Source organism: Buteo buteo, chromosome 4 (assembly GCF_964188355.1).
Source record: "Buteo buteo chromosome 4, bButBut1.hap1.1, whole genome shotgun sequence".
In the NCBI taxonomy this organism is placed as follows: Eukaryota; Metazoa; Chordata; class Aves; order Accipitriformes; family Accipitridae; genus Buteo; species Buteo buteo.
The window spans coordinates 40108002-40179231 of NC_134174.1; the positions used below are offsets into that span (position 1 = coordinate 40108002).

The 71230-nt window shown below is 38.9% G+C and overlaps 4 protein-coding genes across 10 annotated transcripts in view; 3 read left to right on the plus strand and 1 right to left on the minus strand.

The window, feature by feature from the left end:
• The window catches only part of DYDC1 (DPY30 domain containing 1), a 7376-nt gene extending 3858 nt beyond the window's left edge, over nucleotides 1-3518 (plus strand). For all 4 annotated transcript variants that reach the window (XM_075025613.1, XM_075025612.1, XM_075025615.1 and 1 more), the window contains exons 5-6: nucleotides 523-615; nucleotides 2209-3518. In XM_075025613.1, coding sequence (XP_074881714.1) covers nucleotides 523-615; nucleotides 2209-2262 — 147 coding nt within the window. In that variant the 3' untranslated portion in view covers nucleotides 2263-3518. The remainder of the gene's footprint in view (nucleotides 1-522; nucleotides 616-2208) is intronic.
• Nucleotides 3519-17029: 13511 nt separating this feature from the next.
• MAT1A (methionine adenosyltransferase 1A) lies at nucleotides 17030-35988 on the plus strand. Of its 4 annotated transcripts, XM_075026901.1 has the most exons (10): nucleotides 17051-17228; nucleotides 20070-20158; nucleotides 24675-24752; nucleotides 25610-25732; nucleotides 28037-28149; nucleotides 29694-29837; nucleotides 30522-30740; nucleotides 33764-33946; nucleotides 34466-34599; nucleotides 35240-35988. In XM_075026901.1, the coding sequence occupies exons 4-10, from the start codon at nucleotides 25630-25632 to the stop codon at nucleotides 35340-35342; spliced, it is 999 nt and encodes a 332-aa protein (XP_074883002.1). In that variant the 5' UTR covers nucleotides 17051-17228; nucleotides 20070-20158; nucleotides 24675-24752; nucleotides 25610-25629; the 3' UTR covers nucleotides 35343-35988. The 4 variants fall into 4 exon arrangements, with proteins under 4 accessions (XP_074882999.1, XP_074883000.1, XP_074883001.1 ...); XM_075026898.1 differs by lacking the exon at nucleotides 20070-20158 and having other exon boundaries at nucleotides 17030-17376; XM_075026899.1 differs by lacking the exon at nucleotides 20070-20158 and having other exon boundaries at nucleotides 17045-17228; nucleotides 25610-25790.
• Nucleotides 35989-38907: 2919 nt separating this feature from the next.
• On the plus strand, nucleotides 38908-43748 carry LOC142030633 (uncharacterized). Its single transcript, XM_075026903.1, has 6 exons — nucleotides 38908-39100; nucleotides 39423-39502; nucleotides 40978-41092; nucleotides 41805-41911; nucleotides 42145-42259; nucleotides 43118-43748. Exons 1-6 carry the CDS (start codon nucleotides 39034-39036, stop codon nucleotides 43303-43305), a joined length of 672 nt encoding a protein of 223 aa, XP_074883004.1. The 5' UTR covers nucleotides 38908-39033; the 3' UTR covers nucleotides 43306-43748.
• A 16182-nt stretch (nucleotides 43749-59930) lies between these two features.
• Nucleotides 59931-62599, minus strand: LOC142030634 (pulmonary surfactant-associated protein A-like). Its single transcript, XM_075026904.1, has 3 exons — nucleotides 62585-62599; nucleotides 61109-61186; nucleotides 59931-60453 (listed from the first exon to the last, which is right to left on the minus strand). The coding sequence occupies exons 2-3, from the start codon at nucleotides 61158-61160 to the stop codon at nucleotides 60077-60079; spliced, it is 429 nt and encodes a 142-aa protein (XP_074883005.1). The 5' UTR covers nucleotides 61161-61186; nucleotides 62585-62599; the 3' UTR covers nucleotides 59931-60076.
• Nucleotides 62600-71230: the final 8631 nt, after the last annotated feature.

Below are 71230 nucleotides of genomic sequence, written 5' to 3' on the forward strand. Positions count from 1 at the left end.
TGGTATGCCTCTTGATTGTGAGATCTTCCTGGTGCACAGGAATTTATACTAGCAGAAGAGTGCATATACAGATGTCCATGTAAAAGTATGGTCTTTTAGTGCTATTTCAATAAAAACATACACTGATAATTGGCATGCTTATCTCAATAAAGCTTTTAAATGTGAATATCTCTTACATTTACGTGGAGCACATCATATTTTAGAGATATGTACATTTTTAGAGCACTGTTAAAATACTAACAGAACATAATTGTAGAAGGATGACAGTATTAAAGTGACAGAAAAAGATAATATAGAGAAATTTAAACCAAAATTCCTGTTATTTAAAAAAACCTGATAAAAATAGTCTTAACAAGCATACAAAGACCATACTCACATACAAACACGTTTGTGTAGCATGCATCTAAAGTACCTCTTTATATTAATACATAATGTCATTTTAACATGTCTGAAATGTTCTCTGTAGATAATTATTCATGACATGGAATACTTTTAACTGAAAACTGGTTTTCATTACCATAGGAAAATGAAAAGACGATAGCTGAACTTACAGATAGACTTGGAGCACCTAATTTGACCAGAGTTGAGGAGCTAGATGAGAATGGACAGTTTGAGGTAAGTGTTTAGAAAGAACAGGGAGATTATAAATGATTGATTCTTACAGATTTGCTTTTCTGCACTGACATATCAAAGGTTAAAACTGTTGCAGTTAAGACTGTGCTGGTTCTTTCCTATGGTTTTAAAGGATGGTATTTTGGCCACAACTTCCAAACTGCCCATAGCCTGTTCTCTGGTACAAGTTAAACCATTCTGAAAGACTGTGTGGTGTTGGCTGACTAAATCTTCAAGATTTAAAATACCCTTTTGTATTCAGGTGCATTACAAATGAAAATATGAATATTCTCGGAGAGGAGGTAGGCTTCCTTTGCCATGTGAACAGATAGTCATGTACAACATGTACTAAATCACAAAAGATTACTCACTTTTGAGTGATTGAAGCAATTTATATTTTTCTGGTTGGTATGAAGTAAATTTTTTTGTGCAGAAGAATGTACTCTTGTGCAGAGATATCTGAGCAAACATTTAACATATAACACCAGATACTAAGGACACACAGTGCCTACTAAAGCTGGGGCCTGCTGAGAATCAGGTTATCTGAGCCCTGTGCCAAGATGAATGTACTGCTTTCAGTACTACAGCTATGGCTCTATGCTGTGATCCTCAGCTATCTTCTATGCCCAGCTTTTTTTTTTTCTTTTTTTTTTTAAATTATTCCTTTTATACTTGACAGTCCAGGGAAATGAGAGAACATGAATCAGCCTTCATTTATTGTAAGGCATAGCAGTACTTTTAACAGATGATGCCAACTCCTGTGAAATCAGCTTTATGAGGTTTTCACTGGTCATAAAGATATTGGTATGGTCCAACTTTTTCCAGTTAGAGTATTCAAAGTGGTGTGACTTGAGATTTTGATATACTAGTTTTAGTACATCATTATCAGAACCCTTTTGCCTTTCTTAGCCTTATTAATATGCTTTATGCTTAAGGTTACTTTAATAACAGCCTGTTTTATAGGTATTCTTTAAATATATTTATGAACATAATTATGACTGTACTTAGGGTCAGGTTTTCACAGGTGTTTTTTTACCAGGGTAAATCAGATGAGTTCTCAAAATCTCCTATAACCCCTATTTTTACAATTTTCTGATAATTACGTATTAAAAAGTATTCTTGAGCCTTCAAGCCTGTTTTATGTGTTCTTAAATAAGTGAATTGCAAAACCAGAAGTGAACATGAGTAGTAAACTTACCTCCTGCTTCTTGTATGTGCCAGCTTCCAAGTTTTCATGCCTAAAGTCATTTAAAGTTGGATTACATTGGCCTTTGGTGATGTTATTTCAGGTTTTATGGTGACGTTTGTTGAATTAAACTACAAATTAAGAACAGGTCAATAAAATTAAAATATATAGACTTGTACTATTGAAACTATACACTCTCAGTATCATAGTACTTTATCCAGACTTGCTGGATTTTATAAGAAAAGTCTGGTGATAAACTTCATCACATTTCACTGAATGGAAGAATACATAATTATATTGATGAATACCGACTTGTCTTTCACTGAGTTTTTTCTTTTCTCCTCTTTTTTACTTTTTGCAAAGTTCAGTTAATGCTGGCAACTGATAGAATTTATTTTTTGGTTTTTTAGAGTATAACAGATCTCATGGCAGAAGCAGAACAAGAAAGTTCCCAACTGATCTGAAAGCAGTAAATATATTTTCTACTCATTACTTGCTGATCCTGAAGTGTAATATCTTAATTTATGTATTTTATATATAGAACTTATTTACAAACCTTTTGTTTCAGTTTCTATGCTTTCTGAGTGTTTGTATGAAGTCTGTTAATTCTGGCATGTGATGCTTCCTTTTTGTTCTTAAACCATTGTAGCTAGCACAGCTGACTCAGAGGAAGAAAACTGCAACTGAAATGAAAGCAGTAAATATATTTTCTACTTATTGTCCATTGATTCTTGACATGTAACCGTAATAATTATAGATATAATTAATGTGTCAAGATTATTTTGGAGTACAGGCTACAATATGATAATTTTAATCAATATTAAAAGAATAAAAGATTATTGAAAAAGGATTTTCCAAGAATTTGAATGATTTCTCATAGAAAGAGGCAATGATCTACAGATTAGAAGGTGTGGAGAGAGTTCTGCATATCAAACTAGATGCAAAAATCAAATCAGAAGATTTTCCAATTTATCTGGAAGAGAGAAATTGAACTCTGTGTGACTGCGTAGACAGATGTACTGAAAGATCTTGTCTGTCTTGGAAATCATGAGGTGCTTTCTGTAACACTAGGTGTTTGCTCTAGGCTTTATAATAACCTTTTCTGGTTATTGTGTGATATTAGGTGAGCTGCAAGTGTCTGCTTTAGAGTTTTAATTAGTCAAGTCTTAAATTAATCTTTTCTGCTTTTGCCTTGAATTTGGAAATCAATAAATTACATCTGTGTTGTCTTTACTAACTACCATTATAAGTTCTCAAAGCTTCACTTCTAATAAAAATTGGAAGGACATTTAGCTTGATCCATATTTAACTATAAAAATAAGTTTTATAATTCTTAAAGACTGCATTAATTTTTATAAGAACAAATTTCTGTAATCACTGATACCTTGGTACAGGTTGTCAAGAATGTTCCATGTCTGTTCATTATAAATAGAAAAGACACCAGCATTAAGAAATCCTACACTACTTGGCTAAAACAGGCCTTTGCATCTCAGTGTCTTCCAATAATACAGATTAGTTGGACAATTAACACTTAGTCATTACCAATATTGTGCAATGAAAATACCCTTCATTACAAATTCAGTGCATAGTTAGTGCATTCACTGCATTCTTCAGTTTTGGGATAAAAGAGTTTTTTGGGATAATTTCACTTTAATATGTTTATATTACAGGTAGCTTTAAGGGTTTTGCTATCTTTGGCAAACTTAAAAATATCTACATACCCAACAGGCAAAGGTCAATCATGTAATAAATATTTTTATGCTCTAACTTGTTCTGTTCATGTAGGTCATACTAGGCATAATCCTACCAATTTTTAAAAAGGTGAGCACTATTGATTTCTAGTATAGTAATATATTATTTTTCCCTTAAAAATAATAAAGTACATTTAATAAAAAAGTCCTGTTGCCCTCTTTATTGCCATATTGCTTTTTAGACATTGTTAATTGGTGTGTCTTATATGAACATCCTTAAAATCAAAAGAGAAAAATGTCACTTTCCAGGTATAAATACTTAGAAATGTTTGTGTAACTTTTTAGTTCCATTTTTCATTACTTACTTTTGTGACTAGGTGGTCAGGATTTGCTATCTACATTTATTCTGCATTGGTATAGGTTTGCAATTTCCATGACAGTCAAGAAGCTTTTCTGTGGAATGAATATACCCTTATGGTTGATATTCCAGTAAACTGATTTTGTCACAGTTTATGATTATATTTATTAGTAACCATTAAAACACTGTCATTTTAAGGCTGCATTTTAAGGTACTACAGTTCTAGTTGCACCTATTAACACTATATGCACAGCAGCTTCTTGTGACAATCTCAAAGGGATTGAGTGACTGAATAAATAGATGGAGTTTCCCTTTTGAGCCAGTATGTATAACTGGATCTTGTTATTTAGATTAAAATTTTCAAAAATTGATAAGTAACTTGTGTCCACTTACATTTTACATGATTGGACAATCATGTTGACTATGAAAATTTCAGCCTTCATACAGCCTTCATATTTAATTAGAAAATATGTTCAAGTTATAAGGCAGTTTTTTAAAACATGCTAGTAGATAATTCTAATTACTACTTCCAACATGTGGCTTTTATTTTCTATCTTTTTGTAACATTTGTATCTTTCTTTGATTTTGTTATATGTGTGTCCACTAGAGTGCATCCTAAATAAACACACTGGCAGCTCTGTCAGTTACAACCCATGAAAACTACAACTTTTGTTTGTCATTTTGTTTCAGCTTATTTTTTAACTGTGACTTTTTCTTTGTGATCCTGCAGTTCGTATTCCCCATTCTCTTTCTAGATAGGAATTGAATTTTTGGATGGAAACTGCTATCAGAAAATTGCTTAGCAAGGGTCAAAATAAAATGGTAGATTCCAATTTACCTATTCCTTTGCTGTTACATTATGTACAGAAGACATAAGTTGTTCAAATGTTATTTATAGTAATTCCCATTGTTTTGGGATTTGATGTGCATAGACCTGGTGCATTGATCACCTTCTACAGCTTTATAGGAATACTTATGTTAGATATGGGACCAGAGGGTAAACAATTCTTGGCTCAGTGCTTTCTTAAGGTGCAAAGCAGTCTGTAGGTAACTTGGAAATGTAGTTCACAACAGAGATTACTTCTGCTTGGGTGTCTATGCCTGGAGGGAAATTAAGGCAGCTTAAAATCATCTTTGGCTTCTCCTCCTGAACTTTAACCTTCTTTGGAGTATAGCAAGCTAGAGCCTGGAACAGGAAGAGAACAGAGGAGAAGATACTATTTTATTGTTACTGCATGTGATGTGATTTCAGAAGTGTTAATACAATTTAACCTCTGCATAAAATCTGAAGTCACATATTGAAAAAAAAATGCAACTACCTAATGTAACTTCAGCTACAGCTTAGACTCTCTTTGAATACACTTTTGTGGAATGAAGAAGGTGGAATTCAGAGGCAGATGATGGAAAATGTTGCTGAAAATAAGGTGCTACATACTGACAGAAGATTTATGAAATTGTCATTTTTCCTTTCTTCAGAATAGGATCAGACTTATTTAGGCTGCTATCAGACCCCATGTACAGATCCTCCAAACAACGTGCTGATAGTAACATGCCCATTCACAGCTGTTCTCATTCCAGCAATACTGAAGCAGAAGGATGAAAACAGATATGAAGCCCAGAATAGGACAAAATGAATCAGAGTAGCTATCAGTCTGCTCACAAAGATGGAAACTCAGCTCTGCAATGGGAGAAGCTTTTCTCCTAGAAGGAGAAATACATGTTGCAGCAAGCATGTTTCAATGTTATCTTTTAACAGAATAGGCTTTATTAAGTCTGCAGTCCCTTTCTTATGACGGATGATTTTTCCTTCAAAGTCTAAAGGAACTAACTTTTTGTAAGCAAAAGCTTTATACAGTAATTTGATAATGGTAATGAGAGTTATATGAATTAGTGTGGATTAAATGTAAAATTGAATATCTCTGAACTTTGCTAATACCCTTTACTCATATTTGAAGTCAGCTATTAATTGCTGTACTTCTGTGAAGTTTTTTCTGTACTTAGGTTAGATAAGAACAGTGTTGTCTATTGACTACAGCTAGAAAAGAGAGTCTAAACCTGTTATTTGCTGGTAAGGACTTATCTAATTTTAAAATTATCTTACCAGTACACTTGTTTGATGTTTTTTTACTTCTGTTTGTTTTCTGGCATTGCCTTTATAAACCATGCAGTCTTTGTGCTTTATACTTGTATATTTGTTTCAATTCGTATGATGGAAGAAGCTGTACTATTATAAACATTTATATAGGTATTATTGGGCTAACAGTAGCGGAAGAAAAGCAAGGTAGAGGAATGTGCATTTAATCAAGCTGTCACAGTGTAGAAAACTTTTTAAAAGAAGCAGAAGACTGATTCACAGAGTTTGAGAGCTCTCAGATGTATATCCCACTTAAATGCTGTGGGTCTTCTCTGTTAACCTGCACCTCATAAAATTATTATCATAAACCAAAATCACTGTTTAACTTAGAGATCAGAATTTATACTACTATATTTTATTTGAAATAAGTTATTCTAAATGATGCTACATCATAAAAATTACATTCACTAGGGCCTGTGTGGAGATGCTGAGTGCTTCCATTTTATCTTTAGTTGTAGGGCACCCAAAATCAATGGCCATTTTGAAAAAAATTGAGATGACCCGTTCCTTAGTTAGTATTTTGACTATATCAACATGAGCTAATTGAGGGGGAGGCAAAAAAAGGAAAAAAGTGCTAATGTTAAACCATTTTATTATTAATACTAAGCATGTTTGTATTATCACCTGAAAGTAAATCCAGAGGCAAACGGTCAAGTAATGTAGTAAGTAGAGACGGTTGCCTTTTGCTTCTTGGTTAATCTTAGCTGAGTTGTTATCTATTACAAAGGCTGGATTAATGTCTCTGTACTGACACGGAAATATAAACCTCACTAAAAATCAAAACTCTTCCCCATTTTGCATCTGGCATAATTTAAAATTTTAATGTACTCTAAATGATGATGTGAAGCTTGGGTTTGATCTAGAAAAAAAAACACTGATATTTAGGAATATCACACCAAAGTTATCTGAATAATCTTACTCTCTCTAAGGAGTATTTAGAATCTTTTAACAAACTCTTCAGGGAGATTTTGCCACTTTCTGCATGTAGTTATTCATGGATCTCAACAGAAGTTGCTATTACAAAAGATCCCCCCCAATCCCATAATCTTGGGAAAGTAAGTGTGAAAAATATGTTTTTTTTAGTTTGATGCAAGAACCCATTGGTGTTTGAGTTCAGCAAATTCTTTTCTGGACAAAATAAATTATTTTACTCAGTGGTTTCTCTATAATTTAGATGTAGTCTAGCAGTTTCCAGATAAAGAAATTAGCTTTTTCTGGGGGAGGAGGAGAAAGTATCTTGGTCAGTCTGTTTTTCTTAATGAACTGAACCATATTTTCAGCTCTATAATAGAGCTGATTGTTGTTGTTTTGTTTCCAAAAAAAATTTGAAGCAAAAAATTTTTTGGTGCACTGAGGAAGTAGTCTTCCAAGGATCTCAATTTTTTTCTCATTGAAGTTGCTGAAAACCCTGTGGTTGAAACTGTAAGAGGATTGAGTTCTCTACTAGCATGACCGTTAGTTCTACCTCTGAGAAGCTGTCTCCTATTTATTAAACTTTTAATATACTTAATATTAAAACATGAGAGAATTGATTGACTGAAGCTACATGTAGGGAAAGATACTGCAGAAATAAAAAGAGATTAATTGTGAAGAGAGTGGGAGAGAGGAAGCGTTCAGATAGTAAATCATTCCCATTCCAGCAAAGGGGCACTGCAGCTCCCCTTTGCTCAGTTTCAAGTCGCATTCCTGGGAGTGTGTTGGGCTTCTCCAATCATTCTGCTTCATTTGTACTCCACCTCCTAAATGTACTTTCTTCCAGAAATGACTGGCTGCATGCAGACACACCTGTATTTGGTTCATTATTATCTTAAGCAATTGCGGTTTTGCCACTGATGTGTTTCGTAGATAAGTTTAAAAAATGCTATTTATTTAGCCGATAATTGTAACCCTGGAAACAGGATCTGTTGTTTGTTTCGTTGTAAACCTAGCTGCTCTGAAAAGTTACCCTTAGGCACTGACAGCTGAAAATTTTGGGGGCTGGGACTGCTGTGAAGTTCTGAGACAGCTGTTCTTCAACATTTTTTCAGTGGCCATATGTATCTAACTGGAGCCTATAGAAAAAATGCATCACTATTTTGTTTCTCACTTGGGCTTTAGTTAAGGGTTATTGTATTTGCTTGTATTTTAAAACTACTTAGGTTTCTTGGCAAGAACTATAATCAGTCATCCCTCTGAAACACAAACTATTCTCTTATCTCAATAGATCATGTTTTTATAGACACTGATCTCTTAATATCTTTAGGATAAATGTTTTCACCACTGCTCAGATGTAGGCCACTGTTAACTCAAACAAGTATTTCCCTTACCCTTCTTATATGACTTCTCTAGGTTTGGGGTTTTTTTGAACTATCACTTGGAAACTCAGCATAGTTACATGATGTATGAATCTGTCTTAGAATTTGCCCAAGCTTTGCTTGGCACAAAAAAAACCCAGAAGAATACAGACAGACCTATATATTTCTATGTACTTGGCCTGACTCTTGACATAGAGTACTGTAGAGGCAGGTTTCCTTTCTTCATCTGCAGTTTCTTCAAATGTCTATCCAACAGCTACAACTGTCTCACTATTCTGTGACTACAAGAAAGTTGCCACTTGTATGTGTGGTAAGCTCATGCAGCTGTGAGCAATACACCAATATTCTTTTTCACACTTCTTTAAATCAAAGGACCGTCTAACCTTTAAAAAAAGTTCCATTGACTATTCTGGATTTTGCTTTGTTTGGCAGGATAAGTAAATTCCTAGTATTAAGTAAAATAAAATTTTATTGCTTACAGTATTTCAATGTTATAAACACTGTAAAAATGAAACCTGCAACTTTGAATAGGTTTGGATATTTGTGAATTCAAAGCCTGGAAATGAATTCTCTTATTTCTGTTTTTAAATTTTGATAATCCTGCATGTGACTTTTTAAAAATTGCTTTTTAAAAGGATATTACTTGCATTTTACTCTCATGATAAGCATTCTATTGGAAAAACAATGGCATAGATAACATGACTCAGTTGTGCACTTAGCCCAGTATATATGAAAGTTTATAGCAATAATTGTAACAAGCTCCACGATACAATCTTGAAAGTTTAGAGCCTAATTATTCTAAGCACCTTCATCTATTTCATTTCAAGGTATTGTCATGATGAGGTGCTTTCAAGCATTCTGTGATGTCAAAATACTTCTTTAGAGATGGAAAAAGTAATAGAAAAAATTCTTTATGCTATAGAAAAAGTATGTGGACAAATATATCTATATCTCTATCTATGCATATGAAAAAATGTTTGCAGAGACCTCTTACCCTTATTGTTTCTTTCTAGATGGTTATGAATCAATTATTAGCATAATAATTTTAATAACTTTTGGAAAATAAAGCCAAAAGAAAGATGGCAGGGGGAGGAGGCATAGTGATATCGTGCACTGCACAGCTTGTGAATTTTTGCTGACACTCCCCAGAGTTTCCTCTGAACACAAAGTTTCAAAACTAATTTAAAAAATTGCAAGGCAGCATTTCTGTAATGCTATTAAAAATGTCAGTAGCACACAGTAATAGATGTTGGACTCTTATTTGCCTTTGTCTTAAGAAATCAAATTTATTTATTTACAAATCTGGAAAAAATCGTGATACTTTTAGTTTGTTTCAGGGTAAAGAACTTGGAAAATAAAAATTAGTATCATAATGTAACTGTGAGATTGCAACTATGTCTATAAGCCTGAAGATCTTTTGGTGAGATTGAAATTTTCCATTCCATATTCCATCTATGAATGGGAATCTGTAGAAATATTTGTGTGTTCTGGTTACTGTATGCATTTTTGTCCAGTACCACTTATATACTTGTGTTGGTTGATGCTACATACCCTTCATTCATTACCTAACGTCCCCTGTTTAGACAGATATCTAAGAATATTTTTGGCTGTGTTTTATTTCAGACTTATTTATCTGAAACTGCTTAATGACTAGTTGCAGTGAAATCTTTCAGACATAAATGAAAGATAATGATGTTTGCTGTTTGCTAATATATTTGCCCAGGTGAAGTATATGAAATTGCTACTTGAATGGCAACCTTCCCTGGCTGAACCAACTGTGGTAACAAGGTCAGGTTGGGGGATTTCTGAAAGATGTGACCAATCAGATTATTTAGTTAGCAATTTCCTGCAGACCTCAGAGCACCACTAGTGTATTTGAGCTCTGTAACAATGATGGTTGGAGCATTTCTGAAAAGGCTGCTAATAACCCATGGATAGCAATCATGACTAAAAAAGTTGTGGGATGTGTTTTATCTTTTTCTCCAGATAGCCATACAAGCATAATTCCAGAGCTCACAGCATCGTGCAGTCATTTTCAGTCATGCAAAATGAATGTAAAATTCTACTATGCATTATTTACTAGATTAGTAAATGTTCAAGTATGTAAGTATTTTCATTGTAAGCATAGAAGATGTACATCTGTAAATATTGGTTATTGTTTCACATACGCTGTGCATATAGGGTAGACTTATGAATGTTTTTGATCACTAAATGTTTCAGAAAAGTAATTGCAGTCCTATACCGCAGGAAAGAAAAGTCTTTTCTGGCATTATATATCTAGAAAAAGTCAAAAGTGTCTGAATTTAACCTAATGTTCCTTGTCAGGAAGCCAGAATTTACGAATTCCACAACTGTTCTTGCAGATAGGTTCCTGAAACCTGACTTCATGTACTAGAGTCAATATTTGTTTCAAAGTCCAAAGACCACCTGTACTGTAAACATCTATGAAACACTGCAGCAAAAACTCTTAGGTAATGGATGTTTAAATGCATCAGTCTGTTTCCGAAGGTACTGAGGAAATCCTAATGGTTTACATATATACACTAATAATGTCACAAGACATGTGAAAGCAGATCATGCAGATCCCAAGCTGCTGGAAGACAGCTGAAGTTCCCTAGCCAAATTGTTTTTGAGATATAGATCTATGACTGTAATAGGGTTTAGTCTGGACAGATGATCAGACCTGTCATTAACAGCAAGGAGTCCTAACTATTCCCCCAGAAAGGAACTGTGGCTCTGTGTGTATCTGACATGTGGCCACACCCCGCGCAATTGAAATTAAGGGTTGTGCTTTGTTACATGTCAGATGACAGTCTTTCCCTAGCCGAACAACTGACTGTAGCAACTGAGAAAAACATCCAGGGAAAATACATAGATGGCTTTCTGTAAGGTTAAAGGGAGACCATTTCTAATTGAAGACTTTTCCATACCTGTCCAAGGCATAACTTTAACAATGAATGGATTAATTTATTAAATTTTGCATAATACCATATGAGCAAAATGCTAAATCTGTAAGTTATACACTGTTATGTTTGCAAACTGAAAAAACTTTTTGCTGTGTGAGGCAAAGATGGAATAGGGCGCCATTCTTTCTCATCTACATGCTCATCATTTATGGAGGACCCAGAGAATTTGTGATTCTATTGTAACAGGGCTCCACATAAGGACATAACACAAACAAATGCTTGTACATTGCTCTGTAGAGCTTATAACTAAACAGGAAAAACTGCTGAAGACTAAAGGCAAAACTAACTATATATCAGTATGCTTTAATGCTGTTTAAATGAAGCAATAAAAAACAATCAGTGTAATGGAGACCTTAAAATTTAGCTAATCTTGCTATCTTTCCACCGTTTCTGGTACAACAATGCTAATTTATGAAGACTGATTAGAAAACAGAGACATTTTTAATCATTATTGTGCAGGCAACTGAGGTATTTATCTATGAGGTGTTAAAAATGCCTGCGTTTGTAAACAGGTGTTTAGTTTACAGAGCCTTGAAGAATGATCTCGGTGTTGAGACATAAACAGCTAGGATTTTTATTAGGAGAATAAACAGAAAATTAAGTTGTGTTCAGTTCCACCTAGCGTCCCAGTTCTGAGGAAATAATGCTCCCAGTGAAATTAGTACCAAGACTACAGCTGACTTTAATGAAAGCAGAATTTAGCCCCCAAAGTAGCTTTAATTATTTCCTAAGAAGCAACTCAAAGTTGCTACTTCATGTATAAGGCCCTGGCACATATTAGTTCATGACATGGCCACGAGCAACCTGTTCAAGTTGGTCCTGCTTTGAGCAGAGGCTTGGACTAGAGACCATCCAGCCTCAAACACTGTATGATTCAGTGATGTGTCAGAGAATTCGAGGTCAAACAGATGCAAAGAGGACAAGCACATGGGAGAGGAGCAAAATTAATTATTTTCTTTGATGTTAGTAATGGAAGAACCTGGAAAGACTTCTTAGGGAGTGGAAGGGAAGGCAGATGGGACACACAGCAGAGGATCTCTCTGAAGCTGAAGTAACTGTGGACTAAGGTACATAGAATGCACACTAAGAAATTGCTAAGTGGAATTTGTATTCACTCAAAAAGTTATAAGAAAACTCAAGAATGAAAGAGCTGAATTGCTTATGGTAGTGTGTGGAGGTTGCTGGAGGTCCCATACTCCAGAGAAGGAGAAAGGTGATCTGGAAGATCAAATGCTGGGTGATAAACACCCATCTCAGAATATGTACTACCTCCTTTCCTTCTACAATCACAATTGTTTTTTCTGCCCCACAAAATTTATTTTACCCTGAATGTTTGTGGGCCAGTGAAATTCTACACCTGCACATCTGAGAGGCCTTGAGCCACTCTCATTTTCAGGTAATAATAGATAGAGGTGAAAGTTCTGAGGCAGGTGGGAGTTCTGTGTTGAGTTCCTGATGTTCAAGCTCTATTGCTCTGATCAGGCTTGTCATTCTTTGTGCAAAAGAAATAAACCCAGCTAAAAAAATCCTCCTTATGTTAACTTTTAAAACAAAACAAAATATCCACCTCCCCCAAACCAAAATGTACAGGCTAAATCAAGTCTTTTCACCAACAAACCAAAAAGCCCTCAAAGACATCCCTGTGAGGCTTGCATAATTTAGTGCTTATTTCCAATAGGAAAAAAGATGAACTGCAGTAACTTCTTGAAAAAAAACCTATTTGTATTATAGGAACTACTCCTAGTAAATAGCACAAATAAAACTAGTGTTAAAGTTGTTTTTGTAAACACCTGGAAAACTGTTTTATTTCCACAGGCATCAATGAGGTGTAAATTCCTTGCATGATTTTGTAAAGTGAGAATAAAATAGCAAGATAAGAAACTGTTAACCTTATCATCAGATAAGACTTTATTTTACAAAAGTTGAGAGAACAAGATAGAAGTATTTAGGAAAACATTTTCCTATGTGTTATTTGTATGCATGAAGTATTTCTGTATATTGTTAGTTAAGCATGTTTGGGTCTGTTAATGATAATGGAATGATAGTTTTAAGTTGCTGTGAAGTGTGTGCTCTCTACAAATCAAGTCATTGTCCTTTGCATGTGGAAGTTATGGTGAGACATATTACATAGCTTAAGCAATGGTTTTCCCATGACCGATTCTAGTCATGTAGTTCTTCAGAGTTCTTGATACAATTTCCTCCTTACTCAAAAGAAGTCACCCAGAAGTTACCATGGTGGTGAAACAGTATGAGTGAATGGGTCTAAACCTGTACAGCTTTCAGTGAAAACATGATTCTTCTGCAGCTGAGGTGAGGATGACCAGGTCTTAAGGGTACCTACTTTCTTCCTTCCCCTTCTGCTGTGATAGAAGTAAGCTGTTAGCTCGAACTTGTTTTCTCATTTCTACAGAGACTGTTCATCCATGTAGGCTCCATTCTCAGTGGTTTATAACATAAATGGGACATCAGTAGAGACAGGTAGGGAGATAGAAAGGAGTAAGTAAAAGGAAAAAAAAAAAAGAAGAAAGGGAAATGTGTTTTAACTGAAAGGATATAAGCAAGACAAAACGAGGGGAGTAGAGGAGAAAAGCAGGTAGGGGTAGGAAAGGAGAAGGTGAGCAAGTAAAACAATCTGATGAGAATGTCATGAGAGGTCTAGGGTCAAGACAATTTATCAGTCATATCTGTCTAGAGAATCAGCAGCATCAATAGCAATCATTCATAAAATTCTTTTCTCAGTTAAATCTTGTTCATTATTTTCAGGGCTTTCTCAAGGCTTCAGTAAAACCATGCCTTCTGACAGCTGTTAAGTGTTATATGAACTAGAAGGGAGGTACTTCTGCAGAACTGCCATGACTAAAAGTAGCAAAACCATGGGATGGTGCCAAATATGAAGATTCTTACAGTTAATAGAAAGATTCACATTGGTATTCCAGTGGTTGGGATTGACGTTATAGTCAATGTGAATAAATACTTAGAGCAGTACAGAAGGACAGTGTTATTCTTACATCATGATTTTCCTGTCTTTAGCCTCATTTCAAAGCACAGGAGTCATACTGATTGAAAGGATTTTGCCATTAGGTATCTTCTGAGTAAAGGTCATAGAATATAGTCAAAAGATACTTAATACACTACTTAAAGGTCATAGAATATAGTCAAAAGATACTTAATACACTGCTGGGCAATATATGAATTATAAAGAGATTTGCAGAGAAACTGACTTTCTTAGGGCTCTGTCCCACAAAGCTGTTGAGTATGGCAATAAAGTTAACAGAAAATTTGGAAGCCCATTACATTGACTGATGAGTCATTATCACTAGAATGAAATAGGGAAAAATGCTGATATCAATCATTATTTTACTATCATCCTTTTTTTTTTTTTTTTTTTTTGGCATAGGCAGGAGATCTGTGCCAAAAAGACATGATGGTAGAGCACTATCTTACCTTTTTACAAATATTTAACAAGTCAAATTGTCTGGGAAGAGAAGCCAAATTAAACATTACCTAACCCTACAGTGGTTTAGAGTTGGTCACAGATGTCCTAGAAGAGAACATGCTGAGATGCTTCATGGCCATAAAGCAAATGTGTTGCTCTTGATAGTAAAACCACAACTGGAAGCAGTTCAAACTGGAGGTTTTACACAAGTTATGTGAAATGCAGCTGTGCAGCATTTCTAGAATACTATTACCAGAGAGGCTATTTTAATGAAGGGTGACCCTTCAAACGTCTCAAGGACCAACACATTTAACTAGCCAGCAGTGAGTCCAAAAAGAGGAACTGCAAAAGCAAAATAAACAGTGGGCCTGTAAAGTCATTACTCATGTATGTCAAATTACTTGCACTCTTCAGCATTTTTAGAGCCTGTGTTTTTTATTTTTATATGGGATAAGAGGATTATGCAAGAGGCCTGTTTCTGCATTCTACCTAAGTGTTACCTTAAAAGAAGAATGCTGATTCCCAAACTACAATTTGTTTCCTTAAGTGGCATTGAAAACCAAGAAAAAGCAAAACCAGAAGCAAGAAAGAGTGGAACTCACAGACTGACAATATTCAATCTTGTCTTCTTTGCTGGAGGATTGTTTGTAGAATTAGAATGAAAACTCTTACATGTACAAAAAGAGGTTTTGTCAGAGGTGTTTCACCCATTCCCATAGTGTCTTTCTGTGCTTCCACAGAGGAAAAAACAATTGCAATTAAGAATGAATGCTTATCACTGGTGTTACTTTACTTTAAAAGTTAATATAATTTTTGAATGTTACCCATTAACTAGGGTTAATATAATTAGTTACATTCTATTTTTCTAGGTGGTGTTAATGCGTCATTTATTCAGGCTGGGATAGGATCTTTGTGTCAGTGGGGTGATGACAGTTTATTCCAGAGAAAGCTATGCCTCATAATGTGTATCTGATGTATGAATTCTGCATTTTTAAGTGCAATGAGTGCTTTTCATTTCATGAAATGAATTCTGTTCAACAGAAAACCAAGAAAATGTCTTTGAAATTAATGATTCCATGTCAACAATAACTGTAGAGGGGCCAATGCTACAGCAGATTAGTGGTGAACATTATAGGCATTGGTTATTGTTTTCAGGAATGTAGGCAGAAAGTGAAAATTCTAATGAATTTTAACATAAACATGTAGCCATTCAGAAATTGGAATCCAAGGGGCCATATAAAGTGATCTTTTAAAATCATACTGACCAAGGCTTTGAAGTAAACTAAGTCAGTTTTTAAACTGAAGAGCGATACGAATTTAATTGCTGTCAAAAATGCAAGGGCTATGGAACAAGCAGTGTGTTACTCATTCCAACCCAAGTATCAGGTACACTTTGAATGATTAAGAGAGTAGGATTCAGAGTTCATTGAAGTAAAGGGAAATTTTTATTTTGGTAGGCCAATGATTTAGTTTGAGATTGACACTAGAATGGTTTCTGTAAAGGAAAGAATACTACTTGCACTTTTTTATAATGGTGCAGTAGTGCTGGGCATTTTCTGGATCTACCCCACGGGTATGTTTACTTGGTTTTTGTATACTAACTTAAAGACACGAACACCCACAAAATGCCATCTGTCTTCATACCTGTCATACCATCAACATATTCTAGACACAAGCCATCTGACTAGAAGAAATTTTCAGTAGCAGAACTGAGCACTGAATACTCAGATGTGGCGGTTACTGTATTTCTAAGGGTTATGGAATATAATATGAGAATATGATACAAAAAGAGAATTAAGATGGATCTTAACAGAAGAGAGGACAGAGGAAAAGAAAAGCAAAGGCTGAAAGGAGAGGTTTGCATAAATGCGAAGCACTCGTCATGCTAGATCTTATCAGATGTTTCGTCTCTCAAATGTGCATGAAGAATGAATGAAAATGAAAAAAAATATTTCAGGAGAGAATTCTGCTTTTCAAGAGATGAAAAAGTAAAAGGAAAACACAGTTATGTGATGCAAAGCAAACTTCTTCCAGTCTCTTGCTAGGAAAGACATGCATTTACAGATTTTTTTATCTATCCCTGTAAACCTACAACCACAACATAGATCCCAGAATTAGGGGAGACACAAACTGAAGAAGCAGCTGACCTGAACCGTCACCATTACTCCTGCATTTCTTCATGCTCAGTTGAGTTGCTAAGATAACCACTCTTGCACGGGTTGAATCCAGAATGTTTCCAAGAATTGGGTTAATTAGTGAAATATCCTAAAGTTAACTAACTCCCCTGCCAAGAAATGGGCTCTTCCATTTTCCTCACATGATTATCTAGGCACTTTCACTTTTCCATATATAGGAGCAGCTCAGGGACTGACAGATCAGACTAGGTAGGGATACAGACTTCAGGCACATGCATACTCCTTGCATGCACACACAGATGCAAGCACATGCTGATTTCACACACTGAAATTCAAGTTAGTATAAGAGGTAATAAGTGAAGACAGCAACAGTCCTGCTGACAAACAACCTTCTCCTTTAAGAGAAGGCACTAAAGGTAGGACTCTTCAACCACTGTTTGTAGTAATCCATCAGGAAAAGCATCACAATCATGAATGGGCCGGTGGATGGTTTATGTGATTACACGCTGGATGATGAAGGGGCTTTCATGTTCACATCAGAGTCAGTGGGGGAAGGACATCCAGGTAAGAAACCAGCTCTGGCGTATGTGTAAAAAGAATAATATTTTCATTTAAAATGTTTTAAAAGCCTGAAGAAGAATTCATCTGCTATTAATCTTATTATAGAAGTTATTTGTAATGGGGTGCTTTTGATTTCATTTCTATTGGACCTTGTCCATATAAACTATAGAACCGCTATAACTAGGATGCTTCCAACAGGAGTTGACGTGCTTTTGCAGGGTGTGTGTTACACTGAGGAGGGCAGTGGGGTTTATGGTTGCTACTCCTTCCTTTTCATCTGAATTTCTTTCAGTATTACTGTGGAGACACTACCATATCTCTGATAGACTCAAGTTTCACATATGGATAAGAATGCATAGCTTGCTTCTCAAGTGCTGTATCTTTATGGGCCCTGTGGAACTGTCCTGCATATATGCTTGCTCTAAAACTCACCCACGACAAGAATATCTCTAAGCAGGCTATTTTAAAGCCTCTAAAAATCAATGGTCCCAGCAGCTGCACATGGCAAAGTTGGTAACTTCCCCCCCCCCCATTCCATCATCATCTGATGCAATATATGGAATTGCTTAAGCAAATAGTGGACAGTTATTTGCTAAACTTTATATATGGTCAGCAGAGCTTAGTTCATTTTTATTGAAAACAAATATTTGTCGGCCATAAACATGCACCTTATGTCAGCAGCAAGTGTTCCCCCAAGTGAGGCCAGGGGACAATAGACTGTTTGATGTCCTGAAAAGTGTATTTATTTTAGAAGCTGATTTAGCATCCTGTACCTTTTTCTTTTTCAAGTCTGTACTCGTGTTTTGTGATTAAATCATAAATGGGTGGAATGACATAGCAGAGAATAAAAAGGTTAGCTGTGAGAATTTTATGTGTACAATTCTGATACACTTCTATAGTATTAACTTACTACTGCAGATCAAATCCATGGCTGATGCAATTGAGTACACCTCTGCCACTGTCAAGGCAGCTACATCAGGTTAAGCCAGTTGGGGTTCTTTCTGATGTAACACAATCAGAAAATGACAACCACATTCAGTCCTTGGGACATAGGTCCCATCTCAAATTTATATAATTACGTCCAGCGTCTGTAGCGCAATGTAGTTTCATAGGAAACATAACATTATACAATATGGTAATTTTAAATTGATGATGGTATTTCCAGAAATGAGAGGTCACAATTTATGCAACTCAAATCATTATTTTTAATCCCCCTGGGGCAATAATAGGTAAGTCTTAGAACAGGAAGAGTTTAACCGAGTCCCCAGGTTTAGCTTTGTCCCATGGTTTCCTTCCTTTATCAATTCTCTTTTTGTCTTGTTTCTTGTTTTAGAATTTGGCCTGTTTTTTAGTTCTTATTCACATTCCCGTCTTTATTTCCCAAAACTCTATTGGCCCTCAGTAGGGCTTCTTTTAAGACCCATGAGCGTTATTTTCCTCCTGTGCTGAAATACGCCGCAGGCCATTGAGAAACAACATTACCACTTGTTAGGTTTGTGTACAGCCTCTCGACTGGCAGATCTCTGGGTGCTGTGAGGTGCAAAAAGTGGCAACCCCAGAGGCTTATTGTAGAGGGAGTGGGAAACTGAAATTACATTTTCAAGACTGTGATGCTTATACTTTCTTATTCAGCCTGGGTCTTCATGTAGGGTACTGAAAACCCTAACGCCTATGACAAAGGAAAGATACAGATATTGCAGATCAAGGGAGGACAGGTTGACAGTACTCTGGGTGGTCCTACAAAATCTTGTTCCTGAACACAGCCCAGCAATAGGTCTTAATCATCTCAGTGATAGCTCTAGTTCCTGACAGCGAATTGATCACCCTTACATCCTGGCCAACCCCCCTTTTCCCTGTCTGTGGTTTTACATGAGAGGTGTACACATGCCATTAGGTTTTTATCACCCAGGTAAATCTTGGCTATTTCTTAAAATGGGTCCCAGTGTTCTGATGCTGTAGTTGGGCTTCTGACATTATCAGTAGCACTAGCATTTTATTGTGAGTTTTGAGTTCCTCTGTTTGATACCAAATGGCTAATTTCCTTGTTCTTGATTCTTTCTCTTCTGTACATGATAGTATAATTTTGCTAGAGGGCATTACGTGAAGTAAAGATCTTGAACCAGATCTTTGTCTGGTGGAAATTTGAATTGTTCCGATTATATTAGCTGAGGACTGAATGCTTTAATGGAGACCTCCTTCACAATAAACAAAGCAAGAGAAGTTACATGCTTATTTATTTGGCTATACAAAGAACCACCTTATACCTGTGCAATGCCTAAGAGTTGTGTGTCACTGAGAAGCCCAAATTCCATACAAGCAAGTAATAGCTGGCAATAATTAACATACAGGTATTACCTATGCTCCCCAAAGACTTTATAGAAGACTCTGTTTATCCTGTCCTCTCAGTCCAAATTCTTCAAAGTCACTTGGGTATAAAATTTGGGATTTCCTTCCAGGTCTTTAATCTTGGCATTTAGTGGGGTAAATTCCAAACTCTGTAGACTTACATGTGACTTCTTCATTTCAATATAATAAAAGCACATAGATAGTAGCATGGAGAAGAGATTTTTTTTAGATAGCTGTTTTCTGTCACTGCTCCATTTTGCTTTGTCCAGTAGCGTCTGTCCGTGCTGCACAATGGTTTCAATGTGCTTTGAAAGGCATTGTGTGTTTCTCTGACCCACAATGTCTTACAGGTGCCAAACCACTTAGGATTAATTCCTTCCCCTATCTGGTGTGACTTCAGGTGGAATTGCCTGCAAACAGAGTGTCATTCAGTTTCCCAGTAAGTATCAAGGAGTCTCTTTAAAAATATAAGAGAAAACATCTGCTAAAAGCACCCTCAGATTTTTCAACCATATTAAAACCATATGTTTCATCTTCTGGATAGTCACAGAAAAAGAATCACAAAAGGAAAAACAAACAAACAGAAAATGCAGATCTTTTCAGCAAGTTGATGCTTGCATGTCATATCTAATATTATACATACTTAACAATATCTAACATTGTATAGACTTAACAATATACATAATACTTCAGTAAACTGTGTATTGAACAAAGAGAACAGATGTACAAGATATTTAAACAGTGTAGTATTAATATTAAAGTACAACTGCAGTTATCAATTAGCACTCCTCAAGAATCTTTTAAATAGGAAAAATGTAATACAGCACAATTCAGCTATTTGAAGTCTTTCCAGTGAAACTTTTTTTGGTGGAAAGCCTATTTTTTGATGAAGTGCTCATGATAAGTATCTGTGTTTCTTGACTGTTTTAATTTTTCACCAGAAAACTGAGACTTGCTCAGTTTATCAAATTTGAATACATAATTTCAGCTTCTAGTTTAAAATATTTTTTTCTGTTGATATAAATAATGTATCCTTAAAAATACCAAATTTTATTTTGATGATCACAGGTTTTTAAGCAAATCAACCTGACCTTTTGAAATGTTCAATGTTTATTATATTTACTACACCATCAAAGCCAGAATTGTGGTTGTACCTGTTTGTTGTTCTTCAGGGGGTGGAGCTTTTTTGAATTAAATTTTCAATTGTTACTGCTATTCATAGATGTGTGTGTGTGTGTGTGTGTGCGTGTATGTGGTGAATCCATGAAACTGAATTCCTGGGGAGGTCCTGAGAACTTGCAGATGTCACAGCTTGTGTTAGGCTCTTACATAGTCTAGATTCACATAACAAACTTAGGTCCATCTGTCTGGAAAACTGTGAAGCTCCTTCTAATTATTGGAGATCACTTTTGCTGTTGAATGCCTCCTTTGCTTCATAATTTGTCAACTGGGCATTTGAGTAGGGTTTATCATCAGGTGTCCTAGACTCATTCATTCCTTTTATAGTTAGCAAGAGCTGTTTTACAGCTAATTGACATCTCTGCCATAAGGCTGGATCTGTGGGATGATTGGATTTCATGAAAAGAATTCATGGTTAGCTAATACTTTCCTGTTCAGTCAAGGAATCCTCAGCCTAGACATCCTTTTGCAATATTTATCCTATTGGATAGTAATTCACTACATGACGGTATGCATGAACTGAATTCTTACATATTACATCATTTTTTAAGATGATAATGCTTCACCAGAGGTGGTCCATTATGCTTTCCCTGTTTCCAAAAGAGAAGGAACACAAAAAGGAAGGAAAGAATGGACAAACATATCCTGCCACATTTAGCAGCTAATAAGAGAAATGGGATGGTTGAGATGAGAAATTTAAATAACAGAATGAAGGGTGCACAAAGCCTGCTAAGCATTGCTAAAAATAGAATGCCTGGTTTTATTTTACACCAGGGACCTTTACTAACAGGCATGCCTTTAATTTAATGCATTAATCAGCCAATCATCCAGCTAGATTTCTCTTTCCAGTCTTGATAGATATATCTGTATCTGTATTTGGATCTAGTTGCAGTAGAACTGCTGGTTGTTGCACCAACAATCAGATATGACATGAATTGTCAAGCTGATTTGTCTCAGCCTATTTTAATCTAAAGGTGTGCTATCAGCATAGTTGATTAAATTATTCTAATTTATCATTTTAATTAATTAAATTCTCACATAGATTTTAAAGACCAGAAGGGACCTCTGACATATAATCTGGTCTAACCTTCATACACGGGTAATAATATTTTGTGCAAGAATTCTTCAAACGTGCTAGTAAATGATGGTTGAATTTCATTCATGCCTTTTAAAAAGATATCCAATTTTCATCTAGGGATTTGAAGGAACAAAGAATCCTGCATACCTCCAGATGAATGGTTTCAATGGCTCTCACTTTTTTATTATTTTCCTTTTTGAATCTTTATCTTTCTTTCTTTAATTTTCAGCTATCAACTGGAATAGTTACATTATTGTCCATCAGACAAAACCTTTTCTCTCATCATATTATTTTTAGTTTTTTAGAGTTTGTGATCCTAATGCCTTTAATGATTTCCTCTGGCAGGTTGCCTTTCCTTCAGCCTTTCAAAACTAGATTGAGCTTGATTGATTTCATCCTGTAAGATATAGACTTTTGTAATTTGGGGACATTCTTCTCAGTGTGTCCTAAACCTTCCCGCAGCTTCTTAAGGTCACCTTTGGAATACCATCACCAAAATCTAGTATTTCTGTAGCAGTCTCACTAATGCTATTGTATGGAGATAATTTCATTTCTATGGATGACTGTTCATCTAGTTTTCTGTCATGATCTTTTCAGTGTAACAGTTTTGTAAGACAAACTCTCCCTTTCTGTAAATGTGGACTATGCTTTTTGTTCATGAATGTTTGCTGTGTTATTGCTCTGAGAGGGAAGCAAGAGAGCTGTTTTTCTATCTACCAATATCCATGAAATACTGTAGATACTAATGATAGAGTTCATGCAAAAAAAAACCCAAAACCTGAAAACATCCTTTAAATCTTCACTTATTGATTTCACTGCATACTATGGTTAATGTTCCCTTGAGACATTTCATGAAAGTTTTAGTTCATAAATTAATTTCAACCACAGCATGCAAAACCGACATAAGGTTCTTTGTACCAGATGGGTGCCACAAGGAGAAATGAGGATGAATTAGTCATACAGGATTACCTGTACTCTTCTTGAATGTTTTGGAAAGAATCCATGTAATATCCCTGTATGTGCCATACAGGGAACTTAGGCAAACATGGGACACTGGCATTTAATGCAGGTGAGACATGCTTCATGTGGAGCAAGGACAGGGTAAAGGTTGTTCCTGGCATAGAAACTCTGGGTGGTGAAAAAAAGACTACAAAGCAGTCCCAATCACTAGGAGTTTACTGCAGGGCATTGGACCTGCACTGAGAAGGTCATCCTATCCCAGTTGCTCTGTTGTCCCACCCAGGTAATAAAAACCCACGTATTTTCATCAACAATTTTTGGTTTTATGCTCGAAAATATGGCTGTATTTCCTTAGAAAAATGGAAACTTTGAAGAGAGCAAGCAGAGAGACATTTTAATCACACCTGCCACCTTTGTCCCCAGTCCTGCTAAACAAGGTTCATTTGGACTTCTAACTAAATTGCAAGAATGGTGTCTGATTCTTGTTTGGTAATAATTGTCCCAGATTTAGTAATCCCTGTACAGTTCTTGCAAGGCTGAAAGTTCCAATGCAGCCTACATTTGCTAATTGTCTTCTGTATTCATTCTTTTTGTGTTGAAGTGGTTAATAAGGGAGATAAGAGTGTCAGAACGACATTAGTTCTCTAGTCTTTGATTTGTCCCTCTCAGCTAAATGTACATATTCCTCATGAAAAAAATGAGAATTTGACTTGAGATTAAAAGTCTCTAATGACATACTCTTACAAAACATTGCTTTCCAACAGATTGTGTTGCAAATGGCAAGGCAGGAGATTAATTTATTTTGCCACACAGCATGTTATGGCAACATCTAAACATAGTATGCAATACTAGACTTTTTTAAAGATGATAAAATTAAATTATATGAGAAAAATTACCGTCTTCATGTGGAAGGCATTGTTATGGCTGCTGCCCTTTTGTGTTCATTAGATTAGCTACATTATTTGATTAAGATTCATTATTCATTAAAAAGGTAAGAAAAGAAAGAAAGAAAGAAAAAGAAAATATTATTTTGATAAAGCTGAGCTGAAAACTTTGTATTTGGGATGTAACTGAAGATATACTCAAGATTTACCTCAAGCAGACTTCAGTTGGTAACCCCTTCTTGTTTCTGCGTGTGTTACTCACTGCCCTGCCTTAGGTGGGCTGCAGCGATTATTAGAAGATGGCATTGCAGGATGGTGGGAAGCAGTAAGAAGGAGCAAACCCAGAACAGCCACTTGACTGAGCTGTGCATTATCCGTATTAATCTAAACACTTTCTCAGGCTTTACCAGCAGTGTTGGTCAGGTACAGTCTAACTTTCTGCTGGGGAGATGGAAGTTGACGGTGGAATATCACCTTCCTGTTAGAATACTACTGATGTGGAGTGCATGCTGTATTGGCTTGTGGTGTTAGAGAAGGAGAAGGCTGGGAGTAAAGCCTCTCAGCCTCTCGGGTAATTCTATGCATAACATACTTGTTTCACACTTAAGTGCAGAAAACTACGGGTAAAGTTGTAGTCAGTATTAGTTTACACCAGTAAGTAAATTCCCCATTTTATCTACTGACTTTGCTTGCAGGATGTTTCGTATGTCTTTCTGTTTAGCTAGCTTAAATACTCCAGTAAGAAGCAATTAAAGAATTCCTTGCTGAAATACCTACCTATTCAAAGTGAGGCAGACAGTCCGTGTTTTGTATTGAGTGCTATGGTTTTGAATCACAACTTTGATGTCTTGCAGATAAAATCTGTGATCAAATCAGCGATGCTGTACTAGATGCCCATCTCAAACAGGACCCGAATGCCAAGGTTGCTTGTGGTAAGTTATCTGCTGTTTTAAGTCATCACCTGGTCACTGTTCTTTTTTTATGATGTTTGCAAAGAGTTTAATGCTATTATTTGCTAACTCACTTTACTCTCAAAAAATTACATAAGAATTACAGTCTTCAAGAGAAGGACAGATGAAAAGAAACAGTAAAAGTTTTTATAAAGATTGAAGCCTAAGCAGGCTGTAGAAGGGTAGGATAGTTAATTTTGTGTGTGGACTGAATTTTCCTAGGAGAAACAGATTTGGCTTCATTACAGTGGACTTTTGAAAGAATATTTTAATATTGTTTTGTTGAAAAGTTCACTTACTATATTTAATAAAGTACTAATTTTTTCAGTCTAAGTCCCCATAAGTGCTTGGTTTTTTAAATCTCTTCAGAAAGAGTTGTACTGTCCACTCTCAGGTCATTACCCCAGTTCATGCATTATGTAACTAAACCCCATCTTCACATTCTTCCTCCTGGGACTGGAGGCAAGTTTTCAAAATAGTTGATCACTGATGAGGTTTTTTTAGCCTCAGTATGTATCTCAGAGTGATTAAGTGGATTTAGAAATCACAGTTTAATGCTATTACTTCCCTAAAATCTGTGCATATCACTGTATCTTGCTCAGTGCTTTGACTCTCCCATTTGTAAATTGGACACATTAGTCTTTTCCTTACTTTCAGACATATGGTGAATATGAAAAGAATTTGTTGTAGAAGGAGCTAATAATGCTAAAAATATGGGTAGAAAGGACTTACACTGTATGTATACAGCAGACCTGTCAAAATCACCATCATCATAGTTATTTGTCTTAGTGGGCAGGGTTACTATGCTGTTGTAATCCTGTTTTCATCTCTCTTCTCAGAGACAGTATGTAAGACAGGAATGGTGTTGCTCTGTGGGGAGATCACATCTCGTGCTATTGTGGATTATCAACGAGTTGTCCGAGATGCAATTAGACATATTGGCTATGATGATTCAGCTAAAGGTTGGTGGAAAAACTCATGAAATCCTTGAAGAGCAAGCAATAGGCAACTGCAAACCAGGTCTGTCATCACTTCCATATACGGGCTTTAGCAAGCCTGATAAAAACTGAATATCCTGTGTGAAAGCTGCTTACATGGTGCGACGGGATACACTTGCTGGCTTTATCCCAGTGTCCTGGTTTCAGCTGGGATAGAGTTAATTGTCTACCTAGTTAGCTGGTACAGTGCTATGTTTTGAGTTCAGTATGTGAAAAATGTTGATAACACTGATGTTTTCAGTTGTTCCTAAGTAATGTTTAGTCTAAAGTGAAGGATTTTTCAGCTTCTCATGCCCAGCCAGCAAGAAAGCTGGAAGGGCACAAGAAGTTGGCACAGGACACAGCCAGGGCAGCTGAACCAAACTGGCTAACAGGGTATTCCATACCATGGGACGTCCCATCCAGTATAGGAACTGGGGGGAGTGGGGGTGAGGGATCGCCGCTTGGGGACTAGCTGGGTGTCGGTGGGTGGGTGGTGACCAATTGCACTGTGCCTCATTTGTACATTCCAATCCTTTTATTATTATTACTGTTGTCATTTTATTAGTGTTATCATTATCATTATTAGTTTCTTCTTTTCTGTTCTATTAAACCATTCTTATCTCAACCCATGAGTTTTACTTCTTTTCCCCAATTTTCTCCCCCATCCCACTGTATGGGGGGGAGTGAGTGAGCGGCTGCGTGGTGCTTAGTTGCTGGCTGGGGTTAAACCACAACACCCAGTAAGTAGAAAAACCATCATATATTAGTTAAAACTGAAAGGGAGTAGGCAGAATATACTTTGAACTGTGCTGTTAGGCCAGAACAGTTAACTGCAATTTGAGCCACAGAATCTACCACTCCTCCAAACTTGCGAGAACTCGAATCTTGGTTATTCATTTGGCAAGCTGACTGATGCATCTTGGTGCAAAAGAGACGGAAGAAACCTACTTCATTTCATTGTACCTTTATATATTTGTACTGTGGTAGGATCTAGAATTCCCAGGTGTAAAGCAGGTTCTCACTGTGCAAAGTGCTCTGAACAACTCCACCTACACTGAGGAGTGTGCAGTCCAAATCCAGTTTGTGTAATGTCCAAATGATAAAAAAGACAAAATGCTTTATATACCACACACATTTCACTTTCTGATTTGCCATGTATCTGTTTCTACATTACAAATATTCCAAGTATACTGTTACAGTGAAGTGTAACTTTTAAGAGCTTTTGGTTAAAAAAAAGTTGTTTCCTGCAGTCCTTTAATTGCTATTCAATTTACAGGGAGATTTTAGTGGGAGAATATTATAGCAGCACATCTGCAGGTTACCTCCACCGTCACATAACAGCAGTGCTTTCAGAAAACACTGGCAAATCTAGTAGGTCATAAATCTCCTTTTTATCCTAACTGCCAAAAATGATAAGTGGAGATGCAGTGACCCAGTAAAAAACAATTTCTATGCAGAAGTAAAACAAAAAGCCAAAACAAACAATTGCACACAGAAATATAATTTTCTTCTATGCATAGCCTACTTAAAAGAGGATGAAGAGCATTCTTCAAGTGGATAATATGCATATGGACATGTATATGTGTTGTGTTGGCTGAACGTGTATTGGTCAGCAGCTGCCAGTAGCTACAGTTCTAGGAAAGGTTGGATTTGGAGAGAAGCAAGTTACTATTAATATACCCATGAACAGGTGGAAAATTTTGCCACAATCTTCTGTAAGTCTTTCAATTTCTTTTTAAAAACCTTTCTTTTGATCTTTGAAAGTAATGTAAAGTAAATTCCCACTTCCAGATTTGCTGTGAGACTTCAATCTGTGTTTTTTTCTCTGTTTGTGGCTCTCACACAAACTCTCACAAGAGGTTTAAGTACAGACACTGCTTTACATGTATTACAAAAAAGGTATCGGAGAGCAGAGCCTTCAGTTGCTGAAAACATCAGCTCCTAGGAATTTATGTAGAGTTTTTGAATACTATTTATTTGGGAGAGGCTCATTATTTACTTTTTTTGACTAGTTTTCTGCAGTTAAACATTCATAATCTGAATTGGCTTGGCACAGGGTGCCAGTGCAAGAGAAAACAAGCAGTAACAAGCAATAAAGGCAACCCTATATACCTCCCCCCCAAAAAAAAAGGTTTCAAGTCTTGTATTTAATTAAAAATAGAAGTTAATTTTTGAGTTCTGAATGTAGGATCCTTCAGAAAGAAATTTTTTTTCATATGATTCCATGTTACTTTCCTTAATTGTGACAGAAAAAGCTAATTCAACACTATTCTTTTTTCCAAATAGGCTTTGACTACAAGACTTGTAATGTTTTAGTGGCACTGGAACAGCAGTCACCTGATATTGCCCAAGGTGTTCATCTACACAGGGATGAAGAGGATGTTGGTGCTGGAGATCAGGTAGACATAACATCACATCTAAAAACATCAAAGCTGTTTGAATGGAAAAAGTTTACCCCGTCTTATTGCCCTATTTTCTAAATCAAAACCCACGTGAAAATTTCCACACTTCCATCTTGGGCTACCCCAGAATAAAAAAAAAAATAAATAAATTATTAAAACAGTTGGAAGGTCTTTGAGGGCAGACTTTTGCCTGGTGTTCGTTATAGCACTCCATGCAAGTCAGGAGAGCTCTGGCAGTTTGTAGTAGCTGAGGATGTGTCCTTTAGAACTTAGCAAAGTTTTTTTGCTTATGCATTTCATGTTTTTGTTGAGTAGCTTTAGATTCCTTAGACCATTAATCTTGCAGCCAGCCTTGTCTTCTAAGATGGAATAAGCAAAGGATCTTTTCACTTTCACAGACCTCTTGAGATTTTACACAGCAAAAAATTAGGCAATGTTTCAACTGTCTTCAGCAGTAGTCCAATGAAGGCAAATACACCAGGGTACTTTTAATTCTCACTTATTTCCCAGAGGCAGCTATTGTAATAGGTGTTCCACATAATTAGGCTGTCCAAGCTGCACTTATATGAGCTAAATAACATATGTAGACAATTATGGTATGTTCCCAAGAGAAAGATGCTAACATAAAAACTCCATAATCTGACTGATGCCAGTATGAATGAGTTTAACATTTACAGTAGTTATCGTTGGTAGTAATATCCCGTTTGTAACAATGCTGTTGAGAACCATAAGTGGAGATATGAGAGTCCGGGAGCCAAGCTAATATTGTTCAAAAAACCCTTGAGGACTAAATTAAAATGCTTTTATGCTGTCATGGGGACATAATACTACATAAAATGAAAAGATATCTGACTTTCTTTGGTACTTTGATGGCCTCCCTTCCCATTGTATCAAAGTACCTTCCTGTCTTTTTTCTTTTTTTATCACAACATACACTGGATGAAGAGAAAGAAAATGCTGCTAACTCTTTAACAAATGATAATCTGATGCAGGGGACATGACTGAATAACAGTAGAAGCTGTGACTAGAAGCATGTGGCATTGAAAGTCTGAGGCAGGAGCCTTAAACTGTTGACTAGTACGTCCTTCATGGAGTATTTACATCCCATTCCACTGAAATTTCAGATGTGAGCTGCAGTATATGTGTGTCTCTATTCATACATAAAAGCCTCTACAACTTTTCCAGGCTAATGATAACACCTTTCCCATGACAGAATAGTCCTCAAATTGTTTTGCTCCAATAATTCTTTTCTGTGAAAGAATCTGATTTTTTCACAGAAACATCTCCATTTTTTGTCCAGGTTTCCAGATCAACATGTAAAACCTTCAGGCTTTCAGTGAAAAATTCTAGGAACGTAGTTTGTTTCTCATTACACTGTAACATGTTGGAGCCTGATCTGAGTTTAGGCTTCTTGCACTGTAATGTAAAGCAGCAGAAAGTAAACCTGAGGGTACTGTTTACTCTTTGCTTCAGATGAAATCTCATTGCCTTTGCTTGTGGTGCTTTTAACAGTGACTGAAGTATATCTTCTCCTCCTGTAGGGTTTGATGTTTGGTTATGCAACAGATGAGACAGAAGAATGTATGCCTCTGACAATTATTCTTGCTCATAAACTGAATGCCAGGTTAGCAGAGCTGAGGCGTAATGGAGAACTTCCTTGGCTGAGGCCGGACTCTAAGACACAGGTAAATACTGCTATGGATAGTCCAGATAGTTGAAAACTAACACTTTTTCTTTCCAGGAATCTTAAATATTTTTAAAGACAGCAAGTGATGGTGTTCAGAGTATCAGGATAACCTACAAATAGCAGATATATAACCTACAAGTAGCAGGTAAAGCATAGCCACCACTTATGATACTGTCTCCTTGACTGTTGGAAAATGATTAACCTGAATCAGAGTGTTAGGAGCAGCACTTAACCACCTACCAGGGAAGAAACATTTAACCCTTCAGACCTAAGCCATCTGTGCTCGTTGAAAAAGTGACAGGAGATCCAAAGGATTTATTTGGTTTTAGGGATTGGGGCTGGCCTTTTTGAAGATGCACTGAGAACAAAAATTTCTGAGGCTTGGGAGTTTCTCTGGAAATCCCAACCAAAAGGCACATTTTGGGCAATTTCAGAGAAAATCAGATTGTCCCTTCTGAGTCTTCCCCCCCACCCCCCAGCACAGAAAAAATGAAGAGTGAGAAAATAGGCTTCATTTCTCATACCTTGGCAACAATGTGAGCAATGATCATTAGCATGTCAGCATCGACATTTTGCTACAATTTTGCTCTTGGAATAGCATAGTGTGATGTTTGATGTAGACCAGTTATATACCTTATAGCAACTTTGTTTTTTTCTTCTTCCTTCTCCCTGTTCTGTTCAGGTCACTGTTCAGTATATCCAGGAGAACGGAGCAGTCATCCCAGTGCGTGTTCACACCATTGTGATCTCTGTGCAGCATGATGAAACCATTTCGCTGGAGAATATGCGCAGAACCCTGAAGGAGCGTGTGATCCAAGCTGTTGTCCCTGCAAAATACTTGGATGAGAAAACTATTTATCACCTTCAACCTAGTGGACGTTTTGTTATTGGAGGACCTCAGGTTTGTGTTGTGTTGTATTGTGTTGGTGCTTTTATCAGCTTGCTTTTGTCATTGAGTGTGTGTCTTAAAAGAAATGCTCAGCTTTTTGGCATGTCTGTCCTAGGGTGTAAGAAGCAAGCTGCCTAGTGGAAGTTTTAACTGCGGCTGTATGTGGGAGAAGCACCCAGGGTTTCATGTGCAGGATGCCAAAGCAACTTCTGAGGGCATGGTTATATCATACATGTGTTGTGACTAGGCAGGCAAGTTGAGCTGCATCTTACATTGTGCGTGGAATGTACAGCCCAGCTCTGGGTTTCCTCAAACCCTCTCAAGTCCAGCACTGAGTGAGACAAGCAATCCTTTCTCTTGGAAAGCACTCCTGACAGAGAGCTGGGCAACAGAACGTTTACTTCTCTTAGAGTGAACCTGATTTTCAGATCTGTAGAGCTTGCATTGTTCTGCCTGACACGAATGAGAGCTGAAGGTGTTCATCTGTTCTGAAAATCAGCCCTTGATAGGCTTCTCCTGGTGAGAAAATAGATGTTGCTTTTGCTTTATCTAGGCAATGCAGGAGCTGGGATTTATAATGTGATCCTGCACTCACAGAAGTCAGACAGAACTTCCACTCTCTGTAGGATCAGGACTTTTGAGATTTAGTTTTTGAAAACAAATTCACCATTCCCAATGTTTTAGTCTTCAGTTCCCTTCAGAACTATCACAGCAAAATTTCAAAGCTCCTTCCTGAAATTAGGTCCAGTTTTACAACAAATCCAAGTAGACATTGGTTTTCCTTTGCTGTTCAGATTCATTCATTTACTGGAATTTGCCAGAATTATTTCTAAGGTGCTGTGTCTTTTCTACATCAGTGCCATGGAACAGGTAGGAAGGTCTTGAGATTAATCATTATAATAATGATTATACAAAAAATTTGGTTTTGTGTAGTTGAATTGGTTGTATCACTGTAATTTTGTGTATCATTGACATCCTAGACTATGGACAAATGGAGAGGCAAACTTGAGCTGTAACTTGGTGCAAATGAACCAATGTGGGAGGCTACACATACACAAATTTTCATGTGTGCACTGGACTGCACCCATTAAAAATGTAAATCTTTTAGGTGTGCAACGAACTGCACCCATTTAAAAATGTCATATAATTACATTTGGTAAGCCAACCAGGAATACTTTTTCTACTCTTGTGGTGGAACTGTAGTGCTGATGTTTGCACATACAAACACAGGCATGTTGCAGTGTATATTTGCTGCTTTTAAAACCTGGGATAAGTTTACTTAATATGGGTCAATCTGCCTGTGTGTCCATGGCCTTACAACAGCTATCATCACTTGTGCAATTTACAATAGCATTGTGGCAACCAGAAAATAACTGTTCCGTGTCTTTTACGTCTTCAACTTTCTGATTACTTTTCATAAGAATATTACTCAGTTTTATTTTTAAGAACACTAGCTATAGAATGCTGTCTTAATCTCCAGCTCAGTTCATCTAAGGAAGACACATGTATTTCACCTGGCATTTTCACCTTATGTTTTTGAGCCCGGTGATACCTTGAATTCTGGCTATGGCAAAATTAGTAATTTTGCTATCACCATTTTCCCAACAGCAACACCCGCTGGTACTGTGAGGACATTACAGCTCGTCGCAAAAGTGACTTCCACAAGCTATACAAATGCATTTGTGCTCTTTCAGCACCTTTAAAAAGAGGGGTGTGGTTTTTTTTTTTTTTTCCTTTCAGCTGTCCATTTCTCTTCCTCTCACTCAGTTCTGCAGTCAAGTCATGATGGCACACAAGGTGTTATTGCAACTGTCTGTGCCATCAAATTAAGGTTTGAGTCAAGCAGAAGAACCCCAGGAGGACAGGATCCTTTAAACAAGTTCAGCTATCTACAATTCAGATTAATACCTTGCTGCTTTCTTAGCAGAATGGAACAAACAGTGCCAAAGGTTTTCTTCTGTGTATATGCACAGTCTTTCTAAGAAAAACTTTGACTTTCCGCTTGTGTTTGCCATGCAAACAGTCCAGCAGTTGCATTTTACTGACGTGATATTCTGTAGACAAAGAATTTCAAACCTGCCTGCACAGGCGGAGACTGAGTTTCAAATTTGAGCATGATTCCACTCACACCAGAAAGCTTAAGCATTTAATAAATTGGGGGGGGTCAGACAATTAGTCACATACTGATCAGCTAACCAAGATCAAATGAAAATATCAAGTACGTGTGAGGAGCAATCAGGATAGCTGTGTAGGCAGCTAGAAGGCTATCTGCACTTCCTTATTTAATATTTTAGAATATTGTTCTGTGAGTATCAGTTCTTAGAAAGGCGTAATCCTTCTTTCTCAATTACTGCTTACTGCTCTGTACCTGTTGTGTATAGTTTAAATTAGACTATAAATATTTTGGGGCTGGAAATATGTTTTTTAGCACATATTTGTATGACAGTCTGTGTTATGATACTGCACTGGAAGTGTTGGGTGCCAGGCTCCATGAAATGATGTATAAGGTAGCACTGACATACCTTTTGATGGTATATACAAAAAAGACATCTGCTATTTAATATTCACATAACTTCAGTTTTTGACCAAAAGGTATGAAAGCCTGCTATTTTTATTTTTTTTAAATGGTGTAAAATCTGTCGCTGGTTCTTATATGGCACGTAGTTTGTTAGCAATATTCTGTAATCAGTTTGGATGTGATTGATAGGTCACTTCTAAACCAAAATTTCCACATTGTCTAGAATGTTTACTTTTGAAACAGGCAGTGCATGCTCTAGCTACCTAGATGTAAACCTGGTTGGTTGAATATCAAACACAACTTGTGAATGGCTTGTCTTATGAATCTGGCTTTAAAGAACATTTATAGCCACTGTTGTAGCTCAGTGAGGCAAGTCCATTCCTTCAGCTACCCCACAGCAATCCATATATAGTGATCTTACTTACACGTTGTTGTAGTCTTCTGAAGGATGCATAGCATTCTTTGAGACTTATAATAAAATTGATTGTAAAATGCACAAATTCTTTTGCTGATTCAGGGTGATGCTGGTGTTACTGGTCGAAAGATCATTGTGGATACTTATGGTGGCTGGGGAGCCCATGGAGGTGGTGCCTTTTCTGGCAAAGACTACACGAAGGTGGACCGCTCAGCTGCCTACGCAGCCCGTTGGGTGGCCAAGTCTCTTGTGAAAGCTGGGCTCTGTCGCCGTGTTCTGGTTCAGGTATGGTTTGCTGTGAATGTTGCTTTTCTCAAAACAATTTTTCCTTTTCAGCTTCACCATACACATTGTATGAGACATTGTAGTAGAAGCAGTCTTGGTGATGGCTTGGAGTTGAAGAAAGAAAGAAGACCTTGATGTACTTGGTTCAAGACCACTGTAATGTCACTAAATAGCCCATCAGCTTCTTGAAGCTGGAACTTTTCATTTAGCTTTCATTTTATTGGCTGTTTTTCTGGACATTTATCGATCCCTCAACCCTCTGACACTTACTGTCATGGAAATGAGCATGGGGTGACTGGATAATGGGGAAGAAAGTTATCCAGACACCTCAGCATTTTCAAAGTTTTCTCTTTTTTTCTATGAATACAGATTGTGCAAATACAGGAAGTGAGAGGCCTTAGTTTTCCTAAGATGGTTCATGAATTAATGCTTTGTTCTGTTGCATACTGTTGCCCACTGAATTTTATAGGGTGTGTGTTTATAGGGTGCTGTGCTAACTTGGGTGTCTTTTTGCCTTAGGTTTCTTATGCTATTGGAGTTGCTCATCCACTGTCCATTTCATTGTTCACTTATGGAACTTCCCAAAAAACAGAGAAAGAGCTGCTGGACATTGTGCACAAAAACTTTGATCTTCGGCCTGGAGTCATTGTCAGGTATAGAAATACACAAAAAGGAAAATACCTTGGTGATCACATCCTAGAAATGATTTATTGCAACCCCATTACATGTTACAATGTAAGAGTCAGCCTCTTGAACTAGCATGGGATTGTTCCATGCAGTACAAAAGAGACTTTATCTCATTCTGTCATTCTGTGAGTCTTCACAGGTGATACTTTTTATGGATCTACCACTGTGCCATGTCTTTTAAAATAACAGATGTACTTTTCAAGTTTCATATGAAGCATATACTTTCAGCATTTGGCCTTATATAGTATGTGGAATTCAAATAAAATAAAATAACTTTTGTATTCCAAGAATTTTAAGTTACTTTGCTGTGAAAAATATATATGTTTTGTTTTATAAAAGGAATTGAAGGTTATTTCACCTTTTCCATTAAAATTATTATTACTCAATAGTGAGGACTTTTCCTGTAGCCCTAAAGTACTTCACGTTTAAGTTTTATTGTCACTTTTATGGTTCTCCATTGGACATGTTCACTGGTATGCTTGCACCTCCAGAATATGCTTGCTAGACTAAGGGCATGAAATGGATATCAACATCAGGATTTTAATGGTAGTTATCATGAAGTATCTTAATGTGAGGAATTTTCTCTTCTTTTTATTATACACACAGGGATTTGGACCTAAAAAAGCCCATTTACCAGAAGACTGCATGTTATGGTCACTTTGGAAGAAATGAATTCTCATGGGAGGTCCCTAAAAAACTTGTGTTTTGACACTAGCAGTCACTCTTTAAACACAGGAAGGAAGAGAAGTCCACTAATGATGAGGATGTTTCCAAAAATCAAATTTGACGGCTTTGTATTCAACAAAAGGAATTTTAGATTTTTAAATGGAAAGAAAAGGAAATTTTCTTGGAAATAGATTTTTTTGAACCCTCAGTGTCTTTCATTATCTAAGATATAAAGGACAGAGTCTGTTTTTTTAATCAGCATAAGACAACAAAACACAGTTTACTTTTTATTGCTGCTCTGTTGGTTCTTTTGATAAAGGCAAAGTATGACTCAGGTACACAAACCAACAGCTGAACTTCAAACCTTTCATGGGCAAAGGCGAAGATGACTTTCCCAACTTTGACTAAGGATCAGCAGATCTCTAGCTTCTAATTAGACAACGGGAAATTCTGGGGTCCAATTTCCTTACTGGAGTTAGCATTGCATACAGACCGGAGTTGCTTTGATGGGAGAAGGCTGAATATCACATAACTGTATCTCGGCCTCTTTTGTAGAAGATGTAATATTTAAATCACCTTCACTGCGTATGTGCTGTTACTGTTGAATTTCAATTTCCTGTGTTTTTGAAACATCAGTGTTCTCCTACAAAACAACAATCGTAGAATAAAAAGCTTTTTCCTACCACGTATGTAAAGGTGCCTCTTCTTCTGTCTTTTTAAATGTTGCAGTATAATGGTCCTTCTCAACTCAGCCTCTTATACTCTTGTAGGATTTTAGTTTACCAACATAATTGAATTTTATTAGATTTTGGAATTGTGATACAAATTTATCTTTCATTACATGTGTGATCACTGTTTAGTCCTTGTGATTAGTAGAAACTTGGTGAAAAAGTATTAGATTTTTATTGTTAACTCTTGGGTTTGTGCTATACAATATTCCCTCCTAATTTTTTTTCCTCCCGAAAGTTAGGTTTGATGTAATTTTGGAATAAAATAAAGTGCATAGAAATAACTGCAAAACATCAACAAATATATATAGCACAAGGTTAAAATGTGGACCACTCCCCTGCCCACCAAGCAGTCTCTCACTGGAGAACTAGCTGTTACGTGGCTGTGTGTCCCTCCACCGCTGTGGGAGCAAGTCTGCGCAGCAAGCGTGTCCCTCGTTGTGCCAGTGCTCAGCTACTAAGTCTGGGTACCGGTAACCCCTTACTCCTGCTGGAGGTAGTGACAGCCTCTCCTTCTGACAGATCAGGGTCACTGGTGTGCATGGTGGATTGGATATGATCTAGACTGAGGATAAGGATATTTCTGTGCTCATGTGCTATATTGTCCTATAAAGTGACAAAATACTTTCTGCAAAGGACTGTGGATTCATCCCAGGTTTGTTTAAACTGGGAGAGTGTGAGATCACATTTATCCTCTGCGATCAGGTTGGTTTGTCAATAGGCAACAAGGATGAACTTAATCCTGCAATACAAGGGGTACCTGTGTATGAACCCCAAGAGTCACTTAATCCCAGCTTTGTGGTTTAAGCAGCATCCTGTTAGATCTTCTGCACTGGACAAATGCTGCCACCCCACGTTTCTCTCCTTCTCTCCAAAAAATTCCTTTGTAGAGTGTCTCCCAAACAGACACTGAGGTGGAAAGAGAGTGCCTGACTGTGATGATCATTAAAGAAAAGCTGCCATTCATCCTCTTCAAGTGTCATAAACACAACTTTTATCTGTTCAAGCCAGAAGTTGCTCTACTTCATTAATTACGCTAATGTGCTATATATACTGTGGAAGTTGAGACGAACAAGTAGTAGGTTTATGTGTAGCTCCTGATGTCCCGAGGGCTAATCAATATGTCCCTCGTTGGACACCTTGATACATTTTGACAGGAAAATAGCTTAAAGTGCAGGTCCATCTTAAAGAATGTATTGGCAAAAATTTCCCAGGGACTATTTTCCCAGCTGCATATTGCTCATGTTGCAAGGAAGAAGGCTGTTGGGTGTGTCAGCCTTAAAAACATAAACTGTTTGGAGCCAGGTCCTATTGGCCTGCCTAGAAATATAAACCTTGGCCTTCGTTATTAAAGACTTGTTATGCTAATGATCTTTTACCCATTGGTAATGTATACAAAGGCATTTTACTAATAGTAAGGAAGTCGCCATTCATGCTGCCACAGAACTGTTTTGTGGAAGCGTCACATACATACCTGTTTATCGAGACATCCTTGAGATGGCATAAGAAGGCACATCTTTGTTAATGCAATGGAGGCCTTGTCATTGGCTTCACTTCTTCAGGATCTTCTGGTCATACTGTGTTATACTACAACTAGCAGAAGCAAGCAAATGAAAAATAAATCAAAAAGTATCCTGAAAAATTGCTGTATAAATAAGTATGTTGCATAACGTAACATGAAAGCAGAATGTACTTGTCTCAACAAAACCAAACATCTGCAGACAAAATGAACAGCTCTGCTCTGGCAGTGACAATAACAACCATTACAGCACTTGTGGGAGAGGGAGTGCATGCGTGTCTGGCTGGTTTGGTGGGCAGGCGAGGTCAGCGTGGAGGCTTGGCAGTGGGGGGGGGGGGGTGACAGGCTGTTGGGTGAAAGGCCGCGACACTGAAACCCGCAGTTTACAGATGGGGTCAGTCTGTCACACCCCTAGCACCTGAGCATTATCTGGATAATCGGATTCATCTGCTAGTAAATGTACAGGGTAGAAATTCTTGAATATTTGTGGCAATTTTGCTAGTTATTCAGCTTTTCCCATAAATGGATATAAGCAGATGAGGGTCATGGCTCCAGACAAAAAACTACAAATAGAAATACCATGCAGTTGCTGATAGAATATACACACAGAGAGCAGGTATGCAGTTAGCAATTTAAGATACTTACAGAAAGTAGGTTCATGTTCTTGGGACGTCCCCCCCCCCCTTTTCTGTTGCTGTTGCTGCTTTGTTTAATCTGTATTTAATAACCCAGAAGCTGGAAATTGGAAACCATAACTTGCTCTCTTTACCAAGTAGCTAACCTCTGGATGCTACAGGATATGGAGGACCTCCCCTTGGTCCAAATCAGTTTAGCCATCATTTGATGTTCTGAGCTTTCTGTTGGAGCATGAGATACAGGGTTGAGCCCTGTAGGTAAGGCATACTTATGTCTTCTATATGAATGTGTATATAGAGTCATAGAATGGTTTGGATTCTAAAGGACCTTAAAGATCATCTAGTTCGAACCCCCCCCTGCCGTGGGCAGGGACACCTTCCACTAGACCAGGTTGCTCAAAGCCCCATCCAACCTGAACTTGAACACTTCCATATGTATGTGTGTGTGTGAGAGAGAGAGACAGACAGACAGCCAAACACAGACAGATGGGGGAGTGGGGAGAGAGTAAGAGCACACAAGAGTGTGCATATACTAAACATGTTTACAGTAAACCAGTTAATCTGAATTTCCCGGTGGGGTTGGCAGCAGCAGGGAAGCCAGACTGCCTCAGTATGGTACTGAGAAATCTCCCCTTGCCCTCCCTGAACCGTGCTGGCAAACTCTCTGCTGGCTTCCCAGAAAGTTGGGCAATATGCATCTCCCTAACACCTTATCACAGCACTGTCTCCGAGCGAGGCACATGGCAAACAACCAGCAACCCACAGACATGCAGCTTTGTGCCTGACTCCGGTGCTTCAGCTCTTAGGCTCCACCAGCAACAAGTAACTAGTCCCTCGGCTCCTGCAGAAAAAATGCTGTTCAGCTCCCACCCACTCTGGAAAACACTGTTTTTTATAAGTTTAGCAGTGCTTCTTGCAGGTAAGATATTGCCATTCTTGAATATGACTAACAATTATTTAAATAGCGGCTGTTTTAGAGAAATGAAACATCCCACTTGGGAACCCAGCACCAGGTGGCCACAAACAGGCGATCAGATTGCTAACTGTTTAGAATAAATCAATATTTGTGCAGTTTATTCACATTTGAGCCCCAATCGCCTCAGATATACAAGGTAGCACTAGGACTGCAGAACAGTGGCACAATTCCCATAAAAAAGTACTGTTATGTGGTACTGGGGATTTGTTCATGTGTCAGGAGGGCTTATTAACCAGCTACGTACCTGCTTCTGTCTCTCTTTTAGATTTTACTGAAACTGGAGCTTTTGCCAGTGCAAGTGAATGTGAAAGTGCAACCATAGATGATGTGAATGAAAGTCTTGAGGTAAGAGGTTGGCTGCATCGGCCAAGCCAGGACCTGCTTTCGGCACACCTTCTGTGGTGGTGGGAGGAGCGGGGTCCTGCCGCGCGTGCCTGGGCCAGCACAACCGCGTATTGCTTTGGCAATGCCTGGCTCCGAACAAAAGTACATGGTGGGGAGGGGAGCCAGATGGTAGAGCAAAAAAAGATTAGTGTCATTTGACCTGCCATGCCTTTGGCCCTGCTACTGCTAGTCAAAAAAAAGTCCTTGTAGGTGTATTTTCCAGTTTTGCTTTGCTCCAGATATATAAAGTGGCTTGAACATAAACAGTTATGTCTTTTGCCGTATATGCATAATGTTGTTTTCAATACCACTTTCAAATATAAAGTGCTAAATATTTTAAATAAAAATTAAGCCACTCAACTGAAAGCTTGTGTTTTATGAGTTAGTGCTCCTGTCTTCTATGGGCTAGGCATATCATAAGGGAGTCATCAGGCAGGGACCCTTGAATATGGCAGAAATGGTGAAGAAATACCAGGGCAGAGCTTATAAAATTTTTTTCACACATGGTCGAGCCATCTGTCTGTAAAACAGTAACACAGAACTAATAGCTGGCGTTGAGTCCACATACCAGTACATACAGTGAGCTTCTGCCAGGAGTATTGGTCTTATCACACAGAGGGGGGGGAAAGGCTGAGGGCAGCACTTGCTGAGGAGGTGTTCTCCCACGTGTTTGAGGTTTTTTTCCCCCAGGGATTTGAATTATATTGTTTTCTTTGTATGACCAATGCCCATCACTTCCAACAATGTTTCTGTAAGCTTCAGCCCGAGAAGCAGAGTTCACCATTGCTGGCTAGTGCTTCAGCAGCCACTACAGAAAATTGGACTTGCTCTTTTTCTTGCATCTGTGTAAGTTCAAAGTAACTGGTGTCTGTGACAATGATGGCACACACTTGTGTTTTAGTTGTGGAGTTTACCACAGCTCCGCACTACCACATATGTGCACAGGCACACACGTATGGACTGAAAGCTATTTATATGGGTATAGAGCAATAGCTAGAAAAAATAGGAGCGTCTTTGTTTACACACATTCACAAATACATATTTTTACACACACACACACACACACAGAAAGTCTGTGAGATGCCAGCATTCGGAAGATAAGAATAACAAACCAATATTTTGTATAGAAAGAAGATACATACAGTTGTTTATAAAGGCATCTTTTAATATATAGGAAAAACCCCCCAACCGATACTAGTCCTCCCTCTTGAACTCAAAATAGTGGAAAAACCCTATCTAGCCACTGTTTACAAAAAAAGTTACTGGATTTCTTCCAAAAACATTGTGGGGAAATTAGTGTTACTTAAAGCCATATAATTTTAAAAATGGTTCTTGTTCTGCATTAAAAAAAAAGAAACAAACACTTGACCACTTTCATAAATTAATTCCAAGGCCTTTCCTCTTCAACTTATCCTTTTTCTCCCCTAACTCTGTAGAAGTATTCAAAATGCTTTCATGACATGATTGGGAAGAGTGAAAAAGCTTCAATCAATTTGCTTGTCTGGACACTGCAAGGAACACTTGATCTCCTGCGCCCTGTTCAAGAGAAGTGTGAGTCCCTCCCTGAACTGGTGCTCCTCTTTGCTGGGTGTTGAACAGAGTGGCAGCGGAGAAGCACAAAGAAAATTTTTTTTACTTGCAGTCAGAGTGAGCTAGGCGTCTGTGTTTCTTGAGGGGTGGGAAAAATAAGATAAAAGACCTCTCAGCAACAAGCCAGAAAGCAAGGGTGCTTGGCCACTGTGCTGGCGGGCACATTGGGAGGCACAGCGGCTCCAACGTGTGGGGTCCCACCGTCCCCACAGCCCGGCCCCTGATGCTGAGCAGCAGCACAGCATGGCAGAGGCAGCAGGGCCTGCTCTGCCCTCCAGCAAGGGCCTCTTTGGTGCCTGGGAGCAGTTAGGTCTGTCATATTTTTCCAAGAAATATTTGGATAGTTTTGGCCACAATGGTACTGAATGCCAGTGCTGTGACTGCAAATGCCACTTTGAGCCACTTCTAAAGTGTAACTGGGGCTGACAGGGAGTTCACCGTCACAGTGACAAGTGATGGAAAAATTGGGTGCTGCCAAAGAAAAAGAAAAAAGCTTTTAAAAAACCCAAAATGCTTACTTTGACAGAATCAGCTAGCGGGGGCAGTTATCACCCATACCCAGGTCAATGAGTATGCCTATGGTTTGCTTGGGAAGGGAGGAGACTTTTATACTCACTTTCACTCTGACAGGTTGTTTTCTCACTCGCTTTTTTCTTTTTAATCCACTCAAAAGTTTGCAAGCAGCTACCTCCATGCCCACTCCCGCGAGCCCCTAGAAATGGCGGGCTGGTGTGTGTCACCATTGGCGACACTCAGTACTGCAAACCCATGTGCAATGAGGTAATGTTCATAGTTTACTGCTACTATATTGCTGCATTGATTCATTAATTTAGAAGTGTTATTGTGTAATGCATAATTTTCCTCGTTATACTTTTTTTTTTCTCCCTTAGGGCAGGGAGAGGTTGTGGTGTTTGTATTGACCTTCACTGGCTGAATGTTTCTTCATCTTACAGTTACCAAGATGTAGCCTAAGACACCATTTGTTTGTTTTTTCCCCACCTTTGTTTCCCAAGGGCTATGACTTTCAATTCCTCAGAAGAAGTAGACTGTATGAAGTATGTGGCAACACCACTGGGTTTTCCTGGACAACGCAGCTTGTTGGGGGAAAGGCACTCGCTCTTTGTAACCGTGAGTATTTCTCGGGCGCATCTGGTCCCAGAGATGGGAGGCTTCATCTGTTTTGTTTAAAAAAAAGGAGGAAAAAAAGTTTCTCTTTTCTTTGCATGTGTGACAACCTTGGCATGTGTGATGTTGTGAGAGCTAGTGCTGGACTGGCAAACTGCTGAACAAGAAATCATGTTAGCTTTAAAACTATCACGAAGGCCTGAGCATTGCTATTTCAGCTTCAGGTAGCAAATCTGTCAAGTCTGCAATGCTTGTGGGAAGATGCATCTTTTTTTTAAAAACAGTAAATAGGTATCATCTTAACACAAACCCTACATTGCAGAAGGGCTGTGTGTCCCACTGGACAGACAGCAGCAGAACACAAAACTGCTGTTTATCTTGCAACAGTATTTGAAGAACCACAGCAAAATTGGCCAACACCTGCACTATTCACCATATGCACATACAATAAAACCCAGCAGTTGGCCCCCAACCAGCAATGCTGCCTTTTTCATGTGGCAGCCCAAGGGTTTTTAAGACTGCTCTGGTTGCATCCAGGGAGCAATCTGTGACCTGAAGCAGGCTGTCTGACTCTGTTGTTATTGCCTTAATTTAAAAATAAATGTGCTTATAGATACACAAAAGGACGAACCTATCACTCCTATGATTAATGGAAAATATTTTACTGTTGGCAGTCCCTTGTTGCTAGAGCAGTTTTTTTCCCAGGGCTTACTAAAAGCAATCACCTAGGCACTTTTATTCCAAGTTGAAGTCTTTAGTCTGGAAAATGGGAATGCTGGTGCTTGTTTAAATATCAGGACAAATCTAAGCTAAGTAATTCAGCTACTTTTTTGTTGTTGTTGTCATTTTTGATCTTTTCAGCCTCTGAGATGGCCATCAGTGGAGCTAAATCTGCCTATTTCCCCACCAACACCACCTGTCTGCACACATTAGCCTTCACTGAAACTCAGACAGAGCAGCTAAACATCTTCCTCAAAGAGCTTGGTGAGCAAGGCATCGACAGCTCCAACCGTGACAAGGAAGCTGATTGTATCCTCTGTGGTTATTAGCACCAAAAAGCTTGTGCCACAGACCAACCAGCCATCTGCAGTTTGACATGGCTATTTTGACAAAAGAAGTAGAGCAATCATTGCTAAGACATGTAAACATACAGCTTTTATTTAGTTAATGGACTAGAGATCATAGTCATAATTTTACTTCAGCTCTTGGGTACAAATATATAGGCTAAACATAATCACATAGCTCATGGCAGAGGTGTTTCAAAGAAAGATCACTTTTATGGCTTAAATTTGTCTAGCTGGAATTAAATAAGAATTAGAGTTGCTTAATGGATGCAGTCAATAGTTAAACACAGTAATTGTTATTAGAAATCATCTTCTGTCAGGTGTCATCTTTACTGAGAACGGGCCATACTTTTAGTTGCTTTTACAGTTGCAAATTAATCACTGCTGTGCTCTGATGACCATTAAAGCAATGCAAGTCACAACAGTTACTGGCTGTAGGAGTGTAATTCTTTATTCGTGTGCCTGCTTGACTGGGGGTTAAATCAGGCTGTACATACAGCTGTTCAAGGTGCTGTGTTTTGCATGACCTACAAACTTGAAGCACTGCGGTTTGTTGGTGGGACAACTCAAAGGCTTCTCCTGTATTTATCACCTTCAGGACATTCCACAGAAAGACATAGCCTTTAGGTTATACTTCAATGCAATTCTAGGAGTCAAAAAGTGCCCTGTATGCTTGCTGTAACCAGGCAAAATGGCAGGAAAAATGTAACGTCTCAGTCCAGTACAAAATGTGAGAACTGGGATTGCCCTAAACTAGCAGATATTTGCATCATGTCTTCTCTGCCAAAAAGATGAAGGAGGTGGGCATTGAGGGACCTGCATGAGAAGCTCTCTAGTTTGTGTGCCAGGGATCAGCTTCAGTCTCCGCTGTTCAGTCCCTGTGATGCAAAACCATGGAAAGAAAGTTCTTTTGACCCTTGGTTTGCTCTAACAGCTCTGCCCACCCTGTGGGATCCAGTGCTGCAAGAGCTCTTCTGTGCTCGGGCTTCCTTGCACTCCCTGGGCATACGCGGCACACACACCTGCGGGGCCTCCCTTAGGCAGAGGTTGGGGTTACCACAAGCTATGGCTTAGCTTCGGAGGCAAAGTACCAAAGCAAATGAGGTCTGGTTGGTAATGAAGTTGAGATGGGCCATATTTAGGGTAGAGCTCTCAGGCTTTGGGCTGAGCACAGGGCTGACCAGCTGAGATGCTCTGGTCTCAGCACAGTAGTGTCGGGGAAGCTGCTGGTCCTAGCCCAATATTTCCACGGCTTCTGGCTAGTCCTCCTCCCCACTTTTTCCCCTCCATTCTATTTCTAAACCTGGTCTAAACTGGGGCAGGTTTGGCTGTTGCCAGAGTTAGCAAAAATTTAGCTAATCATCTGAATTTGTAACAGCTCTGAACAAGAACAAATATCAAAGTGATTTTTTGGTCACTGATTCTTCTCATGAAATATAATGTTCTTCCTCCAATCCCCATTTTTCTGTGAGCTCTCCCTCTTTTACACCCCTCTGCATGCCCCTCCATGTGTGTGTGTATGGTGGAAAACCAAAGGCACAGAGTAAGACGTGTGAAGAGCAGAAAACCCGGGCCGTTGTCAGCCTGGCACTTGGTGCAAGTGAAGACCAAAGACAACTTAGCACTGGTGATCCAGTTTATTTGTGGAGCTGTAGCTACAGAACAGACGTGCATGTGAATTATTGTGAAATCTAAACAAAAAGCTTAGTTACTGCTTGCTTGTTTTTCAGTGGAATCCGTGCTTGGGGTTTTGTTTTAATTTTCTTCTGTTGAGCAAACACTGAAGCTACAGATCTGAAGACAGCCAGCTCATCTGTTTGTGTTTCCTTTCTCTTCTTTACCTTTTCCCCATTCCTGTGAATCTCTCAGACACAGACAGGTACATGATGTATAATTGACCTTTACCTCATTAATTAGTTAAATGATTCAGATATATAAAATTACACACTGTCTTTCAGACTCAGAATCCAGTCATTACAAGCAAAAAAACCATTGGTTGCTTTGGGCCCAGAACCAGACAGCCATATGACTATGAGTGTAGCGGACAATTATACCAACAAAGGGATGAGTTGGCTGCTTTGGCTGCTTATAAACTATGAGGCAGTAACTTAAGTCATTGTGCTGAAGACAAAGGTAAGTGCTGTAGTCTTAAAGAAAAGCAACGTTTTTTCAGTCACTGGTGTGTTTGTTTATTTCTGGCAAACAAATAATCTCTATCAAATAAAATTATAATGTCCTTGAGTCTTTCACTTCCAGCCAATACATTATCAGCTGATGCTCAAATAAAATACTGGAAGCACTGAGCACTTTCCAGTATCGTTTTCCTACTGGTGCTAAAAAACATTTTTCTTTGAATTATATTAAGTTATTCTAGCGACTTTCCAATCCAACCAACAAAAGAAAAGAAACCCAGTATTGGATTTCATGAGGAAATCAAACCCATTGCTCTTGTAAACTAAGAGAAACTGTTAAATCTGTGCATCAGAAAGCCTGCTAATGCGCATCCCCCAGTGTGGAAGAATTAGACTGGAAAGCTTTAATTTGATGTGGCATGAATTTGATATTAAGCTGGAGATTGGGTTGTTGTTTTTTTTGGGTTTTTTTTTCCACAAACTTGCAGAAAGCGATTTTGTTCTATTCCCACCATCCAAGTTACTATTTATATATGAGAAAGGGAAGTTGAACCAATAAGCCTATATGACACAGTTAAAAACTTAAGTAACTTAATCTCGTTATTTCCCAAAGTAAATTTGCATAATGTAATTCAAGCAAATAGTTGCTGTATGTTTGCATTAACTTCAAGTCGCTGTCTGGCCGGGCATGTCTGAGCATCGGGCCATCCCTCATGCTCCTGCTCTAACCCCAGGATGGGGAAGGCTTTGTGTTCTGGCACTCGGGATTTGCAGAGAGGAAAATTCATATAGAAGGAAAGAAACAAAAAACATTTTAGGCCAGTAAGTTTTCAGATCAGACAAAAGAAGCACGATGTTTATTTATTGCACTATTCTCTGTTGGTTTTTTTTAGGCTTCCCAGAACAACCAGACTAAACCACTACCTCCCCAGAGTATACAGCACGCTTTTGATATGTCCACCTGCATAACTGTCTGTCATCTCAGCTAAAGGCTTTGGTAATATTTACAGCATAACTATAGAAAGGGAGGCTTTCCTGATATTAGTTGAGGGAACCCAATGCTGTATTATGCTTGCTTCTCTTTCAGTCTTGTTTTCCATCCATTATTATGCAAGAAGTCAGTCTAGGAACTAAGCCAACAACAGTAATTACAACATAGCCAAAAAATGGAAGGCAAAGTGCTGAGAACTTTAGCACATGAAGACAAAATTATACACTCTCTTTTCACAGGAACTTAGCAGCAATAGACTGGGAAGCCCTTCGCTTTTGGATGGATCCTAGGCAGTAAGAGTGATCCTGAGAGATGTTGTCATTCTGAACCATCCTTTAAAGAGATCAGTGGTGTTACAGCTTGGACTAGGGCTGGCTCACACTGAGCCATGCAAAGAGATCTGCGGCACACGCTTCATTCTCCAGATCACCACCGCAGCGGGGGGCAGAAACATGAGAAAACTCATTATCAGCACTGCAGCAAAAATGACCAGCAGTATTTCCCATGGGGCCAGGATTGTTTCCACTATGATTTCCTCCATGTCAAGAGTCTGAGGCTGTAAAGCAAAAAATACACTGCATTACTTTCTTGTAAATAGGCATTGGGACTGTATAGATGTGTTTGTTTTAGCCAGCATAAGGCTGTCAGCCTCTTTGGCCTATTATTTTCTCATCCTGAAGAACAAACCCATTTTCCCCAGCTGCAGGCCCCAGGACAGCTCCTGCTCTCTCTCTCTCTTTGTCACCTCGAGAACCTCCATGGAGCATCAGCCTGACTTTCCCTTTTGACTCGGTTGCAGTCACCGATGCTGGTGTAAGATACTATGTCCACCATGAAACACCATTCCTGACTCTTGGGTAAGCCTTTGCCAGCTTCTCTTTAAAATTTGGATTTTTAAGGCCCTCCCATCCTGCTTAGAGAGCATCATTACAAAAAATTATTATTACACTGACATGTATCAAAGCTAACACTGAGAATAAAAGAAGGGAGAACTGTAAGTTATCTGCTGTCAGAATGTGTATTTTATCTCCTTTTTTTCCCTATAAAGTAGGATTTAGAAACTTTTTGCTTGTCAGAGAGCTTTAATGGACGCTCAGTAAAGAATTATGTGCTTTGAAAATGACTAGAGAGATATTTTAATGAAACTGTTATATCTGTTGAAAACTGATTTCTATTTGAAATGGTTTAATCAAACAAGTATGAGCTTAAGATGCATAGAGGTTTAGCAGCCAGGCAGTGGGGTGTATGTGCAGAGCAGAAGCAAGAGCTAGTAAGTCTCAAGTCTTTAGTTTTGCAAAATAGAAAAAGAAAGAGAAAACCAGCTAGGAAGGAGTTAAATCACGTTAGTTTTGAGTCAAGGAACCAGGACTGTTAACAGGTGTGTCCTAGTTAACTGAAGCTCAGTGCAATTCCTTCAGCACAGGACCTACACACCTGAAAGCCGTAATGAAGCCGAAGCCCTAAGGAGGATGAATAAAAGGTGGTGGCTAGGGCCAGTGTTTCCCCCTGCAACATCTTGCCTCTGTGCCTGGTAGTAAGGAGGTTTCCTGACTGCAGTGCTGCCTTTGGCATGGGAATTTGCCTAGATTTCACCAGAGGACATCTGAGGTTTGTCCATTGCTTTTCAGAGTGGGCAGTGTACTGGTTTTCTGTCACTAAATCCTGACCCTTATGTGAAGGAGAAGACTGAAGCAGGGTTGATAGAATACACTTATTTAGAGAGAGTAGAAAAATTTGAGTTTATATGGGATGCTAACGAGTTGCCAACAATTTTGTACCTGGCTTATCAGGTTGCCCTCAGCTTTTTGCTGTGGCCTGTGAGGAGAAGCAGTAGATGCCTGGTAACAAGTCCTGAAGGATTTAGGTAATGATATTCCTTAATGAAGGCTAGCTATCTGTTAGGCAGACTCTAGATGGAGTTTGTCTTGGCTGCTAAATGAACTGGACTCTGCTGCTCAGCCAAACCTTGGCTCTCTGGTGCCAACCTTTCTTGTATGCTTACCTTCTCCTCTTGCTATTGAAGTACGAGTTCAGCCTTTTTTGAGAGAGAGACACAGACTTTGACAGTGGAAAACATGTTCTCTCTCCAGCCTCAGTTGTGCCTGCTCAGCCAGGGTCAGTGTCTGCCTTGCAGCAGTGCCAAGACCTTTCCAGAAACCTCAGCTCTCACAAGGTTGTGTCAACTTTTACAGTTAGATTAACGTCAAGTCTTCTGAACTGGGGAAAAGTATGGAGGACATGGGTGAAGCTCCACTAGCTCAGAGCCTGGAGCATGCTCATGGCTGCTGCCTCCCTGCCAGCTAAGCCACATACCTGCGGCAGGACAGTTGCTGGTGCTGGAATGCTGCCCACCAGGTTTGCTCCCCTGGCTGTGCTCTGCTTTCACCTGAGCTGCAAAATAGCTGCTTGGTTTTGCTTGTTTTTAATCTGCTCAGACCTGCGGCTCTGACTGACGCAGGTTGTGTTCTGGAGCTAGTTAGGCTATGTGATATTCTGACCTTTCTCATGGCACTCTTGATTTTATTCTTCTCTGTACCCCTGGTTGGTGGATGAGGGCAAGTGTGAGGCTGTTCGCAGCCAGGGGAGGCAGCTGTGGGAGAAGAGATGTTTGTGCTCAGGGAGCTGCCTTGTGCTGTTCCATTGCTGCACTGGGAATATCAGAGGTGGGCCTCTCGTCCTCTAATTCAATTTTCTTTGTCTGTCAATGACTTCCTTTAAATATCTTAATTTCTAACTTGCTTTGTGGTCTCTTGCTCCTGCCTTTTTCTCTGTCAGGCATTTTCTGTTAATCTCTTGCTGCTGCTACCTTTCCAGCTTTTGTTTCAATTCTTGCTGTTTGTTACTTCATTCTCTTCCTCATTGCCCTCTTTCAGTTTGTTGCAATTCCCCTGGTTGGACAAGAAGTTATTCAGACATAGTTTGCATAGGAAATCCCCTGTCCCTGTTTTCTGCTCTATTGATTCCTCACCAGCACCTGGCTAAGGGAAAAAATCCAGTGAGAGCATCCACTGCTCCCCCAGCAGCCTGATCTGCTGAGGATGAGAGCAGAGCATTGCCCCTTCCCTTAAATTCTGGCTGTGAGGGAAAGCCACCAGTTAAACTTCCACAAAACAAACTTCCAGTGATCTTCAGATGGACTATACATCATGTTGCATGAGAAATAGAGGTCCTAAGACTCCCTGAATGCTGAGGATGAAGGAAGGCTCTGTTCTTTGCTGAGAAAGTCAACACTATAGCTTGAGGTGAGGGCACCTCTCTGCTTCATCCCTTGGTGAAGAAGACATAATGTTTCACTATGCTTGGATAAGGGATCACTGTCCTGGCAGCCGTATCACTGGTGGCAAAATAAAGGTCAGGCAAACCAGCCCTATGTGTGTCTGTGGGGGGAAGCGCTCACTGGGAGGCATTACTGGGTTTCTGTCTGCCTTGGCCCCTCTGAGGAGCTGAAGTGCTCTGCAGTCAGAAAATAATGGTGATATTGCAGAAGTGATTGGGAAGTGATGGGAAGGTCTGTGATAGTGTGGAGACAGCTTCAAGGAGTCAAGGCTGTGTATCTCAAGGCTGTAAAGAGCAGCAGTTCATTTGCCAAGGACCTTGTTTGCCTATTGGAGCTGTTGACTACATTGGCTTTAGCTAGAAAAGTTGTTGATGGCTAATAACTGATAGTAAGTTTTATATAATGTCCTCAAACTATTAACTTGTCCTTCATCCAACTATTCTGTGCTTTCCCTGCACTTGTGTTCTTGTGTTTTAAGGCTTTGGATTCTTAGCTTGTAAGTGAGTGAGTGCTGCAGAGCCCTGGGGTGCATATGCAGCTTGCTTTGGTCTTTTGGGGAAAGAATACATCAGCAACTCTTCACAACTATGCCTATATGACAAGAGGGTCACGTAATATATTAGTATTGCTATAGTACGAATTTTCAGTAAGATACATCATAAATAAGGTCCATTCATGACAGTGGAATCCATCCCAAATAGAAATAGCTGCACTGATAAGTGAGTCTGCTAAACTGTGGTGCTGTGCAATCAGCAGGTACAGAGGCTGGAGGCCATGACTCAGTGACTCAATTTAGAAAATGTTGCTTGCCTATGTCAGCCAGCCTGTGTTTCATTTGGCACAGCTGTAAAAGATCTGAGACTGCTCAGTTAATGAGGTGTTCCTCACATTGACAGTGTTCGATGCACACAGGCTGTGTGTGGTTAAATAATCTTTCCAAACAGCCACTATCCCTGCAATTTTCTAAACTTCTAAGGTTTGATTATGGGAGGGTATCAATGAATCAAAATAGTGGCCAACAAAAACACAGCTCTAGAAATACAAAAGCAGTGGTGTTTCTTTCAGAATAAATACATGCTGTCACTGGGGCTTTACAAGTTCTACATCTCAACAAAAATCCTCATCAGTGAATGTGTGAGCATACCAAATTTGGTCTCTAAACCACAAAATATTTTGCAGTGAAGGGTGCTCTAGATCTATGCCTTAAATTTAACAATTGAATAGAAGAGCAAAGGACTCTGCAAAGATTGGAGCTGAAGGCAATACATTGAATGCAATAAATTAATTCTTTAGATAAGTATGCAATAATGAAGGCATTTGGGAGAGGCAAAAAAAAGGCCTATTAGAGAAGTTGATTTCTGGTTGTACCTTCCATTTCCAGTGTTTCATTTAAGATTTGCCTGAAGGCTACACAAATTAAAGTTTTTTTCTGAACTGCAGTTGATGAAAGACCTTTTTGGACACTAAAGAAGGGGTCATCTTAGCACAGTGGACAGAATAATTTCGTAGAAAAATCACAATTCTATCCTTATACTCTCCACAGAAAACAAAATCATAACCTTGTTACATAATTCTGGAAGTGAAGCTGGTATGCTTTGTTAGCTGCATATGTTTAATGCAATCTAAAGTAGGCCTTGTAAAAATGTGTCTTAAATTGTGAATTGCTTCACTGCTCCCCGTAGCACAGATCATTTATGAATCGTAATAGCTTCAAGATCATGGTACACAACTGTTGCAGAGGACTATGTAAACAGGAAACAAAAGACTTGCATTATAGTGCATTTAGCTGATGTACTTCTCTGCCAGTTTACAGCCTGCTGCAATATAGAAAAGTCAGAAAATATTGTTGGACTGCTTGATTTGAAGCCTTAACTTTTTTGATTGTTAGGAAAAAGCAAAGACACATATAGGCAGACAGGGTGATTTACTCTTTGACATGGGCTGCTCTTTCAGTGAAGTAGATGGGCAGGGTGCAGCTGAGACAGCTGCCTTGTGGTGTCTGCCCTGCAAGGAATCTACCCCAATCTTTCCCTACCAGCTGAAACTGTGTAAGAGTGTTTGTCCTGCCTGCTGCAGGCATTGCTGTGTTGAATGTATTCTTTGATTCTAGCTGTAATAAACCTATGCTAAAAAATCAGTTATTTTTCTCTGCTAATCTTGCATTTTTTTCTCCAAGTTATTAATGAATGTCTTGATTTTAGAGAACTAACAGTAGGAAAAACCTTACAAAAACCCAGATGTATTTATCCCCCATCACAAGCAGGTGGGGGGGAAGCTATACTTTCCCAATGTATGATGAGGCCAAATGCTAAAGGTAGCAATACTGTTATGCAAAAAAGGGCTTATTTGCAGTCTACAGAAGTAGTGTAGAGCTTTAAGACAGCCTTCCAAAGCTTATAGGGGTCACTGTAACAGGAGAACATCCCCGAGGGAGATGCTAGTAGGAGATGGTGGCCCACCAGTCTGTTACTTGGTTCTCAGTTGTGGTTCCTCTGAAGATGTTTTGCATGGGGCAAAAAGGTGTTCTGGTATCTGAACTTGCACCTATTTATATAATTTGTCCTCCTCCAAACTTCAGAATAATTGACTAGCATGTAATAATTTTTTCTCTCTGCTTGGAAAGGTCACAAATCTAGTACTGTTGGTTAACCCCTGGGAACAGAAAAACAAGTTTTAAAAAATTCTTTGGGAGCCTAGTAAATTTGTAAGTGCAGCCACCAAAAGGCAGAATGGATCAAAGTGTGAAAGGCTTGTTTCATATCAGTGAATTGAGTTATATGTTTTCTTGTTTCTATCAGGATATTCTGATTAGTAACTACAGCACTTCATGTCAATCAAAAAGCACCTGAGAGCAAAAGACTCAGAAGCAAACAAATGTGGGCAAAGACTGTTTGCCTTTTCTCATCTTGAGTTCCAACAGAAAATCTGCAGTTCCTTCATTTCCCCCAATGTATATTTACATGCTTTTGGAAAGAACTGTTTCTGTGTAAATCCAGTGATTGTTAAATGATTTCTGGAGTTGGATGACTTCAGGCAGGTGAGAACCTTAGTGCCTGCAACAGAACAAGTTCCCCATGGGTGAACTACTCAGTGTGCTGCTTACTGAGTAAAAACCTTGCTGCTAAATATTTGTAAAGCAAGCATAAACATGCCTCAGGCTGACACTTGCTTATAGGCTTGTGTGTCTGAGTATTTATGGAAGTACATCAAGGAAATTAGACCCTTGACTGATGTCCAAACAGGTGAATTTGGTGTTTAATTTTATGCTGGGTGGCCTGCTTTAAGATTTTTTTTTCTAGGGTTACTTGAAACTCTTGGCAACAGCATCAGGTTCTACCCCAGATGTTCTTGTAGGCAAGAAAATACTGACAAATGTTGGCATATGGATCTCAGCAGTAAGTATCAATTGCAAAGACCTGGCTGGAAACACATATTGGAAGGCTTGGGTTTGCTGCTGTCCCTGAAGCAGGTAGCAGGGCACTGGTGTTTATCATGTCAAATAATCATCACACTTTGTTTAGTTTCTTCCACATTCCATGTTGGGGGGAGGAGGAGGAGGGAAGAGAAAAACTATTCCTACATCAAAAAAAATGATTGTGGTTTTAAGAAAGACCAATCATCCAGGACAAATTTTCTGTAAGAGCTCTAGGCCATTCATTGTACTGTATTTAAGTGAGAATCAATTCTTCCCTTTTCTTTCTCCATCCCCAAAGGCAGGGTCCTATTCAGTATAAGCTTGGATCTTCATTATTATTGAAACAGAAAGAAGCTAGAGCAGACAGTACAAAAGAACTTCTACGTAATGTAGTTGTGTTAGTGGTTTTGGGAATACTGTGGTTGCAGACTTATCTTTGTGTAATCAAGTGGCAGTGCTCAATCACTAGTTTGCCTGGTGGAAATTAATTTCCTGATAGAGATTAATATGGTCAGATTGGGTGAAAAAATGCAATCAATAGTACTAATCAAAAACATGTATTGGAAATGTTAAAGGTGGAATATTAGCTACCTCTTTACATAATAATTTTTGACATTTTAGATCAGCAGTTCCACTAAATTATCCTCGTTAAGTTTATCAGATAAAACCAGATACGTAATAATAACTTTCCAGTATCTTATACAAACAGGGCTTATAGCTCTTTATGTGGGGAGGGGTTTTATTATCTAGATGTGAGAGCTGCCCAGTTAGATACAAAGATCAACTATCAGTTGCTTTAGCACAACTGAAGCAGCAGAACACTTTCCATTTTGCAAAGGTGTGAACACATCTTCTGCCGGGCATGTACTTATTTTAAGGGAAGAACAAGTCAAAAGCGCTAAACCAGCAACAGCAATGAACTTGTTCTACTTTCTGTTCCACTCAGTGATTTGAATCTTTAGCCTTCAAGTGGGGAAAACAAGTGTTACTCTATTTGTTCTCTAACATAACTGCCAACTTCCTATTAATATTTAAAGAAAATTACACATGTCTAGACTAGTTTTCTGAAGAGGTCATCACTGCTGCAATGTCCATAGTGTGCCTTGTAACTGTGTGCAACTGCAGAAAGGTGAATTCCATGCCGCTTCTGTGACTGTATGTTATAAGCAGAGAGAGCAAACAGTAGGAATGTGAAAAGTTCTGACACCTGGATTTCTTGCACAGTAATTGACTTGAAATGAGGGTGGTGATCAAGAGAACTATACTGCAAGTTAAAAGTATCACTTAAAACTCCTGTGAAAAACAGAAATCAAATTCATGAGTTTAGTACCTTAGAGGAAAAGGCTGTATTTCAACTATGTGAAACCTCAGAAGGATCTAATAACACTGCTTTGATCTCTAGAGGGCCAAACCTTTCAAACCAGAGTGTTATGAAAATGCTTGGAATCATAAAATATTAATAGAAATATCACTGAGTTTGCTTTTATTATAAACATCTCCTCTACAAGTAAAAGCTGAATAAAGTGCTAATTATAAATATTTCAGTATTCATTTTTAAACGGATTTCAGACTTCATAAAGCGTGCTGTAGTTCAGTCTGATTACTTTTGAGTAAAACCCATGTATATTTAGCTTTCTGCGAGTAAAGTCACTAGAGGATGCAAATCTAGCTTAAAGAATTTCAAAACCAATATGAAGCTTGGGTGCAGAAATCAGATGTATAAAATTTTGGAGAAGATTTTTAAAAGAAAGCTATGACGAAGACAGCATATTTAATAATGCAAAAGTAGTATAGCACACTGCTGGGATTTTGCTGATCATTTCTTTAGTTGCAGCATGTTTCACCTTGCTTCCCAAGTAAGGAGGTGACTATGATGAAAGTTAAAATGCAACAGAACTGTTTCTCAGCTGTTGTTTAAAGTATGCATAAATCCCTTTTTTCTGGACATGTAAATTCTGATTTCTGTATTTCATTTAATAAGGTGGCTTTATGTGTTATCTTGGAGTTCCTGGCATATGTCTATTAGTTTTTCTGACTCTTGAATGTGTTGCAGAGAGGCGTTATATACATCTATAAGCCAAATAGACATTTCCTGTTCTGAAATATTTAGACTTTAAACACTTTTGAATAAACTTATATAAGCTGAAGGTCTGCTTACTTTAAAAGGAAATAAAGGATTGCCTTATGTAGTGCGATTGCAGACATAGCTCTATAACCATTTAGCAAACTATTTTGATATTAGTGAACTTAAAATAAATTACATGAATAGCAGCTCTGTATTTTCCTCTTCATCCCTTCTAAGCTGACAAACTCTTAACCAAATTAGAAATCATTCCCCTTATTTTTGCAGAAAGGCCAGCAAGCGGTTGAATTTTAGTTGAATGATTGCATCTTTCTCAACTCGATTACCTGAAATAAGTTCTGGCTTTCTCTAAAGCTGGTGTGGTCCTGTAGGCATTCAGCTCTCTTCTGTCCACTCTTACCTTCTCAGCACCCTCAAGGTATCTTGCAAGTCCTGCAGATAAGATCAAATCGCTTTGTTTGGGTGTCCATCCTCTGCTGTCAGGCAGCAAGGGTGCGTGTCGGAGAAGGCGTTCGACCTGTGGGACAGACCAGGGAGGGTGAGGGCAGCGTCCCCTCAGCTGTGCGAGGCTCAGGTGAGCGCAGCAGTGTGCACAGGTACTTGTTTGTACAGTGTATATCACCTCCCACTTGGTGTTCTTAAAGTGGCACAATCCTTTCCAAAGAAAGGATGAAGCTGTTCTGCCTTGACCACAGTTTGCTCAGAATCAGCAGAACAATAGCTGGCTGTTCACACGTGCACAAGCTGCTTTAGGAGGCAGTCACTTGTAGCGAGAAATGATGGCCCTTTTTTGCCAGAAAACCACTTGGGCTTTCCTTATAAATCATCTTATTTACTCAGAAGTGAATAATCTGATAATAATAACTAGTCAGAATCGGAGTTATTGAATGAGTAGCCCATGCAGCCTTCAGAGCATGAAGGCTAATGCCCCTAAGGTTGTTGCAGATCCCATTCTCTCCCAACTACGTATGTTCAACAGCCCACTTGCTACTTACAAGATTACTTTTATTTAAATATTTGAAAAATCACGGCTACAGTGAAGCTGCTGCAGTATCTGTATGGAATAAAAAGCACCCAGAAACGTTCTCAGAGGCTTTGCTAAGCCAGCTCTGGCTGTGCTCCACGCTGTTGTGGAGGTGGCATTACTCAGTCCCTGAGAACTGGCCCTCTTACCTGTGCACAGTGCTGCATCCAGCACTTGTCTGACAGGGAAAGGTGTCAAGCTGCAGCCTGGGTTAAAAACCCATTGGTGGGGACAATGAAGTCTATGCAACTATCTATCTTGGAATGGGTATATCCAAAGGGGTGTATGTTTGCACCTACAGAAACCAAAGTTCAGACTTCCAGCGTGTCCCTTTAGACCACAAAGTCACCTAACTGGCAATAGGTTTTTTTAAACCCTTATGAAACACAGAAAATATGAACTAGGGTATTATTACAGAAAATAACTGTTAAGAATAATTTTTCACATGATGGATATTTTTATAGAATTAAAAACAATTTTCTGAACATTTGTCTGGGGGAAAAGAAATTAAGTAATTGTTCTCCACTGTACAAGGCAGAATCAGTAACACTTTTCCCCTCAAACTAGACATGTGACTTCCATCTCTAGATACTTGACGCTAACTTCATTGATCCTGCTAAAACCAAGTTCTTTTTAAAGCTTCTTTCTAAGAAATCTGCTTATCCTGTTTTTTATTAACTCTTAAGATGAGTAAGATTTTAATCTTACTTAATACTGGTAGTGGAGTCATTACTCTCACCTTTGGAAGGGGTGCTCTCCATTGGCTGAAAATTGAACAACATCACAGTTTGGCTTGTCAGCAACCTGGATGGTCCAGCACGTGCACAAGTACAGGTAAATACATGGCAAATGATGGCAGTCTTATAAGACACAACTAGTATTTAAGGTTAGGATAGGGTGGATTAGGCTTTTAAAATAGGTTCATAAATGTTTCAGAAAAAAACTTCGAAGTAAACAGTTGCCAGTCTTGGGGAATCCTGTCTTTCTACAAATCAGAGGATGCTCTGCTGCCCTCTTATTCAGATTTAGGAAATAAATTAGGTGCCCAAATGCTGAACCAATCTGCTTTTTAGGTCAAGACTGCCTGTTTCAGACCTGCCTGCTGTCAGCAGGGTTGCTGGAGGGAGCAGCTTCAGGCAGGGTGGGAAATATTTGCTTTGTTTTAGGTTTTATGTCCTCAACTAGTACCACAAGTAGCTAAAGTGTCTGAGCAGTGCTAGCATCTGTAGCTGTGGAGTAACACATTAAGTCCTTTACCTTCTTCCCTGGGAGTCTACAGGGGAAAATGCCCAAATGTGGGACGGTGGGGGAACATTTCTGCTGTGGCACATAGTCATTAGACTGACACTGAAAGCAGCCACTTACACCTGCAATTAGCTCAAATATTGAGATAACTCTGTAATCCCCTGGAGATAAGCAGGATAAAATAAATTTACCATGGCTTTAAATGTTTGGGGAGGGGGTCCAACTTCATTCTGAGGCTGACGTTAATCATTGCAAATGCCCTAAACTTTATTGGAATACGATGAGTGGAAAACTACTGTACAAGGTGATGCCTGTGTTCCTGTTTCCTCATGCTTGTGCCAGAGTTAGTTTCACAACAGGAGTCACGCAAGGCTTAAGACTATGGGCAGGTGAGCTGATGGGTGCAGGCAGATACTGGTGAGCTGTAAAACATTTGTGAGTAAGAATAGAGTTCGAAAGTGAAATGGTGCCTCCAGACTCCTGAGTCCTCGTTTCCCTTCTACATACCTGTTTCAACTGGGTTAACATAGCAACATAACAGTCTATCTAGACCTTATATGATATAGTATTCAGTAGTTTAAATTTTGGCTGTGTCCAGAAACAGGGCATTAGTTAACAGCTTGTAGAGCTCCTTAGGTGTCAAACAGATGCATTGGATAAACTGAGGACTTTGCTTATGAGTGTTTTCTCTTTGCATATGTTGGGATAACTTTACAGCTCCTGGAACAGGGAAATATGGTCCTATTTAATATGTGTTATTGTGATGAAGGATTTGAATATTGCTGGAGTGACTAATTAAGTAACCTGTGGAGGTAGACCACCTGCAGGGACCAAATTGTTCAAGCAGAAAGGTGTCTTGGTTTGACATTAGCCCTGTTGCATTAATCATCCTAAGTAAATACCTGTAAGAGAAATTGCTTAGTTTGCAGAGAATAACAGCAAGAATGATTCACAGGCCATGACATTGAGCAGAGGGCTGAATGGAGGTCAGAAAGATCCATGCCTTGTCACAGAGCAGGTGGTGAGAATGTGTACTCAAAATATTTGAGTAATTGAATTTAAGCCAGTGCAGGAATGTTGTGCATGGCCAGTTGCTGCTCTGGAATTATAGCAATGTGCATGGCTGTGAGGCTCCAACCAGCCCCTTTGCTGGCCCCTGCATTCACACCAGCTGTGAACTCATGTTCCCTCCTCAGTTACCTTCATACTTTGACTATTCTGTCTCCTTGTCACAGAGGGTGAGAGGAGCTAGTCTGGCTCTAGAGCTGGATGTTTCCTTGCTCAGCTCTCCATGACCAAGTTGGAACTCATACGGCACATGTGAGTGTGACTGATAGCCAGGCATTTGGCTTTATGTATATGGAGGCATGCCCAGATGCTCAACCAGCCTTCGTACCATGTCATGGAGCTTATGCAGAGCCTTCATTGCCTAAGCTATGTTGAAGTCAACTGCCCCGGTGGAAGGAAAAAGACATCTCTGGGTTTGCCTGTTACACTGCACAATTGTGAATCTAACCTTGGGAATACTCAGCTTCAGTAGGTGACAGGAGTCCAGTAACAAAGTTGTTCAGAAAGATTTGTCTTAATTGTTTAGCTTGAGCTGGAGGGTGCAGGCCCTGAGAAGCTTCTGCAATGAACACAGAGTATAGGCTTCTTCAGAAATATAGGCACCCACCAAGCTTAGCCCCATGGGAATCCCAATGGGGGTTTGCCAAGCAGCTCTGTGGTGCCCACAAATTAGCTGCATCTGAATCTCTGTACTACCTAGCTTAAAAAAAAAAAAAAATGGCCTTGTCATGGCTCTGCTGATCTCCCTAAACCACATGGGCACTGTAACTCCTGTTGGCTCCTGTGTGTTTTCTTCCACACATATGCCACATGGCATGGGACCTTGGGCTTCTTGTGCTGCTATGGCTTTGAGTTGGGAAAGGGAATTAGGAGTTGCTGGAGGGACTTAGGACAGGTTGCTTCTGGCCACCACTTTTCAGGTATATGAAGGCTAAAGACCTGCTGACTCTAAAGCTTTCCCATGGGAAATGTAAGGTGGGTGAGTCCCCCTTGTGCTCATAGCTCTGCACCACCCTAGCAGCACTGCTTATTTCTTCTTTCAGGGGATTTGTTACGGGTGAAGATGGCCAAAGAAATGCAGGCTGAACAACAGCAGTGGTAGGAAGAGTCGGTGTGGATAGGTTTGAGGGAAACTTACAGAAATGGATCAAAATACATGCAAGGTAGAGGCTTGTGGGTAAAAGGGTGCTGGAAGATCTTGTAGCTGCAAGTCACTTTAGTGCCCAAGAAATCTTTTTGCTCTTGTAATAAATCAGCAGGTTAACAGAGCAGTAGGAACCCATAGGCAGTTGTATCAAACTCAGTGGGCAGTGAATAACAGAACAGACAACACAGCCGCTGCTTTCATTATAAGTAATCTCCTCTTTATGGCTGGTATTTGTTTAAAAGACAAATCAGGCTAGGAAAAAGTGACTTTTATTTTTCATGCTGTATTATCTGAGTTCACTAGCTACAAATGAAGAGACAAGGAATAAGCAAGCATATTCCAGGGAGCCTGGCAGAGAGCGGCAGGGGGAAGCACTAGAACTGGCAGACAATAAGGCGATTCTGGTTGCAGGTTTTGTCATTCCAAGTGCCATCAGTGTACATCTCCACACATTCTTCTTCCTCTTTGCCAGAAGGTTCATTTAAATGCCAGTTAGTATAGCTCAGCTGTCTACTGCCCAGGAACTGGAATGTACTTGGAATTAGACATTCCTTTATCCCCAGGTAGGCATAGGTATTAAAAGATTTCACAAAGTACAGAATGGCATCATTCTCATCTGGGTTCCTTGGAGTGGCAATAGACCCTCCAGCCTCTTTGCATTTTGTCAGTGTAGTATGGAAATCAGCTTTTTTCTCACTGGTAGCAAATATTTTTCCGCCAGATGCTGTTATCATCTTTAGGAAGTAGAGGACTGCAAGACGAGGTGAAAGTTGTTAATTTTTATGCATTGTTTTGTGCTCACTTTGCTGCCAACTGTAATTCCTGCTGGTGTTCTCCATAACTTTAGATTAAACCCAGGAAAAGGTAAAGGAGAGGAAAACTTGAAATCAAAGATAAAAAAAGAAAAAAGACAAACCCCAAAAGCCTGGAGAATTATGAAAAGATGAGGGGAAGGGTAAAAGGGAAGGAACACATAAACATATAGACAATGAAATAGGAGAAGCACAAAAGAGGTCTGAGAAAGAGGGAAGGAAATGAGGAGTTCTACATTTGGAAAAAGTATATTATTATTTTATTTGAGACTCTCTGTATAAGTGCTCTGAGATGGTTTGCAGTATACAAGGGTGTATGTCAGTCCTTGAGTGAATAGGATCTTAGATGCAATCTGGCTGTGATTGTTTTAGTGTGTTTTTAGTGTTCAGTTTTCTAGGAGCATGAGGTGCCCGTGGTTCACTTCCCCTCATGCCACCCACCCCCTGCCCCCCGATCTACCAGTGAACAAAATATAAATGGAATGGAACAAAACTGCAGAAAATTCTGCCTTTTTCCTAAGAAGCCATTTTGTTGCTCATCTTCTTTATGCCTACTAATCCAGCTACAGCAGAAAGTAAAGGCAGATAAATTACCTCTTTCAAGTCTGGAAATCCGATGTTCTATCTGACAGATAACACCTTCCATTTCACTATCAACCAGCAGATCTGAACCTATGAAAAAAAACCAGCTATTAGGTGCTTTGCATTACAGTTTGAATCTTGGCTTTCAAGATAAATTGGAGGTAATCATGTGAAATTAATATGAACTTTGAAAATGTATGTCTGACCTGTTTTAGTTTACTGCTGTGTTTTAAATAGGGGATCTTTTCACACATTGATCTTTGTAAGGATAGGGAATACATTCCTGGAAACTACCTGTAGAGCAGTGAGGTTTATGGAAAACTCGAATTAGCAAACTGAGTTAGTCTTCAGTCTAAGTGATTGAGCCAGTCCAGGCAAAACACTGGCACTTGTGCAGTAGGTTTAGTTGATTTTTAACTGTGTCTAGGGTTTGTTGACAGAATCGTTCAGGCTGTTAAAGCACTTGCTTGGAGCTTCAACCTAACACCTAGCAACAAGTTTCTTGTGCCCTGTGTTATGGAAAATGATATCCTTTTCTCTATGAATTGAACCATTGCGTCATTAAGTAGGAGAAATTTAAGCATCTTCATTCATACAAGGAATTAATAAAGATCTGTTTATTTTCTATCAAGTAGAACCCACATCAGATTATAGAAGATAGCACTGAGTTTACAAAGCATAAAAATAGAACACAATGGTACATCTAGATAAAAATGGAGATGGTAACTGTATGTAACTAGCATAAATCTTTCATCTATCTGATCTTCAGACAAGTTCCTGAAACCAGGTGGTGGAGAGTTAACTGCAGGTTTACCTTGAGCACAGTACAGGAGCAGAGAAAAAGCTACTCCTAAGATTTTGTGGAACAACTGTGGAGACAGCATTATTTAGAGCCAAATGTAAAACAGACTGGTTTACTCTCTGGTGTAGAGTCCTGCATTAAAAAAAAAACCAAACATGTTTCAGAATTTTTCTGTCTGAGTTTAAAATTTTATGCACCTTGAGCTTTGCCCTCAGTGACATGAATGTCATGATGTAGTTACAAAGTTACGTTATTTCCAATAATTAAAATATTCTTCCAAAAGACTCAGTCTGCTAGTGTACAAGAGTCTACAGAGCAGAAAACCAAAACACACCCTTCAAAGCTCCTTTTTGTACAGCAGATACCATTATATGCCATTTTCCAAATGCAAAAAGCTATAGTTTTGGCCTTAGTTTTACAGGGGAGCAATAGATACATGCCTGCTTTAAGAGAAAGCCAGGTTAAGATAAACTGGGATATGCTGTCTTTATCAATTGGTTTAAGAGTGAAACAATTGTTAATGCTTATTCTTCCATTATGGCATCCATCTCTTAAAAGTAGGTGGAAGTTTTAATAAAAATGTTGAGACACAGAGAAAAAAAATCTAAAATGGAAAGGTTTCTGATACAGTTTAATAGGATTCAACATAATTTAAAAGAAAACATATATAAAGATATTCAACTTACCTAGCAGCTTCAATATGAATTAAGAAAGACTCATTAAATGGTCTAATTTATAGGGCATGTAACTTGAGATTCATCTTGTTACCTACAGGAAATACAAAGAGCATATAATATGATATGAATTTGCATATGAATAGAAATTTATTGAACTTTAACTTGAATGATGGGGGGTGGTTTTCTTCAAGAGGTAAACACTTAAAATGTGAGGAAAATATTTGAGGGTACTCTCTTGCTTTGTAGAAACTTTCACATATTTTAAAAAACCAACCCTGGAGCAGAACAAAGCAATTTCACAATACATATTCAAAATATCTAATGTTTCCACAGAACAGCTGTGTAAATGTTAAATTGTAAATGTCTCTGAAGATAAGCCAAGACAAGTTCACCTGAACTATAATATGCACCAGGAACCCCACCATCAGTTTCATTACAGACTGAGGACTTATCAGTGATAATTACTGAAGTCCTGTAACTAAACAGTCTTATAATTGTAGCAGCAAAGCCAAAAGACAAGGATACATCCGCAGCATATGTAGAGGTAACAGCCACAGAAGCACATACTTAAATAACTTGCAGAATACTCCAGGGGAAGTTTATATAGCATAAATAAGTTTTATCCAACAGAACAATGATCTTTCAGTGAAGGAAAAAGCTGCTCTAAACCAGTCCTGTAAGTACAGAGTCCTCAAGTTGTGGTGCATTGCTGAAATGGAAATGCATTGCCATGCATTTTTAAGTTATTCTCAGCTGAGAGCTGTTTCTGTCTAATGGAAACTTTTAGGAAAGGAGTTTCAGGTGTGCTCAAGTTCAAACAAATAAGATGTGGTCACATCATCCTGATGTTGCAACAAGGCTAACAGCTGAGTTAGCTGAGGAATAGGTGCTTTGAGATTAGATGAGGAATGTGAGCAATATCCATATTAGCCTAAGATGCTACTGGATCTAAGTAAGCTTAGGTCACCTCCACAGGCACTCTGCACCTGTACTCTGCACTTTCATACTTCAACAACTGATGTAGAGTCCTTTGTCACTAGTGGTGTGCCCACAGAAGCCTGATTAATTGCTGCAGCATTGTTTGAGTCCCCTGGAAAAGGCACCAGTCCTGTGAAAAATAAATAAGCAGTACTCTATTGTATGTACCTTGACAGAAGAGGGCTGTTTTAATTTTGCATGAGTAACCTTTGTTTAAAGTTTCTTGTTAAATTTCAAGTTTCTTAGCTTTTGAGTGTTTGACTTAATGCTTTTAACATTCTTTTGGCTGAGGCTTTCCAATTGTTTTATGGAGGAAAAAAAAACCCAAACCCAGAACATGAGACAAGCTGTTCTTGGACATCTGGGGTCCAGATGAACTGTAGGAAAGGTCACTGGCAGTATCTGGGCCTTTGCATCTGTGGTGAAAACAACTTCAGCACTTTAACTCTATCTGGAAGTAACTACAGGTTAGGAAAGTGTGAGAAGAGAATGAGGCTTGGCCTCCGTTAAGTGGGTTTCACATGCTGACTGATGGCTTGGGAAACCTGGAGGGAGACAAGTTTTCTTATGTGATAGACTCCTGAGAAGAATTGATGTAGATTTGATAAATTCTAAACTTTTCTTCACTTGATTTTTATCAGCACATTGATAAGATGGAGCAAGCTAAAATAGATATTTCAAAATAGTTACACTTCTACTATGCTTGGTTATGATTGCCTAATAGAATATCCTGTGTAACTATCATAACTTGTAAACTATTTTCTGATCTTGCTTTGAGCCACATATTACAGAAGTGTAGGAAGGTTCAAGCATACAGATCTGATAAAGAACAAATGATTTTTGAGTATTGAGGCAACTTTTCTGGGTTTCCACATCTATTATTAAGAAGTTTTGTAATTTCAGTGCTAGTGAAGCAAATAAAGGATATTCTGAGAGTAGGCTGTGTTGCATAATGTAGGCAGGTAAATGCAAAACATGTTAAGGATGAAAGTTAGTCAACACTGCTTTCTTAGCTGCTTCAAGAAATCATAGAATCATTTAGATTGGAATGAACTTTAAGATCATAAAGTCCAACCATCAATGCAACAGCACAATGCCCACTAAACCACATCCTGAAGTGCCTTGTCTACATGCTTTTTGAACACCTCCAGAGATGGTGACTCTACCACTTCCCTGGGCAGCCTGTTCCAATGCCTGACAACCCTTTCAGTAAAGAAATTTTTTCTAATATCTAATCTTAACCTCCCCTGGTGCAACTTGAGACCATTTCCTCTCATCCTATCTCCAGCCACCTGACAGAAGAGACCAGCACCCACCTCACTACAACCCCCCTTCAGGTAGCTGTAGAGAGGGATAAGGTCTCCCCTCAGCCTCCTTTTCTCCAGGCTGAACAGCCCCAGTTCCCTCACCCGCTCCTCACAGGACTTGTGCTCCAGGCCCCTCACCAACTTGGTTGCCCTTCTCTGGACACGCTCCAGCACCTCCATGTCTTTCCTGCAGTGAGGGGCTCAAAACTGAACACAGGACTCGAGGTGCGGCCTCACCAGTGCCCAGTACAGGGGGTCGATCACCTCCCTGCTCCTGCTGGCCACACTATTTCTGATACAGGCCAGGGTGCTGTTGGCCTTTACCACCTGGGCCCACTGCTGGCTCATATTCAGCCGCTGTCAACCAGCACCCCCAGGTCTTTCTCTGCCGGGCAGCTTTCCAGCCACTTCCCCAAGCCTGTAGCGCTGCATGGGGTTGTTGTGACCCAAACACAGGACCTGGCACTTGGCCTTGTTGAACTTCATACAATTGGCCTTGTCCTATCGATCCAGCCTGTCCACATCTCTCTGTAGAGCCTCCCTACCCTTGAGCAGATCAATCCTCCCTCCTAACTTGGTGTCGTCTACAAACTTGCTGAGGGAGCACTCGATCTCCTTGTCCAGATCATTGATAAAGAGAACTGCCCCCAATACTAAGCCCTGGGGGACACTGCTTGTGACCTGCTGCTAACTGGATTTAACTCCATTCACCACAACCCTCTGGGCTCCTCCATCCAGACACTTTTTTACCCTGTGAAGAGTACACTTTTCTAAGCCATAAGACACCAGCTTCTCAAGGAGTATGCCATGAGAGACAGTGTCAAAGGCCTTGCTGAAGTCCATGTAGATAACATCCACAGTCTTTCCCTCATCCACTAGGTGGGTCACCCGGTCATAGAAGGAGGTCAGGTTGGTCAAGCAGGACCTGCCTTTCACGAACCCATGCTGACTGGGCCTGATCACCTGGTTGTCCTGCACATGCCATGTGAGTTCTCTCAAAACAAACCGTTCCATAATCTTCCCCAGTACTGAGGTCAGGCTGACAGGCCCGTAGTTCCCTGGATCCTCCTTTTGCCCCTTCTTGTAAATGGGTGTCACATTGGCAAGCCTACAGTTGTCTGGGACTTCTCCTGTTGACCAGGACTGCTGATAAATGATGGAGAGTGGCTTGGCAACTCCTCTGCCAGCTCCCTCAGTACTCTTGGATGGATCCCATCTGGTCCCATAGACTTGTGAGTGTCTAGGCAGTGTAGCAGGTCATGAACTGGGTTATGGAGGGGTATATTCTGCTCTCTGTCCCTGTCTTCCAGCTCAGGGGGCTGGGTACCCTGAGGATAACTGGTCTCACTATTAAAGACTGAGGCAAAGGCGGCATTAAGTAAGTACCTCAACCTTTTCCTCATCTTTGGTGGCAATGTTCACCTCTGCATCCAATAAAGGATGGATATTCTCCTTGGCTCTCTTTTTGTTAACATATCTGAAAAACTTTTTTTTGTTATCTCTTATGACACTGGCCAGATTGAATTCTAGCTGAGCTTTTGCCTTTCTAATTTTCTCTCTGCATGACCTGACAAGATCCCTGTACTCTTCCTGAGTTGCCTGCCCTTTCTTCCAAAGATGGTAAACTCTCCTTTTTTTCCTGAGTCCCAGCAAAAGCTCCCTGTTCAGCCAAGCCAGGCGTCGTCCCTGACGGTTCGTCTTGTGGCATATAGGAAATGTAGACACTAGAGCTGAATTTCAGTTTATGAAAGTGGTTGTGTGTTCCTTCGGTGAGCCTGTTGGTTAGCCTTTCCTTTGTACACTTAACCTGTTGAAAGTTGTGGTTTTGTTTTTTTTTATAGTGCTAGTCATCCTCAGATAATCTTGAAAATTCTTTTCTTATTCTCTGCTTGTACTTAAATGGCCCCAACCCCACTTATATTTTCTGTTTACATTGATTTTGTGCTGGTCTGCTGATGTTTCCATCCTACCTTGCTACCACCTAGTCCTGTGCTTTCTGTATTTCCTTTTCCCTTCCAAATAATTGTCAGACTGTCCCCAGAAGCTCCCTTATGCCTGGGAATATCAGAAAGAGCACAGTTCATGGATCCTAGTGTCTCCCCTTCTCAGAGGAGGGCTGAGGCTATTTTTGCTGAGCTTTAAAAACAGGCAGCAAAGAATTCAGCAAGATATGGACACTTGTGATGACAAACTTCAACATGTTTATTTATTTATTTATGAGCAGTATTTTAGAGCAGAAAGTAAGTCTTAATTTTACCTGTAGACAGTGTGATCAGTGCTTGTAAATGCTACTACCATCTTGTTCCACTGACAAGTTAAGTGTGAAGGATCCAAGTGGAGGTCACTAGATGTCTCTGATATGTCACTTGGTGCAGCTCAGCTGAAAAACATAGAAAGAAATAGAGTTTTGTGTTTATAACAAATAGAAAGCAAGAAAATATCTCATCTCTTCAATAGTTAAGAGCAAAATAGCTTTCTAATGGGAGAGAGAGAAAAACCCTCATGTTTGTGAACTAGATGAGACTATTATTCTGTATATTCTGCAGTTTTCCTCCATGATCTGTAGAAGAAGGTTAAATGGGTCACTGCAGTCTTTACTACCATAATTACCATCACTGCAGCCTCCTCAAGGGTTAAGGTGCCCTTGCTGTGCAGTTGCTTTTGGCTCCTGAGCCACAAGGGCAGAGGTGGGTGAAGTTTTCATTCCAGGTTTCACCTGACATCACACCTGGCTTCTCACCCTTGAGCCAAATTCTGCCAAACCCTGGGTTCCTAACAGGGACTTCAAACCAAATTCAAGTCCCCTTATAATTTTTAAAGATGCTACTCTAATTTCCAAGCATCCTGTATTGATTGTGCTTTAAACCCAGGTATGTTTGTATAACTGTAGGTTGATATGATTTTATAACAGTACATTTCAACTTCTGGTAGAAAATCACTTGTAATGTGACATTTTGAGGTCCAGACAAACATGTCTATTATACCATTACACAACACTCCCAAGAACATTTTTTTCCTCTGGTTCATAAGCATTGTAATAGAGTCATTAGGCTTTCTACCACTTCAGTGTGGTTTCAAAACCAGCTAACAAATTTCCTGGTGGCAAATATTTCTTTTCCTATTTGCACTTATTGTACTTCTAAAGAAAAGCTGCAAATAAACGTAAAATGTGTGATTAATCTTTACCCTACTTTGTATTTGCAGCACTGCTAGCATATTGTGGCAGCAAGTACTGGTATTTTGCAAACACACGTACTTTCCTCTGGAAAAGAACAAAGGAATAATGTAATTATTCTTTAAATTTGGCTTCAAAATAAAAAAAAAATTAAATAAAGGAGGCTCTGGTCACAGTTTATACAAGATAAGGTAGCCCTGCCAACCTGTGTCACATCCTGCCAGTTACTATGTTCACATAAGGTTTAATTTGAACTCAATTTTCACAAGAACCATGGGGCTTGGTGGGTTTTTAAATCAAATTTCTACAAAAATCAGGAAGCCACAGAAAAATACTTATTTGCTGTAATCAAAGGTCAATTTCTTTACATATGGTAGGGATTGACAGGGGAGAGGTTCTAAGTGCCCAAAATTGCTAATAGTATTTCTAAGCTAAAACACCTAATTAAATTATACAGTTATAAAAGAGGATATCACTCTAGACCAGAGAGAATTCTCTGAAATCAATATCCGTCATTTTTATGGTCAGACAAAACTCTCACTTTTAAATATACCACAATAACAATTGTATTAAATTTCTCTTATGTGATATGCAATCCATTTGCTTTGGAAGGGACTGAAGTTTTGTGACCTATTAACTTATATTAAGATCTTAATTCTCAAAATATGCTTTTATAGCATTTGAGAAGTGAATAAGTTATTTTTCTGGATTAAAGATCTTACTGTTAGGTTGCTTTTCTGTGGCAAGTTATTCTAAATTAAGAAAAAAGACTAACCTGGATTTTTCCTGGTCTGCTCATTATGCACCAAGGATTATTTTTGCTGATTAGATTTTTAAGGAAAGATTCTATCAAAAATATTTATCCTACAATAACAGAACAGAGAAACAATTTATTCTGTTTCTTCTTGTGCTTGACCTCTCTGTCCATTTAAAAAAAAAAATCCATTAATACATAAATGCAGAATTTGGATCCTTCACAAAAAATAGACTGAAATTCTTATAAGTGTTTTAAACAGCATTTGAGGGTTTAAATTGATAGGGTTATACACACACACAAAGCCATCTAAAAGAACAAAATAATGATTTATAGATACTTTTTTCTGTTCCTCTGTGGAACGACAAAGAATTATCAAGTAACATTCTACTGAGTATGTACCCTCACCAGGGTTTTAATTACCACATATGACTCCCATGAGATACAAACACATTCCAAGTCTGTCCATAGAATATTGCTTTTATTAGGGAAGTTTATTTCTTCCACATATGATGGTTGACACTGGATTCCCCCCCCCCCCGAAGTTCATTGAAGTTAGGACATAAAAGGTCATACAAAAGAATGTGGACATAGCTTCTTATAAAGAAGGCAGAAACCTGGCAGATGTCTCCTTGATATCCTCAGTTTTATATATGAGGCATAGTCAAGACTTCAGCCACAGAACAAGGAGGGCTGCTTCAGAATGGTGTAAGGGGAAGGCTAGAGCACAGCTAGAGAACTGAGTATGATGTTATATGGAGATATTTTATGAAAATAACTGAGGAGCTTCGTTCAGTTACCTGAAATGTTGCAGATCTGTGTGAACCATAGAGGGAAAAGTGCTGCCTAGCAGTTCTTCGACGGGAACTGAGTTTTTATTTTTAAGCAGCATGTGTGTGTTTGATTCCCCCCCGCCCCCCAATAGTGACGGCTTAAGCAGAAAGAAATTGGACTCTGAGATCTAGCCTAGATGCTTTGCTTACTGATGTAACAAAAATTAGCCTTTGACTGAAAAAATAATCTTATTTTTCTTAACTGGATGGAAAGCACCCAAGTGTCCTGAACTCTAAATCTGTTTAGATATAAGTGATATATTGTGTTAAGCCCTTTGTAAGATTTTACATATTAAGGATTTTAACAAGAAATTTGTATAGTCACTTTGTAACCACAAATGTGGTGGAAATGAGTTGTTGATTAACTAAAGGAATAGAACATTCCAGATCCAGTTGGAGACCTATCTAAATGAATATGTGAATTTGGTTCAGATAATAAAAGATCATGTTGTTAGAATGATTTTTTTTTTTTTTTGGTCTCTTTCTTCAACATGATGCCTTCTTATGCCAGGTAATCACCTTGCTCTAACAAAGAATCTGTATGGTTGAAAGATTCAAAAATTGCTAACAAGGTTTACTCATTAAAATACTAATAATTAAAACAGGAGAGGTAGAGGTAGTTTTGAGTAAACCTTCAGCTCTTTCTAGCAGATTTAGTGCAGCTGGTCAGAGCTAAGCCTAGGAAAATGAAAAGGTATTAGTTTAGCCTTATATTTTCCCAAAGAAGTAACCTGAGAGTCAGAATTTTTGTCATGGCATGATCTATCCCCTTTCCATTTGAAATTTTTGGCCAAAATGGTATCACGGTCATAGGTCTCAAAGGGAGCTATTTTGTAAAGCAGGTTCACATGTTGAAATCTATCCAACATGGTCCTGGGTGTACTTTTCCCATTTTAAAGTCACTGTCCACTCTCAGATCAGCTGGAGTGCTGTATGCAATGCTGGACACGAATCCTCCACTGCCAAAAGCATCCCCTTATCTCCTGCATCTGAAAATGCTAAAGCTTTGCTACTTGATGGGGCTTGAAATGACCATGTGAATAGATCCCATCTCCTCCTCAGTGTAGGCTAGAGGCAAGGGACAACACCACCCAGACTCAAGTCCAGGTTCCTATGGGCTCCCTGCGCAGAGCCAAATGTGGGGGAGGAGGAAAAGATGAAGTGTTTAGGTGCGTATTTTAACTCCAGTGCTTCCCTTCCCCCCCCTCAGGTGGTGTGAAAATGATAATGGATGAGCCTAGGGCTCCCTCACTGCAAGGTAAGCATGTGAGAATTTGCTAGTTGTGGTACTTTACTGAGCTCCCACTGCTCACCCAAACTGAGTAGTGGTGGAAACATTTTGTGAAAAGATGCTTCTTGATCCTAGGGGATTTGAGTCATGGTCTGACTGTGTGGTTGCTTGGCATGACATCAGCAGAGAAATAGCTTGTGTTTGAACTGATTGAACTTCCAATCCTGCCTGCTCCCCCAAGTAGTATGTGGTTCTTCAGTGGTTTGGGAGAAGACAGGTGACATTCTAGCACTGCAATGGGCATAGTTTTCTGAGGGAATGTGATGTTTTAGCAATAAAGTGCAATCTTTAGCATTTTATGCATATATTTCTATGTC

Coding starts and splice junctions, on each gene's coding strand:
- MAT1A (XM_075026898.1), top strand. CDS start 17,283: ATGAATGGGCCGGTGGATGGTTTATGTGATTACACGCTGGATGATGAA. Junction 25,733..28,036: donor CTATGATGATTCAGCTAAAG/GTTGGTGGAAAA, acceptor TTTTCCAAATAG/GCTTTGACTACAAGACTTGT. Junction 29,838..30,521: donor GGCCGGACTCTAAGACACAG/GTAAATACTGCT, acceptor TGTTCTGTTCAG/GTCACTGTTCAGTATATCCA.
- LOC142030633 (XM_075026903.1), top strand. CDS start 39,034: ATGCTGTTCAGCTCCCACCCACTCTGGAAAACACTGTTTTTTATAAGT. Junction 39,101..39,422: donor TTTAGCAGTGCTTCTTGCAG/GTAAGATATTGC, acceptor TCTCTCTTTTAG/ATTTTACTGAAACTGGAGCT. Junction 39,503..40,977: donor ATGTGAATGAAAGTCTTGAG/GTAAGAGGTTGG, acceptor CTAACTCTGTAG/AAGTATTCAAAATGCTTTCA.
- LOC142030634 (XM_075026904.1), bottom strand. CDS start 61,160: ATGGAAGGTGTTATCTGTCAGATAGAACATCGGATTTCCAGACTTGAA. Junction 60,454..61,108: donor GATTTCCAGACTTGAAAGAG/GTAATTTATCTG, acceptor CTCGTCTTGCAG/TCCTCTACTTCCTAAAGATG.